We start from the raw sequence: 72,089 nt of genomic DNA, 5'->3' as shown, positions 1-72,089 counted from the left end.
ATTTTAGACTAGAACTTGGAACATGGCAACGTAAACATTTTTCATGATTCGGAAGAATTAGTATAGTGAAAATGAACATTCTCCCGAGGGTGCTCTATTTGTTCCAGGTTCTTCCCATTCATATTCCATGGTTTCTTGGCCTTCATAGACTGGTGAGAGATTTTGTGTGGGGAGGACGGAGACCCCGTTTTAAACATGACACTCTGTTTCAGCAAAAGCACTTAGGAGGGTTTCAACTCCCCCACTTTCCTACATACTACAATGCCATCATGCTTGGTAGGATTCCCTCCCTATTTCTATATCGACATATTCTTGGTTATCCAAAATTTCCAATTTATCTCATCCCACTATTGGCCCTACATTGACACAGTGGAATAAGCTACGGAAACAGCCCTGTATCTCCTCCTTGTTCTCACCCCTGACCCCACTCTTTGAAAATCCTGATTTTTCACCAGGTTTAATAACAGCTAGTTTTAAAGTATGGTTACAGTTGGGGGTGACACGTGTGGGCCAGCTGGTGGGAAGCACGGGTGTACTGCCTTTATGTGAATTACAGTCGGAATGGTCCTTGCCAAGCTCTGAGGTTTGGCGTTCCCTACAGTTAAAACATTTTGCCCAGTGCAGAGACCTATGAGTGGCTAGTGGCAGATCTTTAACTATTTTTGAGAACATGTGTCTGGCGTCTACCCGTCCGACTCACTTTTTCTCCAAAGGCTATAAACTACTGATTGAGAACTCTTTCTCAACCCTGCCCAAATTCACAGGAGATTGGGAACGTTAATTGCAACTTCAATTAAATCCGAAGAATTGGCAGAAGATTTTTATTACTACCTTCTCATGTTCTGTTAGTTATTCAGTAATAGAAACTCAATTCAAGGTCTTGTCCCGTTGGTATCGATGTCCCCTGACCTTGGCAATAATGTTCCCCAACATATCTAACAGCTGTTGGAGATATAATTAAGAGATAGGTTCTCCACTACAGATATGGTGGGACTGTTCAATTTTAAGACCCTTTTGGAAGAAAGTTATTTCTCTATGTGATATTCTTTTAGGTGGAAACACACCCACTGATCCCTCCCTTTGGTTATTGAATCTATTTCCCGGTTCTATAGCGGCCTATAAAAAGTCTCTGCTTAAGCATGTTAATAGTGCTGCCAAGGCGGTGATTCCTGTCCACTGGAGGTCGATTGTCCCACCCACTGCACAGGAATGGTTTCATAGATTAGATCTGTATATGACCTGGTGGAAAGAATTGAAGAATTTAGTGCTGTTTGGGGCCCATGGCTTGATTTCAAGTCCTCTGCAACCTTTGCCACGAGGTGCAACTAATTATAAGTCACTACGCTATATGCTGCAAAACTTTTTAGTATATGAGGTAATTGTTGCTATACCCCCCCTCCCCCCACTCTTTCCTTTCCCTTCTTCCCCTCATTTTTGTTGTCTAATGTTTGATGCTTAGATTTTTATTTCTGTTGAGCTATTTTTCATGGTATTGTTATACTCACATATTTCTGTATGCGTATGAGGTTATTTTGATTATACGTTTTCTAGTGATTTGTACTGTGCCTCTTTCTTGTTTTGTGCTGTACTAAATAAAATAAATATATATTGGAAAAAAAAATGATACTACAGAATCAGATCCCCTCTCTCATAAAAACCCCATAATCTGCCTCCTGCCTCCCTCATTAAAAATATTACCCCAAATTACTATCCCCTTATTAAAAATCATATCCAATTATGTGTCTCTTCCCTCCCTCATTGGAAATAATGCCCAAAAACTGAAATAATGCTGTCCTCAGATCTATGGGGTGACACAACCATAGAACATTCTCACCCTGCTGCCATCAGTACTTCGTCATCTCTTCCTGCAGCCTTCTGAATGCTGATTGGCGGTTAGCTCCAGCCATCCACCAATCAGTGTGTGGAGACATCCTGCCACCATCACCTCTGGAGAGATACAGGCATCATTCTAATTATGCAGGAGACCCCAGATTTTTGGACCCGACTGCTCACCTGTGGTTGTGCAGCTAGTGTATATCTGCAGAAGATGCCACTAGGCTGGAGTGTCTCTGGGCAGCCCGGGACACTCGTGAGTCCTTGCATATCTCAGCTCCCTACCTGCTCCCCATCCCCCAGACTTCCCCACATTCACCTTGTAATGTATACAGGACACCCAAACCCCCAGAATTCCCCATGTTTACCTTATAATGTATATAGGTCAACCCCCTCAGGCTTTCCCACAGTCACCCTATGTCTATAGGACACCCTCGCCCTCAGACTTCCCCACATTTACTTTATAATATCTATAGGACAACTTCCTACCAGACTTCCCCACATTCACCTTATGTTTATAGGACACCCACCTCAGACTTCCCCACATTCTCTATATGTCTATAAGACACCCACCTCAGACTTCCCCACATTCTCTATATGTCTATAGGGCACTCTCATCAGACTTCCCCACATTGACCTTATGTCTATAGGACACCCACCTCAGACTTCCCCACATTCTCTATATGTCTATAGGGCACTCTCATCAGACTTCCCCACATTCACCATATGTCTATAGGACACCCTCTCCCTCAGACTTCCCCACATTCATTATATGTCTGTAGGACACCCTCTTCCTCAGACTTCCCCACAGTTACTTTTTAATATCTATAGAACACTTCCCCACATTCACTTTGTCTATAGGACACCCACCTCAGACTTCCCCACATTCTCTATGCCTATAGGGCACTCTCATCAGACCATCCCACATTCACCTTATGTCTCTTGGACACCCACCTCAGACTTCCCCACATTCATTGTATGTCTATAGTACACCCATACCCTCAGACTTCCCCACAGTTATTTTATAATATCTATAGGAAATCCCCCATCAGACCTTCCCACATTCACCTTATGTCTATAGGACACCCACCTCAGACTTCCCCACATTCTCTATATGTCTATAAGGCACTATCATCAGACCTTCCCACATTCACCTTATGTCTATAGGACACCCTCCTCAGACTTCCCTACATTCTCTATATGTCTATAGGGCACTCTCATCATACCTTCCCTTATTCACCTTATGTCTATAGGACACCCACCTCAGACTTCCCCACATTCTCTATATGTCTATAAGGCACTCTCATCAGACCTTCCCACATTCACCTTATGTCTATAGAACAACCACCTCAGACTTCCCCACATTCTCTATATGTCTATAGGACACCCTCTCCCTCAGACTTCCCCACAGTTACTTTTTAATATCTATAGGACACGCCCCACCAGACTTCCCCACATTCACCTTATGTATATAGGACACCCACCTCAGACTTCGGGACATTCATTATATATCTATAGGACACCCTCTCCCTCAGACTTCCCCACAGTTACTTTATAATATCTATGGGACATCCCCCCACCAGACTTCCCCACATTCACCTTATGTCTATAAGACACCCACCTCAGACTTCCCCACATTCTCTATGTGTCTATAGGGCACTCTCATGAGACCTTCCCACATTCACCTTATGTCTATAGAACACCCACCTCAGACTTCCCCACATTCTCTATATGTCTATAGGGCACTCTCATCAGACCTTCTTTCATTCACCTTATGTCTATAGGACACCCACCTCAGACTTCCCCACATTCTCTATATGTCTATAGGGCACTCTCATCAGACCTTCCCACATTCACCTTATGTCTATAGGACACCCACCTCAGATTTCCCCACATTCATTATATATCTATAGGACACCCTCTCCCTCAGACTTCCCCACAGTTACTTTATAATATCTATAGGACATTCCCCCACCAGTCTTCCCCACATTCACCTTATGTCTATAAGACACCCACCTCAGACTTCCCCACATTCTCTATATGTCTATAGGGCACTCTCATCAGACCTTCCCACATTCACCTTATGTCTATAGAACATCCACCTCAGACTTCCCCACATTCTCTATATGTCTATAGGGCACTCTCATCAGACCTTCCCACATTCACCTTATGTCTATAGGACACCCACCTCAGACTTCCCCACATTCATTATATATCTATAGGACACCCTCTCCCTCAGACTTCCCCACACTTACTTTATAATATCTATAGGACATTCCCCCACCAGACTTCCCCACATTCACCTTATGTCTATAAGACACCCACCTCAGACTTCCCCACATTCTCTATATGTCTATAGGGCACTCTCATCAGACCTTCCCACATTCACCTTATGTCTATAGAACATCCACCTCAGACTTCCCCACATTCTCTATATGTCTAAAGGGCACTCTCATCAGACCTTCCCTAATTCACCTTATGTCTATAGGACACCCACCTCAGACTTCCCCACAATCTCTATATGTCTATAGGGCACTCTCATCATACCTTCCCATATTCACATTATGTCTATAGGACACCCACCTTAGACTTCCCCACATTCTCTATATGTCTATAAGGCACTCTCATCAGACCTTCCCACATTCACCTTATGTCTGTAGAACAACCACCTCAGACTTCCCCACATTCTTTATATGTCTATAGGACACCCTCTCCCTCAGACTTCCCCACAGTTACTTTTTAATATCTATAGGACACCCCCCACCAGACTTCCCCACATTCACCTTATGTCTATAGGACACCCACCTCAGACTTCCGGACATTCATTATATATCTATAGGACACCCTCTTCCTCAGACTTCCCCACAGTTACTTTATAATATCTATAGGACATCCCCCCACCAGACTTCCCCACATTCACCTTATGTCTATAAGACACCCACCTCAGACTTCCTCACATTCTCTATATGTCTATAGGGCACTCTCATGAGACCTTCCCACATTCACCTTATGTCTATAGAACACCCACCTCAGACTTCCCCACATTCTCTATATGTCTATAGGGCACTCTCATCAGACCTTCCCACATTCACCTTATGTCTATAGAACACCCACCTCAGACTTCCCCACATTCATTATATATCTATTAGGGATGTGCGCCGGACCATTTTTGCCGGATTTGGATTTGGTTCTAATTCGTCGTCCGGCTTTGGATTTGGATTTGGATTTGCCAAACTGCGGTGACTGGCTTTGGATTTGGATTTGGATTTGGATTTGGATTTTTTTTACAAAAATTGACAAAAAAAGCTAAAATCACATAAATTGGTCTTTTTTTTCTTCCTAGAGTATTATTAACCTCAATAACATTAATTTCCAGTCAATTTAGACCATATCACAGCTTATAATATTGTTTTCAACATTATTGGCCAAAGGTTGCAGTGAGCTGACTGGTTACTAAGCGACAAAGCAGCGGCACAATGACACAGACACCACAGTATAAAGCACATCTATGACACATTGCCACACAGCAGTGGCAGAAATGAAAAGTAGTGCACCCACCCAGTGGGTACGGCCAGCAGAGTCACAGTACTTGTTTACATAGTGGGCTACGGCCCAAAGAGTCACAGTGCACAATCTTATTCACATTACACCGCACATAGGGCCTGATTCACATTACATCATAAAGTAGTGTCTCTTATTTATGTTACGACACACAGTAGTGCCCCTTTTACACAATGCCCACAGTAGTGCCCTTTTACACAATGCCCACAGTAGCGGTGTCCCTTACACAATGCCCCCAGCAGTGGTGCCCCCTATGCAGTCCCCTTAGTAGTAGGGTCCCCTATACAGTGCCCCCAGTAGTATGCCCCCCAGTAGTATGCCCCCCATTAGCATGCCACCCAGTAGTATGCCCCCCATTAGCAGGCCCCCCCAGTAGTATGCCCCCCATTAGCATGCCACCCAGTAGTATGCCCCCCATTAGCAGGCCCCCCCAGTAGTATGCCCCCCATTAGCAGACCCCCCAGTAGTATGCCCCCCATTAGCAGCCCCCCCAGTAGTATGGCCCCCCCAGTAGTATGGCCCCCCCAGTAGTAGGCTGCCCCAGTAGCAGGCCCCCCTCAGTAGTAGGCTGCCCCAGTAGTAGCCCCCCTGTAGTATGGCCCCCCTGTTGTATGGCCCCCCCAGTAGTAGTAAGCCCCCCCAGTAGCAGGCCCCTCAGTAGTATGGCCCCCCAGTAGCGGACCCCCCCCAGTAGTATAGCCCCCCCCCAGTAGCAGGCCCCTCAGTAGTATGGACGCCCAGTAGCAGACCCCCCCCAGTAGTATAGCCCCCCCAGTAGCAGATCCCCCAGTAGCAGACCCCCCCAGTAGCAAACCCCCCCCAGTAGCACCCCCGGCCCTTGCACAACTTAAAAAAAAAAAAAAACGTACCTGATTCCTGATTCCCCGCTCCCACGCCGACCGCTCTGCTGAGCCTGTCACACACTGCGGAGGGAGCCGGAAGACGGAGCTCATGTGTGAGCTCCAGCCGGCTCCCTCCGTGCAGCAGCCAATGAGAGTCTGTGTGACTCTCATTGGCTGCTGTAACAAACACACAGCTGCCGCTGGCGGCTGTGTGTTTGTATCTGTGTAGGGCAGAGCGCTATCACAGCGCTCTGCCCTACACAATAGGAGACCTGATGTCGGATTCTCTAGTGAGAATCCGACATCAGGCAGCCGCCGTTCGGCCCCGAATGGGAATCCGAGTCAGGCGGTGAACACCCGAACAGGGTTCGGGTGGACTCGGATCCCCAATGTTCGGAGCGGTTCGGATTCCACAGAATCCGAACCGCTCATCTCTAATATCTATAGGACACCCTCTCCCTCAGACTTCCCCAGTTACTTTATAATATCTATAGAACATTTCCCCACCAGACTTCCCCACATTCACCTTATGTCTATAAGACACCCACCTCAGACTTCCCCACATTCTCTATATGTCTATAGGGCACTCTCATCAGACCTTCCCACATTCACCTTATGTCTATAGAACACCCACCTCAGACTTCCCCACATTCTATATATGTCTATATGGCACTCTCATCAGACCTTCCCTCATTCACCTTATGTCTATAGGACACACACCTCAGACTTCCCCACATTCTCTATATGTCTATAGGGCACTCTCATCAAACCTTCCCACATTAACCTTATGTCTATAGGACACCCACCTCAGACTTCCCCACATTCTCTATATGTCTATAGGGCAATTTCATCATACCTTCCCACATTCACCTTATGTCTATAGGACACCCACCTCAGACTTCCCCGCATTCATTATATGTCTATAGGACACCCACCTCAGACTTCCCCACATTCACTATATGTCTATAGGACACCCACCTCAGACTTACCCAAATTAACTATAGAATATGTCTATAGGACACCCACCTCAGACTTCCCCACATTCACCCTATGTCTATAGGACACCCTCTCCCTCAGACTTCCCCACAGTTACTTTATAATATCTATAGGACACCCTTGCCCCTCCAGATTTCCCCGCTTTCACCTTATGTCTATAACAGCGGTTGTGAAGTGTGCTGCGGCATGGTCAGAAGCAGCGGTCAAAGCCGCCGGTCACATTATAGAACTGCCTAGATTATTATTATTATTATCCTTTATTTATATGGCACCACAAGGGTTCCGCAGTGCCTTACAAAGTACAGAAACAAATGAGTACACAAGGCAACAGTTATTAGCAGTACAGACAATGCAGGACAAGTACATGATTTATAAACAATGCTGCATAACACCTAAATAAGCAGCAGGGTGTCAGTAACCAAGTTTTAGGTGCCATTGTAAATTAAAGTAAAAGTAAGGCAAGTAAGGCAAGAAGAAGCACGTGAGGGAAGAGGACCCTGCTCGCGAGAGCTTACATTCTAAGGGGAGGGTCAGACAAACAGGGGTGACACAGATGGGCTAGATAGTGAGGAAGGAGCATAGAGTAGTGGGTTAGGATGAGCGCTGGAAAGCATTGAGGAAGAAATGGGTCTTGAGAGCCCATTTGAAGATTAAGAGCCAGGAAGCCAAGTGATGGAGGAATTTTGAACCATGGCCAGGGTGACAAAAAAAGGCAGCTACAAGAAGAAGTTGGAAGAGGCAAATGTCATTAGTGTCGAATGGAAAGAATGAGACAGAGGGTTCAGAAGGTAAGACTTGGTAGGAGTGATCCAAGGATAGCAGGACCCCAAGACCACCACCCTGGAAACCTCCAGGCCAAGGTGTGTGAGAGAATGTGAGGCCCCAAAGGAGATAGCTTCAGGAGCAGTGGTGTCAGATGAGTAAATCTAGGGTTTGGTGATGGCTAGGAGATTCAAGGCGTTGCAGATGAAGTGCTCATGAACGGGGACATAAATGTAGTGGCATGACATCACAGGTCGCGCACGCCGCGTTGCGAGCCAGCCCGCTCTGCAAAATAGCCAGCACACTCTCCCTCCCACCCAGTGCTGGATTAAGGGGGAGGCGACAGGGGCGGTCGTTCCGGGGCCCCCACACACAGAGTGGCCCCCACCTCTAGAGCACGCAGGGGGGGTTCTAAGTAGCTAGACACCCCCCCTGACGGACCAAATCCCCCTGCCCCGTCCCCAGGGGGCGGAGCCTAAGGATGTGAGCAGCAGCTGCATAAAAAGTAAGTGTGTATATGTACTGTTTTATTGTGTATATACAGTATGTGTATGTATATGTTAATGTTTATATATGTGTTAGTGTGTGTGTATACTGTGTGTGTATGTGTAAATAGATATCTGTATATATATATATATATATATATATATTTGTGTAAAAATCCACAAAGAAGAACCGCACACACTTAATAGAATTAGCGGATGCTGAGGTCACATATTGTAGCATATATCATCATATTCAATCCCAAGGGATCAATAAACAAGACCAGCACACCTTTAACTTAATGCATGTAAAATGGAATGTATTAAAACACAGCCATGCTTAATCGGATATACACAAATGCACGTAACATCTGCTATGCAGTAGATTCCTGTTATACTTATCAGTGCCTGGTGACCATATGCATATATTCAATCAAAGAGCCCGACGGCCGTTTCAGTGGCAAACCACCTTCATCATGAGCACAGAGTAAAGGGGCCTATCCATCAGACGACTTTTTGAATGATCCGACCAAAACCAGGAGGTTTTGGTTGCTTCGTTCAGAAAGTCATCTAATGGATAGCCGGCAAGGACCAGCGATGTGCGTACACGCTGGGTCCCTGCCGACGCTGACTATCTGTGGAACATGCCCGTCAACCTGATGATGATCGTCAGGTTCGGCATGTTCTCAGATAGGAGGTCGGTTTCCTGCACTGAATGACGTTCAGTGAACGCCGTTCAGTGCAGGCACCGCACCTAGGCGACCTGAAGGACTGAACACTAGTCATTCAGTTTTTCAGGTCACCTAATGGATAGGCCCCTTAAGTGTCAAAGCATGATGTTAAATAGGGAGTGTGGCGCCAAATCAAACAAACATACATAGATCTCACCTGTCACTGGGGGGCCAGACTACATGCTCCCGGATGCAATGTCACAGAGAGTTCCATCTAACCAGCCAGACACATGGTCAGGCATAATAGGTCCGCCCAGAGGGAGAAACACGCTGCAAAGGGGCCAATGCCAGTGTGTCTCCTGGGAGCCGGACACGATGCAATGTGATCACGGCAGTCAAACAAGGACCAATAGCTACAAGCACGTGACTCAAATACGTCACGTTTGTTTCAGTCAATGGAACATCAATGCTATAGGTGTTGACATAAATGTTATAGGTGTTGCCATAGTAATCAACATAGGTAAACATAGAAAAGATCTAACAGTATGAGTGTCTGACAGGCACCAAAAACTTGGCAAACAGACTAACATATAAGACAAAGATATTAAGCACCAAGATACACAGATGGTCCAATCACCATATTAAATAAATATGAACATATAATATGGTGCACTCAAATAAAACCCCAAAAGAGAAAAAGAGAAAATAACGACATTAATAAAACTAATAATCATTAATGGAAAACAATTATTAATGATTTTATTTATATAATATGTATATATATATATATATATATATATACATATATATATATATATATATATGTATACAGCTTGCTGAACCAGCTAATCTTTAGCTCCTGTTGTGAAGGACTGGAATGCAAATTTGCACACTTTTGCATCCTGTTTATGAATTTTAACAATCTGTCAAGTGAATTGTGACGGCTTAAAGCATTCCATCTCCCAAAAATTGTAGCGGGATCATTGGGTTGTTGTGGTGTGATCCCGTCTTGTTACAAATAGAACTGCGGGTTTATTGCTACAATGATGTACCCCTGATGAAGTTCCGTTAAGGAACGAAACGCGTTGGGTTCTCCATTTGTTGTATGCTTTCGTTAAATGTAAGCTCTTTTTATAGACATAAAAATATTTTTTTATGTTGTTAAAATTATACATCTTTTAAATAAGAAAGTGTCTTCCATTTACTGCTAGTGGCCATTGTGGCCCTTTTTTCGGGTGTGTTTTGGTGTGAGGGTGTCTTTCAGTGAAAACTGCAAAGAATTATTGTGTATCAAAAAAAGAACAGTTCATCTGCAAATCCCTACAAAGGAGAAACAAGAGTTTTATAATAACAGCACTTCTAAGTGAAAAAGGACATTTCATCCCATCTCTTGATATTGGACTGATTATTTTTATGGTTACTTATTATTTTTCAGTAAAGTGTACCAATTTGGGTTTTCATATAAAAGGTCTATCTCATTTTAATTATAAGCGCCCTTTTATTCTCCTTTTGTTTTTGTGTCTATGTACTATATCTTTCTAACAGCGATATAGGAGTAAGGTGCAGCTATTTAAATTTATCCGTCAGTTTGCTTCACTTTTTCTAAATTAGCGCAAAGGGGGTATATTTGTTTGTTTTACATATATATATATATATTCACACACGCATGTATATATTCACACTGACCTGTATATAAACTGACAAGCTGGGCTGATATACAAGTAACCTTGTAGATGGTGCAAGGATTACTTTGTCAGGGCTCCCCTGCGTTTGTACTATACTTCACTCAGTGAATGCTGCACTTTCTCCCTGTACTTTGTATTCTTTATATATATATATATATATATATACACATATATATATATATATATATATATATACACATATATATGGTATATGTACATATACAGTACACAAATGTATATATTCACACTGACCTGTATAAACGGACAAGCTGGGCTGAACTTCCTTCCCTCTTCAGCTAGGCGATTGGTTGAGCTGCAGGAAGGAACAGGGGGCCGTGCTTTGGCAGACCAAAGGTGCTTCATCTGCCGGGGGTGGGCGGGGCTTCGGCTGCCCCGGGGTGGGCGGGGCTTCAGCCTGGCTGATCGGATTGTCCAAGAGGAGGGGGTCAGAATGGGCTAAGCTAAGCTGTTCTGGCGGCCGTTAGGTGAGTGGTCTGAGCTGTTAGTTGGTAGTGTCAGGAAAGAAAAAAAAAAAAATTTCCTGCCTGCACTGCAATGCAATCTGTGTGGGCCTATTTTCAATGGGAGGACTGAATCTGTAGCTCCACCCGCCCCATTGTTAATCCAACCCTGGCTCGGTAGCTGAAGCCTACCGCAGACTGCCTAGGTCCTGACAGCCTGCGTGGCCAGGAAATCTGCATCCGTGGATGCAAACCCTGGCCTTGCCACTCCCGTAAAATGGGGGCGTCATGCCCCCATTTCCGGGAACACAGGCCGCCCCAGCCCTCACATTGCCACACAAACACCTCTGCCTGTCAATCAGGCAGAGGCATAAGCAGGGCTGTGTGCAATCTCGCAGGACCTGTTTTACGCATGCACAGGATGGGACCTGTGCATGTGCATGTGCATATGCCCGTTAATTGGGCATCTGCATTAGGCTCCCCAACTGCAAGATGGGAAGGTATGGAAGACACCTATCAGTGTTTGGAGCACACACTCCCACTGCCCTCCCAAACGCAACACTACCATAGCCACATCCACAAATCCCACCACCCAATGGGGGAAGAGGGTAAGATTTCAGAGAGAGAGAGGGGCATGATGTGGCAGAGATGAGAGGAATGGATAGTGACAGGTGACACACAGCAAGATGAAGTGATGACAGATGAAATAGACAGAGGGGTGGCAAAAGGCTGGAGAGACACAAGTTGCATAATGCTGGAGAGACACGAGTGGCATGGGGCTGGAAATGGGTGCATGAGGCTGGAGAGACATAGGGAGCAAGAGGTTGGAGAGACACAGGCGAGGTATAAGGGTAGAGAGACACAGTGAGGCTGGAGCAATACAGGGGGCTTGATGTTGTAGATAACAATAAGGGATGGTGCTGGAGAGACAGAACAGGATGAGGCTATATGGTGGCCACATTAATTTGCAACCCAGTGAATGACAGGTCAAAGTTGTTATATAATTAGAGTCTCTGAAAAACTGATTGTGTGTACTGGACTCTGGTATGGATCATGTCATCCTATTCTATCAATGTTTATACAAAGGAATACAATGGGCCAACCAAAAGCTGTAGAAAACTAAAAGGGTTTATTAGATTTTAAGTGGCATTATTTACGATATGGAATCCTCCTTACTGTGTAGGCAGTGTTTTACCTTTCCAGAAATCTCTGGGTTCACCCTGTGTTATCTGTTCTTTTATAATAATGCCACTTGTTCATTAAGCAAAGTTAATGAATACCCTGAAGAATGGAATAATTCTATCCAACGGTACGTCTCCTGGTCTATTGTATACTGATATAGAACAATATTGTATTCAGTTTCGCCATAGTTGACATATTAGCTGTATTTATCCTAGATAAGCTAATGATTACTTTGTTCTTATGACAAAAATCAGTATAACATATGATTTTCCCATTATATGCTGCCAAGTGTACAGAATAGAAACTTATACAAACAACTGCGCTTTTTAAGTGATGATTAATTAGTTAATACATCTTAAATATACAAAACTGTAAACACATTAGTCTTATCACATTTCTGATATGTCATATCCAAGTCCTACATGACATGTCATATCCAACACTATATAACTCGCTCTAATTCTGTCTTCTGTCCCTTTTTCTCTTTCCTTCATCTCTTTCCATAGGAAACATCATGGCTGCAGCTCTGTGTTTAAGTGTTTTAGTGGCTCTGTCTGTCTTGTCAGTTTCTAGTGAGATACTAGTTGGAGCTCCAGAGGTAGATAATCCCAATGACCCAGATGTCGTAAAGGCTGCAGCATTCGCTGTTAATGGTTTCAATCAGCAATCAAGTGAGGACTATATATACAAACTAGTGAAGATTGTGTCCGCTGAAATTCAGGTAAACCATAAATGTATCGAACCTACTTTTCTTCTGTTAATTGCCAGCAAATTGTTTATAACATTATTCTCATGGTACCCTTTGATGTCTTTAGTGCTTATGTATCAATAATTCACTCAACAGAATTCTAGTAATCTAGGTAAGCATAACATGATATAGAAAGCGTAAAATGACAATACAAAGCTAAATATAACAGGCTACAAACTGAAATGATCATATTAGACAATTCATAAACATTTATACATATACAGACACCGTAACCATGAAATCAGCACTGGCTGAATTAGTCGATTAGATCACCAGTGCAGCAGACAGGTTCAAAGCGACTGTTAGCAAGGTGGAGGTGCTTGTAGTATAACTAAGGAAAGGAAGAGTACATATAAGAGAACACCCTTCTTGTGAGCACTTACAGTCTATAGAAGGGAGAGACAATTCACAATTCATGTTTATATATGTATGTTATTTAGACAGTGTCTACATGTCCATCAAAGCTCTCAACATTAAGAGGTTATTATTATTATTATCCTTTGTTTATATGGTGCCACAAAGGTTCCGCAGCACCTTACACAGTACATAAATGAGCACACAAGAATAAACAGTAATAGTAGTACAAAACAATGCAGGACAAGGACATGGTTTATAAACATTGCTGCATACCACAAGCAGCAGGGTATAAGCAACCAAGTGTTAGGTGCCAATTGGGGAGTTAGGAGTACATGATACTATAAGTAAGGGAGGAAAAGCACAAGAGGGATGAGGGCCCTGCTCGTGAGAGCTTACATTCTAAAGGGGGGGGGGGGGCAGACAGACAGGGGTAGATAGTGAGGAAGGAGGTTACAAGATTTGTACTAGGACATGGTCATGGCAAACTAAGGCTCCCCTGATGGCTGTTTATTGTATTAGGCTGCATGCCATAGAGACACCCCAATGATATGAAACAGATGCGTGCGGTTCTGTGATTACACATGTGCTTGCGCTAGCTTTCTATGTATGCACAGACTAGGATAATGCAAGATACGCTATGGCATAGAACTCACTCTGCAAAACCTTTAACATCTGCATCTGTGACTGAGCCCTTCCTGCATATTATTACCCCATAGTTGGGATGTGGTCAATATTCCGACCGCCGGATTCACAAAGGTAAGTATTGGGTTGGGAGGAGGGTTAGCGTTAGGGTTAGGCACTAGGGGGAGGGTTAGGGTTAGGCACTAGGGGGGAGGTTAGGTTCAAGCCTGGGAAGGGATGATTAGGGGTAGGGAGAGGGGGAGGGTTAGGATACCTACCGACAGGTGTCGGTATCCTAACCCTGTCGGGGTGCTAGCACCGGGATTCTGAACATCGGGATCCCGTGCGCTGGCATCCCGTACCCATCCCCCTATAAACGTGTCAGTCCATCAATAAAACCCCATATCTTTACATGGATCAATAATCAAACAGAAGAATATTGTTTTACATGCTTTTTTAGTACACTTTTTTTTTTGTAATTAGAAAATTATTTGATGAAGGAAACATTTTGCTCTTATTTGACAAAATGGTACTGTGTTGGAGCACGCCTAAAAAAGACCAGCACCCTCTCATGGTTCACTGCACCCAAATGTTTGAAATAATACAAAGAACGAGATTCAGTGAAATACGGTGCTTAAAACAATATACAGTATCAAATAAAGTAGCAAATTGATATTGCAATGAAAATGCAATAAAAATCAAATAAAATTAAATTAGGTGACAGAAACAGCCTAGATAGTATGTATATTATTTTTTTATTTCAGAACAATACAAGTTGTATAAAATACACCCACATTTGACCACCTAAATGGTTAATTACAAAAAAAAAGTCCTGCAAGAAGAGAAGCCATTAACAGTGGTGGGTCTTCCTGAAGACCACCTATCTCTGCTTGTTGAGAGAGGTGGAGTGACTGGAGTGGAGGCACAGCTGCAGCGAGCACTGGCTGCAGGGCGATCCAGTTAGGTTAGGATAGCCAATCACTGTGGTCGGGGGAGAGACAGGTGCACTGTGCCCTGTGAGCTTAGGCTATAGCGGTTGAGGAGAGGAGACTGGGCGGTTACCACAGGTGCCCGGAGCACTGCGAGCCTGCCAGCTGTTGGAAGATTACTTTGCAGCTGCTCCCAGTGGTTGTTTCTGACTGGTTGCATCAGATGCGACCATGTCAGGGAAAGTCCAGCTTGATGTGGTTGCATCTGATGAAAACATGCTAAGCAAGTGGTTATATGATAGCAATGGCTTTCACAAAATATTATATTAAGTAAATACTCGTATTGGATGAATATGGATATTTCAGCATATAAGTAGGTCTCTTCAATACCAAAATCTGATGGCCAACACCTTATATCTTTGTATAGCCGTTTAAAACCAAACTTCCCTGTCACAAAAATATGTTGGGGTCACATAAGCACAAACAGGATTCAGGGCCTGATTCAGACCCGCTTGTAAGCGGCCGCTCGTTCGCTCCGAGCGATGTTCGCACAACTGCGCATGCATATGGGTCGTAATTAGGGATGTGCAGGCTCGGATAGGTTCGAGTTTGCACGTTGAGTTCGGATTTTTCCCTCCAAAAAAACGGAACTCAGAAAGAGGCTAAACGTCATCTTACATGGACGAACATCATCATTCCTGGACTTTTGTCCAGGAATGATGATGTTCGTCCATGTAAGATGACTTTTAGCCTCTTTCTGAGTTCCGTTTTTTTGGAGGGAAAAATCCGAACTCAACGTGCAAACTCGAACCTATCCGAGCCTGCACATCCCTAGTCGTAATGCGCATGCGCCAACCAGTCAGTGCGGTCGGAAATAGAGCGCTCGCAAAATAGCGAGTGCCTGCTAATTTGAGTGACAGGATGAGGCGTTTGTGGGTGGTAACAGGGGAAGGTGCTTGAAAACGAGTGGTGATCCGAATGCAGGCGTGCCAAACGATCAAAACGGGCGTTTTAAGGGTGTACATAATTAACAAAGCAGCGTTATCGGCCACGTCACTTGGTTGTCTCTTAGCCTGAACTGTTCGCATGATTGCAGTAGGAAAATCCTACCACAAGCACTGCGATCAGTTCAGACGCCTTTCGATGTACTTGATTAATCTAATAAATAGCGGAGATGACGTAGGATGCGAGCGGCCAGGAGGCGTCTTTACAAAATAGCGAGCGCATGTTTCGTTCGCTCGCTCAGACATAGAGGCGTCAACAGACCGCAAAGAGCAAGCGCTCAATTTAAATATCCGGTCCCTTTTTCTGAACGAGCGAGCGCAAATAGCGTCCAGCTCTGAATCAGGCCCTCAGTCCCTTGGGGATCTTTTATCCTGCAATCCATTCATCCAGCGTCTGTGTACTGTCATGTAAATGAATAGGGAAATACAGTGCAGATTTTAAGTCAAATTGACACTTTGTCATTACATTTTATTAATAAAAAATGTACTTTTCTATTTACAGATTGTAGCTGGTGTGCGCTATATTGTGAACGTAGAAATTGGGAAGACACAATGCAAGAAATCCACAAGTGACACACACTCCTGTGCTGTCATCCAAGACCCAAAACTTGCCCAGGTCAGTAATTCTGTATAGTTAAAGTTACAATTAAATTAGCTTTTTTGTTTTAGGTATTTTTAGAGAAATCATATTTAATTTAAACAATACCTAGAGAAGGATGTGTAAAGGAAACAACAAGAAATGGATAATAATAGCCCTGCTGGGACGTGAACATGGCATAGATTTACAATTTACAATTCAGCTCTGAAAAGTTTAATATCAATTAACTTGAGTCTTTTTGCAACCTCACTTTCTGCGTACAGAAGCCATCATACTAACCAGCATTCTGGAAAATAAAATATATATATATTCTCTGATCCACCAATAATGAAGGCATTTCTAATGAGGTCAGACTTCTTTCCTCTGACTTCTCCTCTGACTGCTGATAATCATCAATGTCTTGCAAAATGTGTAACTGTCAGCAGGTTGAAAATACTGTTAGGCTGGCGCGAGGAGTTCATACAGAGGCAGTTGTGATCACTTAAACAGGTGCTCGGTCCTTACGAACTCACTGTTTATAAAGGGACTGATTCTGAGTTGGGAGCAAAACAAAAAGAGCAAGTAATGGGATGTAGTTATGTTGCGGCCGCCGGTCACAATCCCGACTGCTGAATGCCAGCAAAGGATTCATGATAGGTGTCGAAATAACGGAGGACGCGTGCCTGAACGAGGTTAAGTACGGGCCGCACTTCCTGTTAGCCGCAGGGGGGAGGGGAGGGTTAGATTTAGGCCAGTTAGCAGGGTTAGTGTTAGGTTCTGGGGGGGTTAGTATTAGGCACCCCTAGGGGGAGGGTTATGGTTAGGCACCCCCAGGGAGAGGTTAGGGTTAGGCACCTCCCCGGGAGGGTTAGGTTTAGGGAGCGTAAGGGGGTTTAGGGTTAGGCACCCCCAGGGGGAGGTTAGGGTTAGACACTATGGGGGGAGGTTAAGGTACTTACCTGCCTCTGTCGGGATCTTCATCCTGTCGGGCAGCCGCTGTCGGGATTTGAACAGGCAGCTAAACAGCCGCCGGCATTTCAATCCCATTCCCAAGTAATCTGGAACAAACCATATGGTCTATGTACTAAACCTTGCATAGAGATAAAGTGAACGGAGGTAAAGTCCTAAACAATCAGCTCCCTACTGTCATTTTTCAAACACAGCCTGTGACATTGCAGTTAGGCGCTGATTGGCTGGTACTTTATCTCCATTCAAGGCTTAGTAAATAGACCCCCATGTTCCAATACAAGTGCAAATATATTTATGGTTTTGGCGTGCAGGGTAAATACCGGCTGCTTTTGCATGTAGCCTACAAATGCTGGACAACATTATTTTTACACTGCAATTTAGATCTGAGTTTGGACACACCCCTCCCAAATCTAACTCTCTGCACATTATACATTTGCCCCTCCTGTATTATAACATGGTTTTACCAAGGTGCAAAGCTTCTTGCTTTTTTTTGCTTTACTCCTACCTCAGACTCAGGCATAGTATTTCAGATATACTGTAGCATGCACATGAAACAAGCAGAATAATAATGTTGCATATAATAGTAGCATACTTGTCTACTCTCCATAAACGTCCGGGAGAATCCTTCATTTAGGGTGGCTCTCCCGGATGCCAGGAAGAATGAACAATTATTTGGAGGCCACCTACTACCTGATTGAAGTGGGCAGTCCTGGCAGCTGATGACATGATGACAGCACCATGGGCCCCACCCTGGCTTACAGTGCCGGTAATCGCAGCATTGTATAATAAGGGACAGGGCCATGATGACACAATCGGCAATCACCCCCTTTGCCTTCCACTTGGTAACGCTATACCCCCCCATCACCAGCCTGGCTGCCCCCTTTTGTAGGGGCATACAGAAAATTGGCAACTATGAATTGCAGCCATGAATAACAGTAGGATTTTAGAATTGTTGGTGTAAATACGAGAACAGATGATAACTTGATGCAGAAGGCAATGCTGGCAATAGGTACATTATATTGCTACACTAGGTGAATGGCTTGAGAGATGCTACCACAAATGGTGAAATCAATAATAGGCAGATAATACTGGAACATATACTATAGTCTATTAGGACTGAAATCCATGACACAATGCCCCGATACCTCAAAGCAATTAGATGTGATAACAGCGACTGGGACAGGCACAGGACCCCTCAGTGAGGCCGGTAGCTGAAAGATGGCAAAACAGTTGCAATATTTTATGCTTCACTTGCCGAGGATTATCAGTGAGGGAGTAGAAGTCTAGTATACAAGTCAGTCAATCAGAACCAAGAGTCACCGAACTACAAGTCAGGGGAGTCACAGAAGTCACAAAAAGAAGAACGACCTCCACGAGCCATCATAGGAAATGCTATTACGATTACCATTGATGGTAGGACATAGATTTGAGACACTCCCAAAGATATAAAGGGAATCTGAGAAAGGCTGAACAAATGTTCATATACAGATAATAAGCAAATTATAAAAAAAAGAACATTGAAATATAAATGTTAGTAATTACATATTAGAAGGAAAGGCAGGTACAAAATCTACTGCCACTCAATTCAAACACCATGGTTTCAGTCATACCCAGTCCGTGGCTTACGGTAATCTGATTGGTGGATAGTGCAGGCTATTCAACAATGAAAGTGTTGATCCTCTTTTATTGGGACAGTTCCACAAACAGGAAAGTGGATGTGAACCTTGAAATGTTAAAAAGGTGCAATTGTACAAATAAACAATAAGTACATGTCCACGTTTTAAGCCATTTGTGAGTCTTAGATTACTGTATAGCTGTTCAGTAATTTGGAAAAAATAGGTCAACAATTGTGAGAGAATGGTAACATGTGATTCCCATAAAATGTGCAATGTATGTAAACGTGTTTAGACCTGAGTTTCTAACCCAGAGCTAATTATATTTTGTCAATATTCCAGACATTACTCTGCACTTTTTCAGTCCTGGAAGTTCCATGGGAGAATGTGGAAAGTCTTGAATCATCCTCTTGCAAGGCACAGTAATAGCAGCTGTTACATAGAGTGAATGTTCTTTGTTCCTTCATTGTTTATTCCATTTCAAATATATACACTTCTGAAACATAATAAACTGTAACAATCTGTGCTTATGATTTGCTATTGTTGTCAGTTTGTATTTTTTTTGTTCCAACTTTTAATGTTTACAGGCAAAGATGTAATAAATACACACTGGACAATGATTATTTAACTGAATACGAATCAGCAGAATATATATATAACAGAAAGGGGTACAGTGGCAGCACTCACGGGTCCTTTAAGAGAAGAATCACTCTGACAAGCTGTGTCAATCTTTGTTTAAAGTTTCGGTCACATAGACCTTTATCAAGAAGTTCTTGATAAAGGTCTATGTGACCGAAACATTGAACAAAGATTGACACAGCTTGTCGGAGTGATTCTTCTCTTAAAAGACCCGTGAGTGCTGCCACTGTACCCCTTTCTGTTGTCTACATAAGGTTATTCATTAACCTTTAGGAGGGCACCTGGCATTTTGCGTACCTGTTACTTTGATTTGTATATATATATATATATATATATATATATATATATGCACATACACATACATATATATATTATATATATATATATATATATATATATTACATTAGAAACATGAATAAACTGTCCAGCAAGGTGGAGCTGATAAACAAGTAAAGAGTATGACACTGTGACAAACAGTAAGTCATTGTAAACATAAAATACACCTATAGAGTATTTACAGACTGAGATATATAGATATTATCCACCAAAACACAAAGTTGTGCAGAGAAAGATGGAAATTTAAGGAAAGCAAAACTTTTAACATGCCATCAGGAGTTGGGAGAATGAGGGCATTACTTGCAAAGTATTTAATTAGGAGCACTCGGGCACCTTATTCTACAGAGAAATGCCAACACCAGGTTTCCATTTGCAAATCATGATAACTGAAATTAGTTTAAGGCAGGGGTGGGGAACCTTTTTTCCGCTGAGGGCCATTTTGATATAGATAACGGCCTGGTTTAGGCCATGCCCCCCCCCCCGCACGCGTGACGTCACACAATCGCCGGTGATTGCAGCAATGCAATGGGGAGCTGTAAGGGCAGCAGTGTGACCACCAGAAGAGTCCTAAGGATCCTCCAGGTGGCAATGCTGCATAGACTCTGGTGCCTTTCTAGGCACCCTGCTAGCCAAATGAGGCCAGCAGAAAAGGCTCCGAGGGCCAGACCAAAGGATACCGAGGGCCTTATAAGGCCCCCGGGCAGGAGGTTCCCATCCCTGGTTTAAGGGGTAGTTGTGTCTTGCAATGGGGGCACATATCCATATCACAAGGCGATGTTTTTGCACCTACACAGAGAAGGAGTCTTTATGAACGATCTTAAACTCTTATTTCACTTTATTCATATATTACTATTATATAGTGCACACATATTACGCAACACTTTACAGAGAATATTTGCCCATTCACATCATTACCTGCCCCAGTGCAATTTACAATCTATATTCCCTACCACTAGGGTTATTTTTTGGGGGAGCCAATTACCAGTAAATGTTTGGATTGTGGGAGGACCAAGAGAAAACCCACGCAAGCACAGTTATGACTGTGGTGGGAATTAACCCCAAGACCTCAGTGCTGTGAGGTAGTAATGCTAACCATTACACCAGCCGTGCTGCCTGTGCTGTGAAGCATATTTTTCAGAACACCCTGGACAATGTAAAAATGTTCACACACAGTGGAGATTTAAAAAAATACATTCAGGGCTTAGTCAAAGGGACTTGGGGGGAGTGTCAGGGGTCTTTAGAAGAGTAATAAGGAGGTGCATAAGTGTGGCCTTCTCATGGCTGGTCTCACCATACTGTTTCCCATACTCATATGTATTGTGCTTAATTAATTTAATTAATACCAATCCAAAAAAACATGTGTATGAGAAATGAGTAATGATACAGATGTGCTCTCATACACCTAATGTCTATAGCCCATATGGCGCAAGACGCCCAGTGCAACTGAACCGCTCTGAGAGGTGCAGCGTTTCGTTTTTTTCTTTACATTTTGCACCTTATGTGCATCACAAACGCAGCGAAATATCACTCACAGTGTACTAGAGACACTGCACCTCAACTTTAACAGCACAGGAATTTGTTTTAAATGGTTCGGGTACGGGATGCCGGCAGTCATAATCCTGACTCTTCCTCCCCAGTGTCTAAACCTAACCTCCCTCCTTTGTGCCAAAATCGAACTCTCCCTCTCTGGTGCCTAAACCTAACCCTCCCTCCTTAGTACCTAACCCTCCCCCTAGTGCCTAGCCCTCCCCCCAAGCCAGCTACTTACCTTCGGGATTCTGGCGGTTGGGATGCCGGCGCCGGTATTCAGATAAGTGGCAGGACTCCGGCGTCAGCATTCTGACCGCCGGAATCCCTGCTGTCAGGATATTGAACATATCCCATTTTAAACACATAGAAAGTCGCAGATGAAGCACAAAGGAACTTGGCATTATAAAAAGCTGCGGCCGCTGCATCGTAGCACTTCATATACAGTTTCAAACTCAGACGCACACAGATGTACAAATGTCCCACATATAATTGATCAGTGCAATCTAGCAAAGTAGTTTTGCTGTTCACAGTTGTTTTATTTATGTGAATAAGACCCACATTACGGGTGAGAAAGTCACCCGGGACCTGGTGCGGCGAGAGGGGTTATTTGCCGCAACTAGAGCCACAGTGTATGAGGACACCACTCTGGATTGGTTGATTCTATCTGTTATATAGTCAGAGGTAACTCTGCAACACAAAAAACAACCATATGTATTAATACACCTTCTAAAGAGAACAGGTGGAGGAGTTGCCCATAGCAACCAATCAGTTTGTATCTACACAAATAAATTATAGCTGATTGGTTGTTATGGTCAGCTCCTCCACTTGTCCACTTAAGATTTGATACATCTCCCCCTATCTCGGTAATTCCTGTATCATTCTCTCCATTGATTATAATCACATTAATTACCTGAATCCACCCTCTATAAACTCTGCCAGTGGTGTAACTAGGGTATTTGGAGCCCAATGCAAGATGAAAAATGGAGCCCCCACCCACAATGTGTGCGCACCGATAAAAAGGGCATGGCCACTGAAAAATGGTGCGTGTCAACATGACACACCACCGTTTCTCGTCACTCTAAGAACATTCCTTTCCATTCCATATGCACCTTATTTCCCCCCAGTAGTAGTGCCCCTCATGGAATGCCCACTGTAGTAGTGCCCCTTATTCAATGTCCTCAGTAGTGCCCCTTATGGAATGTCCTCAGTAGTAGTGCCCCTTAGGCAATGCCCTGTTATGCACATTATGCAGTGCCCCTTATGCAATGCCCTGTTGTGCACATTATGCAGTGCCCCCTGTTGTAGTGCACATTATGCAGTGCCCTTTATGCAATGCCCCCTGTTGTAGTGCACATTATGCAGTGCCCCCAGTAGTTTCCCCTTATACAGTGCCCCTTGTAGTGCCCCTTATACAGTGCCCCTTATACAGTACTCCCAGTAGTGCCCCTTATGCAGTGGCCCTAATAGTGCCCCTTATGCTGTGCTCCCAACAGTGCCACCAGTAGTGCCCATTATACAGTGCCCCAGTAGTGCCCCTCATACACCGTAGTGCACCTTACATATAAAACACAGACACACATTATACTTACCGAATCCCAGCTCCTCCGGTCCTGCTCTGCACTACAGGAGAGACGTCTTGACATCTCTCCCTTCACCAACTGCAGGAGCCAGATGGTGGAGCTCATGAGTGAGCTCCAGTCTGGTTCCGGCCCTGGGTGCAGCAGCCAATGAGAGTCTGTATGACTATTATTGACTGCTAAAATAAACACCGCCACCGGGTAGTACAGTCACTTTCGGTGAGTGTACTACCCGGTGGCGGTGTGTTTATTTTACTGTGTAGTGCGGTCTGCACAACACACTAACCACTGACCTGGATGGCAGATCCCAGGGCACAAGCCTTGCCCAACCCCCTTTAGTTACTCCACTGCTCTGAACATACAGTATAGATGCTACTATTTCTCAGTTAACTTCTGGTACTTGCACCTATTTAAAAATTTAGCAATGTTAGGGTGTCAATAACGCTAATTAACAGAGACATGCTGGATGTTGTCTTTTATTTGCTATCCTGGCAACAGAGCCAGAAAGCGGAAGAGAAAGATGACAGACAACTTACATTGTTTCTATAACAGATCAAAATAGGGAACAATAATTACTGTGTCACAATCCGTACAGGAAATCCACAGGTGAGTGTAAAAGCCAGGGGGTTAGGGTGGCTAGGGAACAACTAAGTGAGTGCCAATGACTAGGTCTGGGCTAGACCTGCCCAGAGGCGCAGAGTCTAACTGACTTGGTGGTCTTCACCAGTGATCCCTCCAATCGGGATTTGGGTTTCACTGCACCAAGTAGGCAGGTCGCAGCCCTCTGGACAGGTACCTGGGAGTAGCAGAAAGACCGGGACTATATTAGGATGAGTATCTTAACACGAGAGATCAAGTGACTACTTGAACACCGGAGTTTAGATAATACTTTGAACATAGGAGTTGATATAATACTTGAACACAGAATTTGAATTAATACTTGAAAACAGGAGTTGAACTAAATACTTCAACACTGGTGAAAAAAGGAATACTTGAACACTGGAAATGAACTAAATACTTGCACACTGGTGAAGAACGGGATACTTGAACACTGGCAATGAACTAAATACTTGAACACTGGTGATGAAAGGAATACTTGAACACTGGAATTGAACAAAATACTTGAATACTGGTGATGAATTAAATACTTGAAAACAGGTGATGAATGGAATACTTGAACACTGGAGAAGGACTTGAGAATGCTTGAACACTGGTGATGAATGGAATACTTGAACACTGGAAATTACGAAATACTTGAACACTGGAAATTAACTTGAGATCCTGGTGTAGATTTGCACAGAGGAACTCAGAGAAATGTGGACACAGGGTCTGATTCAGACCCACTCGCAAGTGCTTGAGCGCTCGCGAGCGGGTTAATGGTGTGCTCTAGGCACGCACAGCGGCCGCACTGTGTGTGTGCAAGCCCCAGAGCGAGAGAGAAATTCTCTCGCTCCGTGGCTCACTACAAAAGGGGCGGCTGTCGATGTTGATTGACAGCTCGCCCCGTTTTGTAGGCGTGGCGGGGGGTGGCTTCACAAACTGAGGCGTTCCCATGCGAACGCCTGCTGTTTGTGGGCGACTCCCCTGACATCACCAGTGATGTCAGTGGGAGAGCTTCCTGCTCTATTAGAGCCAGAAGCTCTCTGGGGCTTGCGGCCACGAGACCCTACCACAAGAATCTTGTCACAAGCCCTGATGGTCAAGACCAACGCAACCATCATCCTTGCCGCTCGCAATAGCTGTGGGTGGTCCCCCTTATACTGTACCCCATTAGTTCCCCTTATACTGTACCCCCTGTATGCAATGCCCCCAGGAGTGGTCCCCCTTATGCAGCCCCCCATTAGCGCCCCTTATACAGTGCCCCCAGTAGTGGTCCCCCTTATGCAGTGCCCCTTATATAGTGCCCCCAGTAGTAGCCCCCCCCAATGCAGTGCCCCCAGTAGTGGTACCCCCTATGCAGTGCCCTTTATATAGTGCCCCCAGTAGTAGTCCCCCCCATGCAGTGCCCCCAATAGTGGTCCCCTTTATGCAGGCACCCAGTAGTGATCCCCCTATTCAGTGCCCCCAGTATTGGTCCCCCCAGTGCAGTGCCCCTTGTAGTAAGCCCCTTATATTGTGCCCCCAGTAGAAGCCCCTCCAGTAGTAATCCCCCCTCCTGATACAGTGCTCCCAGCAGTAGTCCCCCCCCAGTAGTAGTATCCCCCCCAATAGAGGTCCCCCCCAGTAGTGGTCCCCCCAATACAGTGCCCCCAGCAGTAGCAGTAGCCCCTCCAACAGTAGTCCCCAGTAGAAGTCCCCCCCCCAGTAGTGGTGCCCCCAGAAGTGCCCCCCCTCCGATGCAGTGCAGATACAAACATGTAAAAATATAAAAAAAAATACACTTACCTGAATCCACGCTTCAGCCGCAGCTTCTGCCGCCGCACGTCAGTCCACCCGGGCTGGCGCGCTCAGCATTATGGGAGAGACGTCATGACGCCTCTCCCATTACCCACTGCAAGAGCCGGAAGGCGGAGCTCATGAGTGAGCTCCAGCCCGGCTCTTGCAGTGGGCGCAGCAGCCAATGAGAGTCTATCTGACTCTCATTGGCTGCTGATTAACACACACATCACCGCCGCATGGCGGCGATGTGTGTGCAGCAGCCATCCTCAAACCTGGCCGCCGCTCGCGTAATGACAAGCGATGATGCGGCCGCGGCGAAAGGTGAACCCAGTCGGGTAAGCCTGGACTCGCCCAGACCGGCCCATCTGACCATCGGCCCTTCTGGCATTTGCCAGAAGTGCCCGATGGCCAGTCCGGCCCTGGGTCCAGCTAAAAAGTAGTAATTAGCAGGAAACCTGACACCTCAGTACCACAGAGAAGCTGCAATAGAGGCTGAGAAGCACACTACAAATTACACAGGAAAACTAACATAAAAGACTGGAAAACTGAGAGAGAGCTCAAGTCTCAGATGGAAAATTAGCATGGAAGCTAATGCAGGAAGTACTGGAGAACTGTGAGTAGGCTGAAGCAACACTCTGAAGGAAATAGCACAGTGCCACACTGGTGAGAAACAGTCACTGGAACAGCGAAGTTGAACAGCAGTTTTCTGTTCCTGGAGTCAGACTTAAATACCCCTGGGTAGCTGGTCATTGGATCAGAGGATCAGCTGAGTGACCACAGGACTACTATTGGGAGAGACTAGTCAGGTGATATGGACCAACATGGCTACACCCATGCCCGGCACCCTGGAAACCAGGACACACACGAAAGCCCTAGCAGGCCCTGGGGAGACTTCTCAGTCACCACTCACCTCCACTCCCAGTGACTGAACACCTAAGCCCAAGGACACCAGCGCGAAGGTGAGTAGCAGCCGATCCCAGGCCGCATCCTGACATACTGCAAACGCCTCTGAAGCCTATTTCAAAGACTCACCTCTTCCCTTTACCTTTTATCTAGTAATCGGTGGTGTAAGTGAAAGTAGTGTTAGTCTCCTCACTAAGCATATGTGCTGGGCACTAGGACCAAGAGTCTGCAGAAAGGTCCGATCTCCAACCTAATGTGCTACTGTGCATGTGACTGCAGCCATTCTTTACTGTGTAGAGTGACATGGTAGGAGACATAAGTCTCCTACTTAGCTCCTCTGAGAGACCTGGTTAATATCTGCATTTAAAGCTGTTCCATCATCCCTGCTGTATAGAACCCCGCTCCGCTCCATTACCAGTGTGCATGTAACAGTGAGTACAACTACTATAAAAAAAGGACATTGCTAGTATATACTGTATGTAGCACCATTTTTAGAAATGTGAAAAAGTGATTAAGGGGCCTATTTATTCATATCTCAAAAAGGCCCCAAAATTTAAATTAAGCATTAGCAAACATCACAGTGATTTAGAATCTTTTTCAAGGCTATTTATTAAAGGGCTTTTAAATGTATTGAAAAAACAAGGTATGATTTGTGTAGGTACTGCATATACAGGGCCCGGGGAGACTCCTTACGCCTTGGGGGTGCTGATGAGGGGGGCGTGACCATAAGAAAGGGCGATATTAAAAGTAAGGAATTTGAGATTGCCACCATCCATGAGCCAATCTTGGTTCACGAACCGCCAGCCAATCAGGGATAGCTGCGGTGAGCCAATTGTGGCTCACTGTGTCATCGCCCCGCCCCCTGGCACTTGTACCATTAGCCCAATGGCCATGACGGAGCAGAGAAGAGCTCTTGAAGAAAGAAGCAGGAAGAAGACACCGGAAGCCCTGGAGGGTGGTGGCCACTACAAAAGATTTTAAACAGGCCGCTGCCCACCGGGTGAAGACCAAGGAGCCGACGCTCGCCGGAAGTTTGGTCAGTGAAGTGTGTACAACACAGAAGAGCTAATGTCAACCACTGCTCCCTAGGTGATTACTGAGAGTTTTAACCCTCAAATGAAGCACACGGAGGATGGCCCAGTGGCTGAACCAAGCCTGATTGAACCAAAGACTACGAGACAGGTAAGCCCAGGTGTGCCACATCCCACTAAATCACCAGGGTTCAGGCATAAAGCTGGTGGGCATCACCAGGCACTAGGCCTGTAGCACTGTAGGCGGGATCAGTATGAAATATGTGTCCGGTGGTTCAAATCCCGATGTTGGAAGACCGGTAACTGAAGATCCCGACAGGTAAGTATTTTAACTATAACTAACCAAACCCCCCACCCTAACCCTAACCCTCCCTTACGGGCGCCTAACCCAAACCTCCACCCCAAGTGCCTAGTCCTATCCCCCCCTGTAAATGCCTAAACCTAACCTCCCCGCCAGTGTCTAACCCTAACCTCCCACCGGGGGTGTCTAACCCTAACCCCCCCTTCCCCTAGCCTAACCCTTCCCGGGAGGTGCCTAACCCTAAGTTCTCCCCGGGAGCCCCTAACCTAAAGTGGCTGTCTGAGCCCACCGCACAACTTACCTTTGTTATGTCGGACATCGGGCTCGCGGTGTAGGTAAACAGACAATTGTCGGGATTTCGACGTCTGTCATTAGACCCCTGCCAGGATTAGACAGTCAGGAAGCCTCATAGGAAAGGAGTCTGGCCCAGGATAGTCGGGCAATAGGCCCAATTCACATAAAAGGCCCTGTTAGAAGGGGCATTAGGCTCATATACATACAGCCTCCATATCAGGAGGCACCAAGGGCATTAGACCCTATAGGTGGAGGAAAGGCATTAGGCCCTATAGGTATTGCTTTGTAGCAGACCTCACATAGCAGGTGGCACTAAGCTGGGCCATAGAGATCACTAGGCCATGAAGGGATGATATTGCTTGACAGTATTATTTGTAGTTAACTAGCACCATTGGTTAGGCAGTCATGCCCCCATGAAAGGTAGTCTGTATGTAAGGTACCTTTTGGTGTATGGGGTTCTTTAACTGTATTGTTGCATTATTTTACAACTGTCTCTGCATTATTGTTCAATTGCATTGTTTGGGGAGTCTAGCGTGTTAAGGGAGTGCACTACACACAGTCTGTGATAATATTGTTGTTTACTGGGTCAACTAGAGTTAGGGCCAGTTTGTGTTGTGGGTGTTAAACACTAGGGAGAAAAGAGCCGGCTTAGCAGCTGGGAGGATTGGGCTGCTTCTTTATGTTTATCTGCAGGTGCAGAGATCAGGACCATTCATCCATCAAGGGGACCAGTGTATTCGGGGAGCATAATTTGTGCTGTGCGCATAATCTGTGTTTTCTGTATTACCGCTCCCCCCTTCCCCTTCGGGCGTTTTTGTTCGGGTTGCACCATTGTGCTTCGCACGAAGGTGTAATCAGTCTGAGTGCCAACGATGACCATCCACTGATCCCAGTGGATGTCATCCTGGTTCAGCGCATGTTTTCCTTGCAGAGTCCATGAGCAGAAGGTCAGCCCTTACAGTCTGATCTGGGTTCCAGGACCGTCGACCAGAGTGTCATTGGCAGTCTGAAGGTGAGAGCGAGTGGCTGAGGTAAGTGCCCAACTACACCTGCACTGCCCCCTAGCTACCCCCCCACAGTCCCATAGCTTCTTTACTTTCTTTTCCTATTGATTTTATTCTTGGTTGCACTTCCCCAGGAGAACAATGTGTCAGTGAAGTTAAATAGTGAGGGGGAACGGATAAGTGTGATATTTAATCTTGTGTGGACAAAAAAACCAGCTTTTTAGAAATGAATTATAGGTATGCAGCATGTATGTCCTGTGTTTCATGTACTATATGACTGCAGTATCAAGACATTTGTGGTAAAGCATTAAAATACTGGAAACTCACACTGGTACTGAAAAACATACAATTGTAGTACATGTAAGTGCTACTGAAAGGAAGGTAATATCTTTAGCCGAGCAATGTCATGGGTTTTATTTTCTCCTTGCACAACTGCAGGACAGTAGCATAACGACAGTAAATATGTATTCTTCATCTTACAAATACACGAGGATCATATACTGTGTCAGTTTTTCCATCTTTCTGGGTCCTACTGTACATTGCTGAGAGTTCATACACGTGTTATTGTTTTTCCTCCCGGTGTTTAAGGCGTGGTAAGTGTCACCTGATGACATCTGAGTAACCTGTTCTGCATGTAGCAGACCTCACTTCCTTGTTCAGGTTTTATCAAAGTGCAGCACTGAAACACAGTTTTCACCAAGAGGAGGCAAATATATTTGTATTTGAACAGTAAGTATAACATTTCAGTAAAAAAAAATATTTCAAAGATACGTCTGTGTGGAGGTGGCAACTGGGTGCTGTATGTTATTTATGTTATGTATGTCAGATGAATTTCAGCTTGTACAGTAATTCTGCACATTTTGCTCTAATTCGCTGAATCCCAGCTTCAAGTCACCCACTTAATATAAGCTACCTAAAATCTTTATGACAGCACCAGGCAATACAAGTGACAGCTAGGAAATGTGCGAAAAAGTAAATATTAAGGTTCATTTGTGTGTTTCTCCTAGATAGAGTTGTATCTAGAGGAGTGTGTTGTATGTTTCACTTAAGTATCATTGATAGTGCTGGGTGTCATATGTTTTTCATACAACCGTTTGTTTCAGTATTGGTGGCAATAGCTCTCAACAAATTAATGGGTCTATTTCCTAAGCTGTGTTAGGAGACAGAGTGAAACGTGATAAGGTACCAGCCAATCAGCCATCTCAAAATGACAATTGGGAGCTGATTGTCTGGCACCTTATCACTTTTCACTCTGTCTCCTAACACTGCTTAGTACATAGGGGGTCATTCAGACCCGCTCGCGAGCAAAGTTCGCTCGCTAGCGGGTCGATGTTGTTAAACTGTGCATGCGCACGACGGAGGGAGCGACGCTTGGGGTCTCGCACCAAAGGGGGCATGCTGTTGATGGTGACTGACAGCACGCCCCCTTTGGTGGGCGTGCCGGGGGCGTGGCAGCCAGATGGAGGCGTTCCCATGGGAACGCCTACCGTCTGAGTCCGGCCCCACTGACATCAGTAATGATGTCAGTGGGAGTGACTTTGGCTCTGATAGAGCCAAAATCACCCCTGGGCTTGCGGCAGCGAGACCCTACCGCAGGGTCTCGTCGCAAGCCCGATGGTCGCGATGGTCTTTGACCATCGCGACCATCATCATGGACGCTCGCTATAGCTGTGGGTGGTCACCCACAGCTATACGAGCGTCCAGGAGGACGCTCCATTTTCATGGAGGAGGGCACTGATTCAGAGCGAGCGCTCTGAATCAGGCCCATAGACCCCTAAAGCTTTTATGATTTACCTTTAGTTGAAGAGTGCTGACCTTTTTGCATATTTGTGAGTGTATGTACATTATATGGACAAAAGTATTCGGACGCCTGACTATCACACCAACAGGCACTGTAATGACATTGTTTTCAAATACATAGACTTTAATATGGAGTTGGTCCCCCTTTTGCAGCTATAACAGCTTCCACTCTTCTTGGAAGGCTTTCCATGAGATTTTGTAGTGTTTCTGTGGGAATTTGTTCCCATTCATTCTGTAGAGCATTTATAAGGGCAGGCACTGATGTTGGATGAGAAGGCCTGGCTCACTATCTACGTTCCAGTTCATCCCAAAGGTGCTCCATGGGGTTGAGGTCAGGACTCTGGGCCTTATTCAGAGATGTACGCTAACCCAATGGTTAGCGCACATCTCCGATGGTGGGAGCACTGCTCATGCGCAGGAGGTGTACTGCGCATGTGCAGCCCTCTGTCTGTGAGTTTGCTCGCAGAGCCTTACAGCCGCAACCTGATTGATAGGCTGCAGTGTTTGGGAGTCGGAGAGGGGGTGTTCCTGGGCAGCGTTCCCAGAAACGGGGGCGTGCTGCCCCCGTTTTCCGAGAGGGATGAGGCCTCAGGGTCTGCATGGGTGCACTACGGGGAGCTTAGCCACTAGGGGGAGGGTTAGGGTTAGGCTTAAGGACAGGAGGGTTATAATACTTACAAAAATCTGTTGGTATTCTGACCGTTGACATCCTGACCATCAGGATCCCGTACCCAACCCTGAAGATCATGTATTCTTTAAATGTGTAGTCATGTTTATCGCTCCTCTGGAGTCTAGGTTATTGTACAATTCACTGACGAGAAGAAAGACAGCAGATACTGTACTAATGCGGCTACAACAATGTTGTAGCTTATTGTCCAGTCCAGCCCCGTATTGCTGTTGTAAGGACCAGATCATATGTTGCCAGCACAAACATGGAGATGCAGGTGGACAGAAATGGCAGGTGTACCCCAGTCTCTGAGCGGTTTTGCTCCTGCCTTCCCCATATTTAGCAAATTTGGTCACACTTGTGCATCCAGGTGAGTTAATGATCATTAAACATCTCACTGAAAAGGTATTGGATTATGCAAGAGTATATAAACATCTTCCAAAAAAATATAGTTATTTTTTTTGTGTTGTCAGCATTACATATACAACATTGAGTTTAAATATATAAATTGACTAAAATTATTAACAAACTTGTACTAAGTGTCTTGATTGTTCATAGAATAAAATACACATGCTATAACAAAATAAAATAAATTTGTATAGCACACCAGGTGGGAATTGAACCCTGATAGAAAAAATTATAAAGAGGGTGCGCAAAACCTGCAGCCTTCCTGTAATACAGAAATGGAGTGTCACCATACTCTAATCACAATATATAACAAAACAATCTAGATATAGGATGGAGCTGGATATACAATAAAAAAAAATATACATATACAAAAATATTTAATCCTTTTCAATGTCTCTGAGTATGAATACTTCCTTTGGTGATTAGTGACTTTCTTTATAGGTGATCAGACCCTCCTGAAATCCTCCGTGGTGTACATACAGAGGAAGTACAAAAAAACAAAAAGAAAAAAAATTTGATTGGTAGACAACAAGATATGGAAGTGACAACTTCCAATTCTATAATAATCCTTCTTCAATTATTTTCATATCGTACCTTAACTCACAGAGGGGTCTATTTACTAAGCAGTGTTAGGAGACAGAGTGAAAAGTGATAAGAAAGTGATAAGGTGCCAGCCAATCAGCTCCCAACTGTCATCTCACAGGCTGTGTTTGAAAAATGACAGTTGGGAGCTGATTGGCTGGCACCGTATCACTTTCTTAGCACTTTTCACTCTGTCTCCTAACACTGCTTAGTAAAGAGACCCCAGAATGACAAGTGGGGATAATCCTATCTGGGTATCTTTTCCTCCCTCCTTTATATATCCCCATTAAATTCTATAATGTATATTCACACAAGCCTCAATTCCCTTCAATCTTTTGAATTACATGAGGGGAAGATTGAGTCTTGGAATGATGTGGAAAGAATTGGAGGATTAACCAAAGAAACCTTGATGAGCTTCAAAATTCTTCCCTGCTTGTAAGTAGGGTACACATTACATTTTTTGCATGGTTACTCCAGCTTTGCTACAGAGACACCTGGGGATAGAGACCTATATAGGAACTTATGTGCTAAATGGATTAGCGATGGCAGTTGTGATGAGGATTTATTCGCAAAGTGAGTGACAGGTAGTCAGCATTTGGGGTGGTAATGTGGGTGGTTAGATAAACACAGGAGTGTCAAAACCATTTTCTGGACATCCTCTTGTGAGCCTTTGCAATTTCATTTACAGCTAGAATGGCCCTGACATCTTGGGAGAGACACTCTGTCTGAGACAGCATAGTCTTACTCAGAAATTCCATGTACAACCAATGTTTCCAATGTCCCCATTTTTGTACATAAGCGGCAGATGTCAGACGCCGGAAGTGGGTGCCTCAGTGCATAAGACAAAGGCTAAGTCATTAACATGTTTTTGCAAGTCCACTGCAAACAGAATCTCAGTCATGATGGAATTTGCTTCCATCTCTGAATAAGGCCCATAGTAAGAAATTGAATAAACATAAACAGCTGCTGCAATCTTCTACACGTGGTTGCTGAATGCCTAAAATGTCCAGACTCCCAATGGCTAGTTGACACAGGATTCTCGTGGGCGGGCAGATACATCAGGGAAATTAAGTAGGTGGGTAGGAACCACGCTAACACAGGGAGGGGTAGTGAGGGAGGGTGGTGGTGGGGGTACGGGTCTAGAAAGGGGGGAAGGGGGTTTGGGGGGTCATGGGGGTGGTGGAGATGCGGGATGTGGGTAAATGCGGGGTGGGGAAAAAGAAGAAGAGGGGGAGGCTGGTGGTAAAGTGTGGTAGGGGTAGGTATGTGTGGGATCTGGGTGTGTCAAGGGAGTGGAAAGTGCTGCACCTTCTTACAGGAGTACCTAGTCCTGTCTGTAGTAACAATGAAACTGGAGGTTAGGTGTACTCTTTAGATGTGTGTTGCTGGAGATGGTGGAGTTGTGGTGCTGAACTACAGTATGTTGTGTTTATGATGGGAGATGCAGAAATGAAAACAGACAACAGTCTAGGGGCCAAACTGTTTTATTTGAGAAGTCACAATGCTGCTCTGGAATGGTCGGGGGGAGAGGGGTGGTATGGTTATGATGTCTGGTTAGGGATCTAGGAATAATGGGATGGTGTGGTAGTAACGGAATGACTGGCTCTGTGTGGGAATATGGGTAGACCCTTTCAGGGGGCTCCTTGCCGTGCAGTTCTAGACCAGCACATATTCCCTGCTGGACCTTTGGTCTACAGTCTTATGAGCAGATATAAGTGTGTGGACTAGGTGGTGGGGTGAACAAAGTCTCGGATGTTGAGAGTAAGCGGAGCCCCTCACAGTGGTTTGGCGAAGTTCTTACCTACCAGTAGGTTCTTGTGAGGAGTGGAGATGCTGCTGGCAGTGGATTCATGCTGCTAGTTGGTTTGTCTCTTTCTGGCTTGTGCTGTGTGTTGCGGTGCAGGAGGCGGAGGATGGCTCACTGGGGCGTCTGTGTAGTAACGCACCTGTGGAGTCCTTCACAGCTCTGGGGCTGCCTGTGGAGGTGGCACAGTGTGGGGGAAGTCTCTCATAGAAGAATGGAAAGCTCAGCTTTCCTTTCTCTGCTGCGTACAGATTTGCCATCACAGGATGACGTAATCTGTACAGAGAAATGAACAGAGCAGGGAAGTAAGCATACTGTACTACCCTGTTCTCTGCGTCGCCGGACAGGTAAGTCTACATGGCTATCGATGTGATGCGACATATAAATATATTTTTAGCTAGCCACTTCATGTTCTACATTAATAGGCCCCTAATGGGGTGATGTATCAAGCCTCGGAGAGAGATAAAGGCCCTCATTCAGAGGCGCTCGCAAGGAGCGAGTGCTCGTTCTGAATGAGAACGGCCGCTTCTATTTTTAAGTGCGGCCTCCTGGTCGCTAGCTAAGCTGTGGGTTCCTTAAGGAACACCTCCGTTTATGAAACCACCCCCCTGCCCCGCCTACAAAACGGTCCGAGCTGTCGATCAGCATCGACAGCTGGCCCTTTTGTAGTGAGCTCCTGGAGCGAGAGAGTTTCCCTCTCGCTCTGGGGCTTGCGCAGTGCGGCCGCTGCACGTGCGCAGGGCCTAACCATCGACCCGGTTGCAAGCACTCAGCGCTTGCGACCGGGTCTGAATGAGACCCAAAGTACCAACCAATCACCTTCTAATTGTCATTTATCTAGCAAAGATTGTAAAATGGTAGTTAGAAACTGACTGGTTGGTACTTTAGCTCTGTCCACTTTATGTCTCTATAAGGGTCGATACCAGAGCTGTAACAGGGTGCAATTACGTTGCGCAGAGGCGGCATGACTGGCAACTCCAGTTAGTGCAAAGTTGACTGGGCATCCTAAGGACGCCCGATTGGCTACATACATTACCCGTCTCGTCCAAAAGATGCTCCATGGGTGCTGCAGCCGCAATTGTGGCTAGCCAGGAGCAAGGGTCGTGGGGTGGCGAGGGTTCCATCCACAGAGCCAGCCTGTATACACACATTGGGGTAGATGTATGATAGCGGCACTTAACGTGCCGCTATACCGCTTCCTGCTTCGCCTCTTTACCAAGGCGCAGCAGGAAGCACTACCGATGAGATGTAAGAACATCTCATCGGCCGGAGAGGGGGAGCGTTAACTCCCCCCTCCAGCGCTACCCGTTAGAGACAGCAGCGCATCAGCGTAGTGCTGATGCACTGTGTCTCTGTCCCGGCCGGCTCCACTGAGCATGCGCGGGATCTCATGAACTATAATCCTTCATCGTTTTAACTCAGAAAGTGAACGATTTTTTAAACGATTGAACGATAAACAATATCGTTATCGATAATAGTTCAAAAAATCGTTGTGTGCGTCTATGCACCTTTAGCCACAATTGGTGGCGTTGTCCTGAGATAGGCAATGAGAGGCTCGCTGGGGAGCTGGAAAGGTTATTAATAGATGGCTCCTTTGACAGCTTTTCTGGGTACTAGAGATAAATGTTGAGAGATATAGAAAACACTTCACTACAGTCTGTTTGGTAGTTCAGACGGGGGAGATGTATTTTTTTCAGAGTGGAGAAGTTTCCAATAGCAACCTATAATTTTATAGCACGTCCTTGATAAGTGCTAGCTAGAAGCTGCATGGTTGCTATGGGTAACTTCTCCACTTTTTAGAAGGCTTGATACATCTCCCCCATAAAAGTGCAAAGCACTGGAAAAGTTATCACTTCAGTTATGATGACACCTAGGCCAGTGGTTCTCAGTCATCTTGCTGTTATTATGACACCTAGGTGAGTGGTTCTCAGTCATCTTGCTGTTATGATGACACCTAGGTGAGTGGTTCTCAGTCATTTTGCTGTTATGATGACACCTAGGTGAGTGGTTCTCAGTCATCTTGCTGTTATGATGACACCTAGGCCAGTGGGTCTCAGTCATCTTGCTGTTATGATGACACCGAGGTGAGTGGTTCTCAGTCATTTTGCTGTTATGATGACACCTAGGCCAGTGGTTCTCAGTCATCTTGCTGTTATGATGACACCTAGGCCAGTGGTTCTCAGTCATCTTGCTGTTATGATGACACCTAGGCTAGTGGTACTCAGTCATCTTGCTGTTATGATAACACGTAGGCCAGTGGTTCACAGTCATCTTGCTGTTATGATGACACCTAGGCCAGTGGGTCTCAGTCATCTTGCTGTTATGATGACACCTAGGTGAGTGGTTCTCAGTCATCTTGCCGTTATGATGACACCTAGGCTAGTGGTTCTCAGTCATCTTGCTGTTATGATGACACCTAGGCCAGTGGTTCTCAGTCATCTTGCTGTTATGATGACACCTAGGCCAGTGGTTCTTAGTCATCTTGCTGTTATGACACACTTGCTGCCAGACCTGTCAATTATTTGTTATTTGTGTCATATCTATAATCAGATTTAGTAAGAAAATCCAGCTTTAGGAATTAGGTGTAAAATTTAGGGGTGCATAATTTAGGGGATATGTACTTTTTTCTTAAGATAGCTGCTTGATTGCTCAAACAAACCATCTTCCCCGTTCCCAACTACAAACAATCTTTGATTAATGTAGGTATACCTAGAAACACAATGACAGATCACAGAGGTGCTATAAGTGTTCAATAGTCACTTATAGGAAAATGTCAGAATATACAGATGGAGCACATTTTACATAACCAGTTTAAGTTAGGCAGCTAGACCAGGGGCATATTAACAGAGGGGGCCCGTGTGCAGTCTCTGTCCTGGGCCCCCGCCTCTCCGCCCGGCTGCCTGCAACGCACTGAGCGCAGTAAACTCTAGTGCCCTGCCGGAGTCTATTGCGCATGTGCAGGTCACCGGGAAAATGGCACGGCAGCCATTTTCCCGGTGATCTCCTCACTGTGCCTGAGCAAAACGGCAGTTGGTGTGGCTCCCCTATTTGAATTTTGAACTGCCCTGCAGCCCATCCTCTGGAGCCACCACTGATTGTTAGTGATAACAACACTTCTTATATATTACAAAACCTGTTACACCACCCATTCTGCAGTGTCATTAGGCGTACCCAAGAAATGAATCATGTGATTTCCAACCAGTATGTCAGTAAGCAATGCATCACAATAACAAACTGGAAGTATTAGAAGAATCAAGGAAGTGTGGGAGAAATGTCTTTAAAGTTCAAGTTATACAGTACAGTAGGGTTAATATGTTAATAAACATTTTTTAATGAAAAGAAATTCCTCAAGAAGGCATCTGGTTAGAACACTAGCCATTGGGGAGGGTCGGATTGGCATACCAGTCACCAGGAAATAATCAGCCTTAAACACTAACTCCATAATTGTCTTTGCTTTGTACATTAGAAAGGTGTCTGTTTTCTATATTAGCACCCAAAAGTGGTCTGTTTTGCTCATCAGAACAGTCTGCATATTATTAGTAAAGTGGGGTCTAGCTTAGGGCCATATCTATAATGGGTGCAGGGGGGGCCCACACTGCAGCGGCCATTTTCCAGGCAATGGTACAGCCGACACAGGACCCCGGAGAGGTAAGTATTTAATAAATGGGTGCAGGTTTTGCGGTGTGGGCCCCCTCCTGGACCCAGTGGCCCGCACACCCTGCATCCACTGTAGTTTGCCCATATCAGCATGACCTTGGCAAGAAGTGGTATCTGTAACTCAAGGCAGGTCTGTGTGTGGACATGACTTAGTAAGGGTACTTAGGATGAAAAGTTGCTTGAGTATAAAAACTGCTAACACAACTTAATTACTATAATATATATAATAACATGTACAGTAACACAGCTGTTATGTTTGTAGGATGTTTATTAGTGTGTATTTTTCTGTGCTTATAGATTGTCTCTTACTCCTTCCAGGTGACATTATGGTTGTACAGTTGTACTGGTGCCTGGTGGCTGCACTTTGTCTGTGGCCTGCCATTGTTTGCAGTGAGCGTCCAGTTGGTGCTCCGTTAGACATTGATCTCAATAAAGAGGACATTCAGGACATTGTCAACTTTGCTGTGGGAGAGTATAATAAACAATCAAATGATAAATACTTCTACAAACCAATCAGTGTAATCTCAGGTCAAAAGCAGGTAACTTGCTGAAGACGTCACTAGTAAATCAATCATTTAGAAGTTGGACAAAAATAAAAATATGATTACTATGTAATTAAACTGTGATTAAAGGGAAGTAATAAAGGGCAGAGGGTCTCATTCAGACCCGCTCGCGAGCGCTGAGCGCTCGCAAGCGGGTCAATGTTTCCCAAATGCGCATGCGCACGACGGAGGCGCCTCCGTCGTGCGCATGTGCCAGACCTGAATAACGACGGGGTAGCCGTCGTTATGGGTCTCGCACCAAAGGGGGCTTGCTGTCGATGGTGATTGACAGCACGCCCCCTTTGGTGGGCGTGCCAGGGGCGTGGCTGCCCAGACGGAGGCGTTCCCATGGGAACGCCTACCGTCTGGGTCCGGCCCCACTGACATCACTAGTGATGTCAGTGGGAGTGATTTTGGCTCTGATAGAGCCAAAATCACTCCAGGGCTTGCGGCAGACGAGACCCTACCGCAAGGGTTTCGTCGCAAGCCCGATGGTCGCGATGGTCTTGACCATCGCGACCATCATCATGGACGCTCGCATAAGCTGTGGGTGGTAACCCACAGCTATGCGAGCGTCCACGAGGCCACTTGTAGTCCCCAATAAAACATGTTTAGAAAGCACTGAACACCCTTTGTTCTTTAGGCAATAGTAATACACCCTATCTATACACAATAGCCAATTGCGTGGGTAACTAAATTATGTGGATCTAGTTAATTAAGAACAACTTCTTACTGTAATTTATCCAGCACAGTCTTTGAAATGACCATTAGAAGCTGATTGGTTGTTCTGGGCAACTAACTCACTTTATCACGCTGCAAGGCCCTGTGTAATGGTTGGTGTATTTGGTTGAAATGCCCAAAATTCCAGAATAAAATCTTACCGTTGTGCACGCTTTACCAGGTGATATCTTTTTCAGCGTTTACTCCCTTAATAAATTTCAAAATAGCTAAGAGAAATGGTAATAATAATGAAATCAGCCAGCAATAGCACTCACTAGTCTCACACACAGTAGTAACAGCAACAAATTGTTTTCTACAATATTTGTAATATCGCAAGAAATGTAATCATTTATACCTGTCCTATACACTGTCAGTGATACTACTGTAAGTGCTATATATTCTCATATTCTTGTCAAAATGTTAAAATTTTTACCATGTTTTTCTCTTTTGTTGTTGTAGGTTGTCTCTGGAATAAAATATATATTAATTGTGAAAATTAGACAGACAGAGTGCGCAAAAAATGCTCCAAGTGGTTATGGTAATGGTGAGTCCTGTGATGTGGACTATTCAAATGGGGCGCAGGTAAATCTTATTCTACAGCTCATCAAGCTTATAATTTATATGTAATATCACTGCACAGTATACGTAATATCACTGCACAGTATTTCTCAGCAAACAAGACCAACCAAACGTATGTAATCTATCGCTGTGAAGAGCCGTAGTTTGACTCTAAATATACTGTTGTATGTAAGATTTTAGATGTGCCATAAAATCAACCTGCCAACTTCTCTCCAACTGTTTTTCAATAATAGAAAAAAATAAGTAAAAAATGTCTCACACGTGCCATTATACCCCTCCTCCCCAGCAGCCTGTCACACATCTCCCCCTGCACAGCAGCCTGTCACACATCTCCCCCTGCACAGCAGCCTGTCACACATCTCCCCCTGCACAGCAGCCTGTCAAACATCTCCCCCTGCACAGCAGCCTGTCACACATCTTCCCCTGCACAGCAGCCTGTCACACATCTCCTCCTGCACAGCAGCCTGTCACACATCTCCTCCTGCACAACAGCCTGTCACACATCTCCCCCTGCACAGCAGCCTGTCACACATCTTCTCCTGCACAGCAGCCTGTCACACATCTTCCCCTGCACAGCAGCCTGTCACACATCTCCTCCTGCACAGCAGCCTGTCACACATCTCCTCCTGCACAACAGCCTGTCACACATCTCCCCCTGCACAGCAGCCTGTCACACATCTTCTCCTGCACAGCAGCCTGTCACACATCTTCTCCTGCACAGCAGCCTGTCACACATCTTCCCCTGCACAGCAGCCTGTCACACATCTTCTCCTGCACAGCAGCCTGTCACACATCTCCCCCTGCACAGCAGCCTGTCACACATCTCCCCCTGCACAGCAGCCTGTCACACATCTCCCCCTGCACAGCAGCCTGTCATGCATCTCCCCCTGCACAGCAGCTGTCACACATCTCCCCCTGCACAGCAGCCTGTCACACATCTCCCTCTGCACAGCAGCCTGTCACACATCTCCCCCTGCACAGCAGCCTGTCACACAACTACCCCTGCACAGCAGGCTGTCACGCATCTCCTCCTGCACAACAGCCTGTCACTCATTTTCCCCTGCACGGCGCCTGTCACGCATCTCCCCCTGCACAGCAGCCTGTCACGCATCTCCCCCTGCACAGCAGCCTGTCACGCATCTCTCCCTGCACAGCAGCCTGTCACACATCTTCCCCTGCACAGTGCCTGTCACACATCTCCCCCTGCACAGCAGCCTGTCACACATCTCCCTCTGCACAGTAGCTGTCACACATCTCCCCCTGCACAGCAGCCTGTCACACATCTCCCTCTGCACAGCAGCCTGTCACAAATCTCCCCCTGCACAGCAGCCTGTCACACGTCTCCCCCTGCACAGCAGCCTGTAACGCGTCTCCCCCTGCACAGCGCCTGTCACGCATCTCCCCCTGCACAGCAGCCTGACACGCATCTACCTCTGCACAGCAGCCTGTCACGCATCTCCCCCTGCACAGCAGCCTGTCACGCATCTCCCCCTGCACAGCAGCCTGTCACACAACTACCCCTGCACAGCAGCCAGTCACGCATCTCCTCCTGCACAGCAGCCTGTCACGCATCTTCCCCTGCACAGCGCCTGTCACGCATCTCCCCCTGCACAGCAGCCTGTCACGCATCTCCCCCTGCACAGCAGCCTGTCACGCATCTCTCCCTGCACAGCAGCCTGTCAGACATCTTCTCCTGCACAGCAGCCTGTCACACATCTTCTCCTGCACAGCAGCCTGTCACACATCTTCCCCTGCACAGCAGCCTGTCACACATCTCCCCCTGCACAGCAGCCTGTCACACATCTCCCCCTGCACAGCAGTCAGTCACACATCTCCCACTGCACAGCAGCCTGTCACACATCTCCCTCTGCACAGCAGCCTGTCACACATCTCCCCCTGCACAGCAGCCTGTCACGCATCTCCCCCTGCACAGCGCCTGTCACGCATCTCCCCCTGCACAGCAGCCTGTCACGCATCTCCCTCTGCACAGCAGCCTGTCACGCATCTCCTCCTGCACAGCAGCCTGTCACGCATCTCCCCCTGCACAGCAGCCTGTCACACATCTCCCCCTGCACAGCGCCTGTCACACATCTCCCCCTGCACAGCAGCCTGTCACACATCTCCCCCTGCACAGCAGCCTGTCAGACATCTCCCCAACTGCACAGCAGCCTGTCACACATCTCCCCCTGCACAGCCGCCTGTCACACATCTCCCCCTGCACAGCCGCCTGTCACACATCTCCCCCTGCACAGCGCCTGTCACACATCTCCTCCTGCACAGCAGCCTGTCACACATCTACCCCTGCTCAGCAGCCTGTCACACATCTCCCCCTGCACAGCAGCCTGTCACACATCTCCCCCTGCACAGCAGCCTGTCACACATCTCCCCCTGCACAGCGCCTGTCACGCATCTCCCCCTGCACAGCAGCCTGTCACGCATCTCCCCCTGCACAGCAGCCTGTCACGCATCTCTTCCTGCACAGCAGCCTCTCACGCATCTCCTCCTGCAAAACAGCCTGTCACGCATCTCTCCCTGCACAGCAGCCTGTCAGGCATCTTTTCCTGCACAGCAGCCTGTCAGACATCTTCTCCTGCACAGCAGCCTGTCACACATCTTCCCCTGCACAGCGCACAGCGCCTGTCACACCTCTCCCCCTGCACAGCGCCTGTCACGCATCTCCCCCTGCACAGCAGCCTGTCACGCATCTCGTCCTGCACAGCAGCCTGTCAGACATCTTCTCCTGCACAGCAGCCTGTCACACATCTCCTCCTGCACAGCAGCCTGTCACACATCTTCCCCTGCACAGCAGCCTGTCACACATCTCCCCGTGCACAGCGCCTGTCACACATCTCCCCCTGCACAGCAGCCTGTCACGCATCTCCCCCTGCACAGCAGCCTGTCACGCATCTCCCCCTGCACAGCAGCCTGTCACGCATCTCCCCCTGCACAGCAGCCTGTCACGCATCTCCTCCAGCACAGCAGCCTGTCACGCATCTTCCCCTGCACAGCAGCCTTTCACGCATCTCCCCCTGCACAGCAGCCTGTCACGCATCTCTCCCTGCACAGCATCCTGTCAGACATCTTCTCCTGCACAGCAGCCTGTCACACATCTCCCCTTGCACAGCAGCCTGTCACACATCTCCCCCTGCACAGCGCCTGTCACACATCTCCCCCTGCACTGCAGCCTGTCACACATCTTCCCCTGCACAGCAGCCTGTCACGCATCTCCCCCTACACAGCAGCCTGTCACACATCTCTCCCTGCACAGCAGCCTGTCAGACATCTTCTCCTGCACAACAGCCTGTCACACATCTCCCCCTGCACAGCAGCCTGTCACGCATCTTCGCCTATCACACATCTCCTCCTGCACAGCAGCCTGTCACACATCTCCCCCTGCACAGCAGCCTGTCACACATCTCCTCCTGCACAGCAGCCTGTCACACATCTCCCCCTGCACAGCAGCCTGTCATACATCTCCTCCTGCACAGCAGCCTGTCACACATCTCCCCCTGCAGAGCAGCCTGTCACACATCTCCCCCTGCACAGTGCCTGTCACACATCTCCCCCTGCACAGCGCCTGTCACGCATCTCCCCCTGCACAGCAGCCTGTCACGCATCTCCCCCTGCACAGCAACCTGTCACGCATTTCTCCCTGCACAGCAGCCTGTCACGCATCTCTCCCTGCACAGCAGCCTGTCAGGCATCTTTTCCAGCACAGCAGCCTGTCACACATCTTCTCCTGCACAGCAGCCTGTCACACATCTTCCCCTGCACAGCGCCTGTCACACATCTCCCCCTGCACAGCAGCCTGTCACACATCTCCCCCTGCACAGCAGCCTGTCACACATCTCCCCCTGCACAGCAGCCTGTCACACATCTCCCCCTGCACAGCGCCTGTCACACATCTCCCCCTGCACAGCAGCCTGTCACACATCTCCCCCTCCACAGCAGCCTGTCACACATCACCCCCTGCACAGCAGCCTGTCACACATCTTCCCCTGCACAGCAGCCTGTCACACATCTCCCCCTGCACAGCAGCCTGTCACTCATCTCTTCCTGCACAGCAGCCTGTCAGACATTTTCCCCTGCAAAGCAGCCTGTCACACATCTTCCCCTGCACAGCAGCCTGTCACACATCTCCTCCTGCACAGCAGCCTGTCACAGATCTTCCCCTGCACAGCAGCCTGTCACACATCTCCCCCTGCACAGCGCCTGTCACACATCTCCCCCTGCACAGCGCCTGTCACACATCTTCTCCAGCACAGCAGACTGTCAGACATCTTCTCCTGCACAGCAGCCTGTCACACATCTCCCCCTGCACAGCAGCCTGTCACGCATCTCCTCCTGCACAGCAGCCTGTCACGCATGTCCCCCTGCACCGCGCCTGTCACGCATCTCCCCCTGCACAGCAGCCTGTCACGCATCTCCCCCTGCACAGCAGCCTGTCACGCATCTCCCCCTGCACTGCAGCCTGTCACGCATCTCCCCCTGCACAGCAGCCTGTCACGCATCTCCTCCTGCACAGCAGCCTGTCACGCATCTTCCCCTGCACAGCAGCCTTTCACGCATCTCCCCCTGCACAGCAGCCTGTCACGCATCTCTCCCTGCACAGCAGCCTGTCAGACATCTTCTCCTGCACAGCAGCCTGTCACACATCTCCCCCTGCACAGCAGCCTGTCACACATCTCCCCCTGCACAGCAGCCTGTCACGCATCTCCTCCTGCACAGCAGCCTGTCACGCATCTTCCCCTGCACAGCAGGCTTTCACGCATCTCCCCCTGCACAGCAGCCTGTCACGCATCTCTCCCTGCACAGCAGCCTGTCAGACATCTTCTCCTGCACAGCAGCCTGTCACACATCTCCCCCTGCACAGCAGCCTGTCACACATCTCCCCCTGCACAGCAGCCTGTCACACATCTCCCCCTGCACTGCAGCCTGTCACACATCTTCCCCTGCACAGCAGCCTGTCACGCATCTCCCCCTACACAGCAGCCTGTCACGCATCTCTCCCTGCACAGCAGCCTGTCAGACATCTTCTCCTGCACAGCAGCCTATCACACATCTCCCCCTGCACAGCAGCCTGTCACGCATCTTCGCCTATCACACATCTCCTCCTGCACAGCAGCCTGTCACACATCTCACCCTGCACAGCTGCCTGTCACACATCTCCCCCTGCACAGCAGCCTGTCACACATCTCCCCCTGCAAAGCAGCCTGTCACACATCTCCCCCTGCACAGCAGCCTGTCACACATCTCCCCATGCACAGCAGCCTATCACACATCTTCCCCTGCACAGCAGCCTGTCACACATCTCCCCCTGCACAGCAGCCTGTCACACATCTCCCCCTGCACAGCAGCCTGTCACACATCTCCCCCTGCACAGCAGCCTGTCACACATCTTCCTCTGCACTGAAGCCTGTCACACATCTTCCCCTGCACAGCAGTCTGTCACACGTCATCGGGCCCAGCAGCCTGTCAAACATCTTCCCCTGCGCTGCAGCCTGTCACACATCTTCCCCTGCACAGCAGCCTGTCACACATATTCCCCTGCACAGCAGCCTGTAACACGTCATCGGGCCCCAGCAGCCTGTCAAAATCTTCCCCTGCGCAGCAGCCTGTCACACATCTTCCCCTGCACAGCAGCCTGTCATACATCTTCCCCTGCACAGCAGCCTGTCACACATATTTTCCTGCACAGCAGCCTGTCACACATCTCCCCCTGCACAGCAGCCTGTCACACATCTCCCCCTGCACAGCAGCCTGTCACACATCTCCCCCTGCACAGCGCCTGACACACATCTCCCCCTGAACAGCGCCTGACACACATCTCTCCCCGCACAGCAGCCTGTCACACATCTCCCCCCGCACAGCGCCTGTCACACGTCTCCCCCCGCACAGCAGCCTGTCACACGTCTCCCCCTGCACAGCAGCCTGTCACACGTCTCCCCCTGCACAGCAGCCTGTCACACGTCTCCCCCTACATAGCAGCCTGTCACTCATCTCTTCCTGCACAGCAGCCTGTCAGACATTTCCCCCTGCTAAGCAGCCTGTCACACATCTTCCCCTGCACAGCAGCCTGTTACACATCTCCTCCTGCACAGCAACCTGTCACACATTTTCCCCTGCACAGCAGCCTGTCACACATCTCCCCCTGCACAGCAGCCTGTCACACATCTTCCCCTGCACAGCAGCCTGTCACACATCTTCCCCTGCACAGCAGCCTGTCACACATCTCCTCCTGCACAGCAGCCTGTCACACATTATCCCCTGCACAGCAGCCTGTCACAAATATCCCCCTGCACAGCGCCTGTCACACATCTCCCCCTGCACAGCAGCCTGTCACACATCTTCTCCTGCACAGCAGCCTGTCAGACATCTCCTCCTGCACAGCAGCCTGTCACACATCTCCCCCTGCACAGCAGCCTGTCACACATCTCCCCCTGCACAGCAGCCTGTCACACATCTCTCCCTGCACAGCAGCCTGTCACACCTCTCCCCCTGCACAGCAGCCTGTCACGCATCTCCTCCTGCACAGCAGCCTGTCACGCATCTCCCTCTGCACAGCAGCCTGTCACGCATCTCCCCCTGCACAGCGCCTGTCACGCATCTCCCCCTGCACAGCAGCCTATCACGCATCTCCCCCTGCACAGCAGCCGGTCACGCATCATCCCCTGCACAGCAGCCGGTCACGCTTCTCCCCCTGCACAGCATCCTGTCACGCTTCTCCCCCTGCACAGCAGCCTGTCACGCATCTTTCCCTGCACAGCAGCCTGTCACGCATCTCCTCCTGCACAGCTGCCTGTCACGCAACTTCCCCTGCACAGCAGCCTGTCACGCATCTTCCCCTGCACAGCAGCCTGTCACGCATCTCCCCCTGCACAGCAGCCTGTCACGCATCTCTCCCTGCACAGCAGCCTGTCAGACAACTTCTCCTGCACAGCAGCCTGTCACACATCTCCCCCTGCACAGCAGCCTGTCACACATCTCCCCCTGCACAGCAGCCTGTCACACATCTCCCCCTGCACATCAGCCTGTCACGCATCTGCCCCTGCACAGCAGCCTGTCACGCATCTCTCCTTGCACAGCAGCCTGTCAGACATCTCCTCCTGCACAGCTGCCTGTCACACATCTCCCCCTGCACAGCAGCCTGTCACACATCTCCCCCTGCCCAGCGCCTGTCACACATCTCCACCTGCACAGCAGCCTGTCACACATCTCCTCCTGCACAGCAGCCTGTCACACATCTCCTCCTGCACAGCAGCCTGTCACACATCTCCCCCTGCACAGCAGCCTGTCACACATCTCCCCCTGCACAGCAGCCTGTCACACATCTCCCCCTGCACAGCAGCCTGTCACCCATCTTCCAGCCTGTCACACATCTCCCCCTGCACTGCAGCCTGTCACACATCTCCCCCTGCACAGCAGCCTGTCACACATCTCCCCCTGCACAGCAGCCTGTCACACATCTCCCCCTGCACTGCAGCCTGTCACACATCTCCCCCTGCACAGCAGCCTGTCACACATCTTCCCCTGCACAGCTGCCTGTCACACATCTTCCCCTGCATAGCAGCCTGTCACACATCTCCCCCTGCACAGCAGCCTGTCACACATCTCCCCCTGCACAGCAACCTGTCAAACATATTCTCCTGCACAGCAGCCTGTCACACATCTCCCCCTGCACAGCAGCCTGTCACACATCTTCCCCCGCACAGCAGCCTGTCACACATCTCCCCCTGCACAGCAGCCTGTCACACATCTTCCCCTGCAGAGAAGCCTGTCACACAGCTTCCCCTGCAGAGAAGCCTGTCACACATCTCCCCCTGCACAGCAGCCTGTCACACATCTTCCCCTGCACAGCAGCCTGTCACGCATCTCCCCCTGCACAACAGCCTGTCACGCATCTTCCCCTGCACAGCAGCCTGTCAGACATCTTCCAGCCTGTCACACATCTTCCCCTGCACAGCTGCGTGTCACACATCTTCCCCTGCACAGCAGCCTGTCACACATCTCCCCCTGCACAGCAGCCGGTCACACATCTCCCCCTGCACAGCAGCCTGTCACACATATTCTCCTGCACAGCAGCTTGTCACACATCTCCCCCTGCACAGCAGCCTGTCACACATCTTCCCCTGCACAGCAGCCTGTCACACATCTCCCCCTGCACAGCAGCCTGTCACACATCTTCCCCTGCAGAGAAGCCTGTCACACATCTTCCCCTGCAGAGAAGCCTGTCACACATCTCCCCCTGTACAGCAGCCTGTCACACATCTTCCCCTGCACAGCAGCCTGTCACGCATCTCCCCCTGCACAACAGCCTGTCACGCATCTTCCCCTGCACAGCAGCCTGTCAGACATCTTCCAGCCTGTCACACATCTCCCCCTGCACAGCAGCCTGTCACACATCTCCTGCTGCACAGCAGCCTGTCACACATCTCCCCCTGCACAGCAGCCTGTCACACCTCTCCCCCTGCACAGCAGCCTGTCACACATCTCCCCCTGCACAGCAGCCTGTCACGCATCTTCCAGCCTGTCACACATCTCCCCCTGCACAGCAGCCTGTCACACATCTCCCCCTGCACTGCAGCCTGTCACACATCTCCCCCTGCACAGCAGCCTGTCACACATCTTCCCCTGCACAGCTGCCTGTCACACATCTTCCCCTGCACAGCAGCCTGTCACACATCTCCCCTTGCACAGCAGCCTGTCACACATCTTCCCCTGCACAGCAGCCTGTCACACATCTCCTCCTGCACAGCAGCCTGTCACACATCTCCCCCTGCACAGCAGCCTGTCACACATCTCCCCCTGCAGAGAAGCCGGTCACACATCTCCCCCTGCACAGCAGCCTGTCACACATATTCTCCTGCACAGCAGCCTGTCACACATCTCCCCCTGCACAGCAGCCTGTCACACATCTTCCCCTGCAGAGAAGCCTGTCACACATCTTCCCCTGCAGAGAAGCCTGTCACACATCTCCCCCTGCACAGCAGCCTGTCACACATCTTCCCCTGCACAGCAGCCTGTCACACGTCTCCCCCTGCACAGCAGCCTGTCACACATCTTCCCCTGCAGAGAAGCCTGTCACACATCTTCCCCTGCACAGCAGCCTGTCACACATCTCCCCCTGCACAGCAGCCTGTCACACATCTCCCCCTGCACAGCAGCCTGTCACACATCTTCCCCTGCACAGCAGCCTGTCACACATCTCCCCCTGCACAGCAGCCTGTCACACATCTTCCCCTGCACAGCAGCCTTTCACACATCTTCCCCTGCAGAGAAGCCTGTCACACATCTCCTCCTGCACAGCAGCCTGTCACACATCTTCCAATGCACAGCAGCCTGTCACGCATCTCCCCCTGCACAGCAGCCTGTCATGTATCTTCCCCTGCACAGCAGCCTGTCAGACATCTTCCAGCCTGTCACACATCTCCCCCTGCACAGCAGCCTGTCACACATCTCCCACTGCACAGCAGCCTGTCACACATCTCCCCCTGCACAGCAGCCTGTCACACATATCCCCCTGCACAGCAGCCTGTCACACATCTCCCCCTGCACAGCAGCCTGTCACCCATCTTCCAGCCTGTCACACATCTCCCCCTGCACTGCAGCCTGTCACACATCTTCCCCTGCACAGCAGCCTGTCACACATCTCCCCCTGCACAGCAACCTGTCAAACATATTCTCCTGCACAGCAGCCTGTCACACATCTCCCCCTGCACAGCAGCCTGTCACACATCTTCCCCCGCACAGCAGCCTGTCACACATCTCCCCCTGCACAGCAGCCTGTCACACATCTTCCCCTGCAGAGAAGCCTGTCACACAGCTTCCCCTGCAGAGAAGCCTGTCACACATCTCCCCCTGCACTGCAGCCTGTCACACATCTCCCCCTGCACAGCAGCCTGTCACACATCTTCCCCTGCACAGCTGCCTGTCACACATCTTCCCCTGCACAGCATCCTGTCACACATCTCCCCCTGCACAGCAGCCTGTCACACATCTCCCCCTGCACAGCAACCTGTCAAACATATTCTCCTGCACAGCAGCCTGTCACACATCTCCCCCTGCACAGCAGCCTGTCACACATCTTCCCCCGCACAGCAGCCTGTCACACATCTCCCTCTGCACAGCAGCCTGTCACACATCTTCCCCTGCAGAGAAGCCTGTCACACAGCTTCCCCTGCAGAGAAGCCTGTCACACATCTCCCCCTGCACAGCAGCCTGTCACACATCTTCCCCTGCACAGCAGCCTGTCACACATCTCCCCCTGCACAACAGCCTGTCACGCATCTTCCCCTGCACAGCAGCCTGTCAGACATCTTCCAGCCTGTCACACATCTTCCCCTGCACAGCTGCCTGTCACACATCTTCCCCTGCACAGCAGCCTGTCACACATCTCCCCCTGCACAGCAGCCGGTCACACATCTCCCCCTGCACAGCAGCCTGTCACACATATTCTCCTGCACAGCAGCTTGTCACACATCTCCCCCTGCACAGCAGCCTGTCACACATCTTCCCCTGCACAGCAGCCTGTCACACATCTCCCCCTGCACAGCAGCCTGTCACACATCTTCCCCTGCAGAGAAGCCTGTCACACATCTTCCCCTGCAGAGAAGCCTGTCACACATCTCCCCCTGTACAGCAGCCTGTCACACATCTTCCCCTGCACAGCAGCCTGTCACGCATCTCCCCCTGCACAACAGCCTGTCACGCATCTTCCCCTGCACAGCAGCCTGTCAGACATCTTCCAGCCTGTCACATGTCTCCCCCTGCACAGCAGCCTGTCACACATCTCCCGCTGCACAGCAGCCTGTCACACATCTCCCCCTGCACAGCAGCCTGTCACACATCTCCCCCTGCACAGCAGCCTGTCACACATCTCCCCCTGCACAGCAGCCTGTCACGCATCTTCCAGCCTGTCACACATCTCCCCCTGCACAGCAGCCTGTCACACATCTCCCCCTGCACAGCAGCCTGTCACACATCTCACCCTGCACAGCAGCCTGTCACACATCTCCCCCTGCACTGCAGCCTGTCACACATCTCCCCCTGCACAGCAGCCTGTCACACATCTTCCCCTGCACAGCTGCCTGTTACACATCTTCCCCTGCACAGCAGCCTCTCACACATCTCCCCTTGCACAGCAGCCTGTCACACATCTCCCCCTGCACAGCAGCCTGTCACACATCTTCCCCTGCACAGCAGCCTGTCACACATCTCCTCCTGCACAGCAGCCTGTCACACATCTCCCCCTGCACAGCAGCCTGTCACACATATTCTCCTGCACAGCAGCCTGTCACACATCTCCCCCTGCACAGCAGCCTGTCACACATCTTCCCCTGCAGAGAAGCCTGTCACACATCTTCCCCTGCAGAGAAGCCTGTCACACATCTTCCCCTGCACAGCAGCCTGTCACACATCTCCCCCTGCACAGCAGCCTGTCACACATCTTCCCCTGCAGAGAAGCCTGTCACACATCTTCCCCTGCACAGCAGCCTGTCACACATCTCCCCCTGCACAGCAGCCTGTCACACATCTCCCCCTGCACAGCAGCCTGTCACACATCTCCCCCTGCACAGCAGCCTGTCACACATCTTCCCCTGCACAGCAGCCTGTCACACATCTCCCCCTGCACAGCAGCCTGTCACACATCTTCCCCTGCACAGCAGCCTGTCACACATCTTCCCCTGCAGAGAAGCCTGTCACACATCTCCTCCTGCACAGCAGCCTGTCACACATCTTCCACTGCACAGCAGCCTGTCACGCATCTCCCCCTGCACAGCAGCCTGTCATGCATCTTCCCCTGCACAGCAGCCTGTCAGACATCTTCCAGCCTGTCACACATCTCCCCCTGCACAGCAGCCTGTCACACATCTCCCACTGCACAGCAGCCTGTCACACATCTCCCCCTGCACAGCAGCCTGTCACACATCTCCCCCTGCACTGCAGCCTGTCACACATCTCCCCCTGCACAGCAGCCTGTCACACATCTTCCCCTGCACAGCTGCCTGTCACACATCTTCCCCTGCACAGCAGCCTGTCACACATCTCCCCCTGCACAGCAGCCTGTCACACATCTCCCCCTGCACAGCAACCTGTCAAACATATTCTCCTGCACAGCAGCCTGTCACACATCTCCCCCTGCACAGCAGCCTGTCACACATCTTCCCCCGCACAGCAGCCTGTCACACATCTCCCCCTGCACAGCAGCCTGTCACACATCTTCCCCTGCAGAGAAGCCTGTCACACAGCTTCCCCTGCAGAGAAGCCTGTCACACATCTCCCCCTGCACAGCAGCCTGTCACACATCTTCCCCTGCACAGCAGCCTGTCACGCATCTCCCCCTGCACAACAGCCTGTCACGCATCTTCCACTGCACAGCAGCCTGTCAGACATCTTCCAGCCTGTCACACATCTTCCCCTGCACAGCTGCCTGTCACACATCTTCCCCTGCACAGCAGCCTGTCACACATCTCCCCCTGCACAGCAGCCGGTCACACATCTCCCCCTGCACAGCAGCCTGTCACACATATTCTCCTGCACAGCAGCTTGTCACACATCTCCCCCTGCACAGCAGCCTGACACACATCTTCCCCTGCACAGCAGCCTGTCACACATCTCCCCCTGCACAGCAGCCTGTCACACATCTTCCCCTGCAGAGAAGCCTGTCACACATCTTCCCCTGCAGAGAAGCCTGTCACACATCTCCCCCTGCACAGCAGCCTGTCACACATCTTCCCCTGCACAGCAGCCTGTCACGCATCTCCCCCTGCACAACAGCCTGTCACGCATCTTCCCCTGCACAGCAGCCTGTCAGACATCTTCCAGCCTGTCACACATCTCCCCCTGCACAGCAGCCTGTCACACATCTCCCCCTGCACAGCAGCCTGTCACCCATCTTCCAGCCTGTCACACATCTCCCCCTGCACAGCAACCTGTCAAACATATTCTCCTGCACAGCAGCCTGTCACACATCTCCCCCTGCACAGCAGCCTGTCACACATCTTCCCCCGCACAGCAGCCTGTCACACATCTCCCCCTGCACAGCAGCCTGTCACACATCTTCCCCTGCAGAGAAGCCTGTCACACAGCTTCCCCTGCAGAGAAGCCTGTCACACATCTCCCCCTGCACAGCAGCCTGTCACACATCTTCCCCTGCACAGCAGCCTGTCACGCATCTCCCCCTGCACAACAGCCTGTCACGCATCTTCCCCTGCACAGCAGCCTGTCAGACATCTTCCAGCCTGTCACACATCTTCCCCTGCACAGCTGCCTGTCACACATCTTCCCCTGCACAGCAGCCTGTCACACATCTCCCCCTGCACAGCAGCCGGTCACACATCTCCCCCTGCACAGCAGCCTGTCACACATATTCTCCTGCACAGCAGCTTGTCACACATCTCCCCCTGCACAGCAGCCTGTCACACATCTTCCCCTGCACAGCAGCCTGTCACACATCTCCCCCTGCACAGCAGCCTGTCACACATCTTCCCCTGCAGAGAAGCCTGTCACACATCTTCCCCTGCAGAGAAGCCTGTCACACATCTCCCCCTGTACAGCAGCCTGTCACACATCTTCCCCTGCACAGCAGCCTGTCACGCATCTCCCCCTGCACAACAGCCTGTCACGCATCTTCCCCTGCACAGCAGCCTGTCAGACATCTTCCAGCCTGTCACACATCTCCCCCTGCACAGCAGCCTGTCACACATCTCCCGCTGCACAGCAGCCTGTCACACATCTCCCCCTGCACAGCAGCCTGTCACACATCTCCCCCTGCACAGCAGCCTGTCACACATCTCCCCCTGCACAGCAGCCTGTCACGCATCTTCCAGCCTGTCACACATCTCCCCCTGCACAGCAGCCTGTCACACATCTCCCCCTGCACAGCAGCCTGTCACACATCTCCCCCTGCACAGCAGCCTGTCACACATCTCCCCCTGCACAGCAGCCTGTCACACATCTCCCCCTGCACTGCAGCCTGTCACACATCTCCCCCTGCACAGCAGCCTGTCACACATCTTCCCCTGCACAGCTGCCTGTCACACATCTTCCCCTGCACAGCAGCCTGTCACACATCTCCCCTTGCACAGCAGCCTGTCACACATCTCCCCCTGCACAGCAGCCTGTCACACATCTTCCCCTGCACAGCAGCCTGTCACACATCTCCTCCTGCACAGCAGCCTGTCACACATCTCCCCCTGCACAGCAGCCTGTCACACATCTCCCCCTGCAGAGAAGCCGGTCACACATCTCCCCCTGCACAGCAGCCTGTCACACATATTCTCCTGCACAGCAGCCTGTCACACATCTCCCCCTGCACAGCAGCCTGTCACACATCTTCCCCTGCAGAGAAGCCTGTCACACATCTTCCCCTGCAGAGAAGCCTGTCACACATCTTCCCCTGCACAGCAGCCTGTCACACATCTTCCCCTGCAGAGAAGCCTGTCACACATCTCCTCCTGCACAGCAGCCTGTCACACATCTTCCACTGCACAGCAGCCTGTCACGCATCTCCCCCTGCACAGCAGCCTGTCATGCATCTTCCCCTGCACAGCAGCCTGTCAGACATCTTCCAGCCTGTCACACATCTCCCCCTGCACAGCAGCCTGTCACACATCTCCCACTGCACAGCAGCCTGTCACACATCTCCCCCTGCACAGCAGCCTGTCACACATCTCCCCCTGCACAGCAGCCTGTCACACATCTCCCCCTGCACAGCAGCCTGTCACCCATCTTCCAGCCTGTCACACATCTCCCCCTGCACTGCAGCCTGTCACACATCTCCCCCTGCACAGCAGCCTGTCACACATCTCCCCCTGCACAGCAGCCTGTCACACATCTCCCCCTGCACTGCAGCCTGTCACACATCTCCCCCTGCACAGCAGCCTGTCACACATCTTCCACTGCACAGCTGCCTGTCACACATCTTCCCCTGCACAGCAGCCTGTCACACATCTCCCCCTGCACAGCAGCCTGTCACACATCTCCCCCTGCACAGCAACCTGTCAAACATATTCTCCTGCACAGCAGCCTGTCACACATCTCCCCCTGCACAGCAGCCTGTCACACATCTTCCCCCGCACAGCAGCCTGTCACACATCTCCCCCTGCACAGCAGCCTGTCACACATCTTCCCCTGCACAGCAGCCTGTCACACATCTTCCCCTGCAGAGAAGCCTGTCACACAGCTTCCCCTGCAGAGAAGCCTGTCACACATCTCCCCCTGCACAGCAGCCTGTCACACATCTTCCCCTGCACAGCAGCCTGTCACGCATCTCCCCCTGCACAACAGCCTGTCACGCATCTTCCACTGCACAGCAGCCTGTCAGACATCTTCCAGCCTGTCACACATCTTCCCCTGCACAGCTGCCTGTCACACATCTTCCCCTGCACAGCAGCCTGTCACACATCTCCCCCTGCACAGCAGCCGGTCACACATCTCCCCCTGCACAGCAGCCTGTCACACATATTCTCCTGCACAGCAGCTTGTCACACATCTCCCCCTGCACAGCAGCCTGTCACACATCTTCCCCTGCACAGCAGCCTGTCACACATCTCCCCCTGCACAGCAGCCTGTCACACATCTTCCCCTGCAGAGAAGCCTGTCACACATCTTCCCCTGCAGAGAAGCCTGTCACACATCTCCCCCTGCACAGCAGCCTGTCACACATCTTCCCCTGCACAGCAGCCTGTCACGCATCTCCCCCTGCACAACAGCCTGTCACGCATCTTCCCCTGCACAGCAGCCTGTCAGACATCTTCCAGCCTGTCACACATCTCCCCCTGCACAGCAGCCTGTCACACATCTCCCCCTGCACAGCAGCCTGTCACCCATCTTCCAGCCTGTCACACATCTCCCCCTGCACTGCAGCCTGTCACACATCTCCCCCTGCACAGCAGCCTGTCACACATCTCCCCCTGCACAGCAGCCTGTCACACATCTCCCCCTGCACTGCAGCCTGTCACACATCTCCCCCTGCACAGCAGCCTGTCACACATCTTCCCCTGCACAGCTGCCTGTCACACATCTTCCCCTGCACAGCAGCCTGTCACACATCTCCCCCTGCACAGCAGCCTGTCACACATCTCCCCCTGCACAGCAACCTGTCAAACATATTCTCCTGCACAGCAGCCTGTCACACATCTCCCCCTGCACAGCAGCCTGTCACACATCTTCCCCCGCACAGCAGCCTGTCACACATCTCCCCCTGCACAGCAGCCTGTCACACATCTTCCCCTGCAGAGAAGCCTGTCACACAGCTTCCCCTGCAGAGAAGCCTGTCACACATCTCCCCCTGCACAGCAGCCTGTCACACATCTTCCCCTGCACAGCAGCCTGTCACGCATCTCCCCCTGCACAACAGCCTGTCACGCATCTTCCCCTGCACAGCAGCCTGTCAGACATCTTCCAGCCTGTCACAAATCTTCCCCTGCACAGCTGCCTGTCACACATCTTCCCCTGCACAGCAGCCTGTCACACATCTCCCCCTGCACAGCAGCCGGTCACACATCTCCCCCTGCACAGCAGCCTGTCACACATATTCTCCTGCACAGCAGCTTGTCACACATCTCCCCCTGCACAGCAGCCTGTCACACATCTTCCCCTGCACAGCAGCCTGTCACACATCTCCCCCTGCACAGCAGCCTGTCACACATCTTCCCCTGCAGAGAAGCCTGTCACACATCTTCCCCTGCAGAGAAGCCTGTCACACATCTCCCCCTGCACAGCAGCCTGTCACACATCTTCCCCTGCACAGCAGCCTGTCACGCATCTCCCCCTGCACAACAGCCTGTCACCCATCTTCCCCTGCACAGCAGCCTGTCACACATCTCCCCCTGCACAGCAGCCTGTCACACATCTCCCCCTGCACAGCAGCCTGTCACGCATCTTCCAGCCTGTCACACATCTCCCCCTGCACAGCAGCCTGTCACACATCTCCCCCTGCACAGCAGCCTGTCACACATCTCCCCCTGCACAGCAGCCTGTCACACATCTCCCCCTGCACAGCAGCCTGTCACACATCTCCCCCTGCACTGCAGCCTGTCACACATCTCCCCCTGCACAGCAGCCTGTCACACATCTTCCCCTGCACAGCTGCCTGTCACACATCTTCCCCTGCACAGCAGCCTGTCACACATCTCCCCTTGCACAGCAGCCTGTCACACATCTCCCCCTGCACAGCAGCCTGTCACACATCTTCCCCTGCACAGCAGCCTGTCACACATCTCCTCCTGCACAGCAGCCTGTCACACATCTCCCCCTGCACAGCAGCCTGTCACACATCTCCCCCTGCAGAGAAGCCGGTCACACATCTCCCCCTGCACAGCAGCCTGTCACACATATTCTCCTGCACAGCAGCCTGTCACACATCTCCCCCTGCACAGCAGCCTGTCACACATCTTCCCCTGCAGAGAAGCCTGTCACACATCTTCCCCTGTAGAGAAGCCTGTCACACATCTCCCCCTGCACAGCAGCCTGTCACACATCTTCCCCTGCACAGCAGCCTGTCACACATCTCCCCCTGCACAGCAGCCTGTCACACATCTTCCCCTGCAGAGAAGCCTGTCACACATCTTCCCCTGCACAGCAGCCTGTCACACATCTCCCCCTGCACAGCAGCCTGTCACACATCTCCCCCTGCACAGCAGCCTGTCACACATCTCCCCCTGCACAGCAGCCTGTCACACATCTCCCCCTGCACAGCAGCCTGTCACACATCTTCCCCTGCAGAGAAGCCTGTCACACATCTCCCCCTGCACAGCAGCCTTTCACACATCTTCTCCTGCACAGCAGCCTGTCACACATCTCCTCCTGCACAGCAGCCTGTCACACATCTTCCACTGCACAGCAGCCTGTAACACGTCATCGGGCCCCAGCAGCCTGTCAAAATCTTCCCCTGCGCAGCAGCCTATCACACATCTTCCCCTGCGCAGCAACCTGTCACACATCTTCCCCTGCACAGCAGCCTGTCACACATCTCCCCCTGCACAGCAGCCTGTCACGCATCTCCCCCTGCACAGCAGCCTGTCACGCATCTTCCCCTGCACAGCAGCCTGTCACACATCTTCCCCTGCACAGCAGCCTGTCACACATCTTCCCCTGCACAGCAGCCTGTCACACATCTTCCCCTGCACAGCAGCCTGTCACACATCTTCCCCTGCACAGCAGCCTGTCACACATCTTCCCCTGCACAGCAGCCTGTCACACATCTTCCCCTGCACAGCAGCCTGTCACACATCTTCCCCTGCACAGAAGTCTGTCACACATCTTCCCCTGCACAGAAGCCTGCTACACGTCATCGGGCCCCAGCAGCCTGTCACACGTCATCGGGCCCCAGCAGCCTGTCACACATCTTCCCCTGCACAGAAGCCTGTCACACATCTTCCCCTGCACAGCAGCCTGTTACACGTCATAAGGCCCCAGCAGCCTGTCACACATCTTCCCCTGCACATAAGCCTGCTACACGTCATCGGGCCCCAGCAGCCTGTCACACGTCATCGGGCCCCAGCAGCCTGTCACATGTCATCGGGCCCCAGCAGCATCCTATCACACAGTCCAGCAAACTGGAATAAGTGTTTGAGGGACCAAGGGCACTTAAATAGGGAGGCCCTTATGGTCCAATATTAACAGCATAGTCATAATTCACAAGATAGAGACAGTGAGGACGATTCAGAGGTGGACACATCCGAGATGTTTACCGCCAGGAGATGCAGATTGAAATTTCATGGAGATCCATGCAATTTCGATGAGCATTTCTGGGTGGCAACTGGGGAGGTGGCTAACAGTCATGGGAATGTCGGTGTCAGTGACTGGCACTGGTGGCCATGGTCACTCGAACATTCTGCACCTGCAATGTCCGATGGTGCGCCAATAGTGCGCCTTTGTACGCACATTGGCATATTCGCGGTGCAGCTGGTAGGAATCTCACTAGCAATTAGCATAAAGGCGCAGTAGAAGCTGTTACAAAAGTTGCAGCCCTACTGCAACTGCGTCCACCTCATTAGTATGGTAACTGGTAAATAAGAGCTTTCATATGAATGCCATCACTAAAGAGAAATGTATTTAAAAACAGAGGGCCACATATCCACAGACATACATGTAGTCAACTTTGCAATGGATCACAGGCATTATTCTAATTATCTGATTGATCGTCCAAGAATGAAAATCTCTGCCTCAAATTGAGTAGTGTGTGTGCATTTTTGATAATCTGCTGATACTGTATTTCCTATGTTTTCCTGTCACTATGTCATCCTCCTTGTGGGCGTACACATGCAAAATGAGTGTGGTGTGGTGGAAAATCAGTAGCTTCTACTAAAAATTTGCACAATGTGTAGCACCGATTATTGGGGCTGACAATATGCAGAAAAAATCACACTGTTACTCGTCCTGATCCAAAAAATCTGACGGTGTGTCGCTAGCCTTACACATGCAGCAGGTCACATATATAGAGTAGAGATGTGCACGCTCCCCCGTGTTTTGGTTTTGATTCCAATTCTTTATTGTGTTTTGGATCGGATTCGGGGCCTGATTCAGACCCAGAGCAGGTCGATGGTGGCCCAGTGCGCATGCGCGAGCCCCAGGACGAGCGCAAAAAGCACTCGCTCCGTGGCTCACTACAAAAGGGGCGGCTGCCGATGTTGATCGACAGCTCGCCCCATTTTGTAGGCGTGGCAGGGGGTGGCTTCACAAACGGAGGCGTTCCCATGGGAGTGATGTCAGTGGGAGAGCTTCCGGCTCTATTAGAGCCAGAAGCTCTCTGGGGCTTGCGGCCATGAGACCCTATCACAAGGGACTCGTTGCAAGCCCGATGGTCACAATGGTCTTGACCATCGCGACCATCATCCTTGCCACTCGCAATAGCCCACAGCCGCTCAAAAAAAACAAAAACGCTCTGATTCAGAGCAAGCGCTCTTTCAGAGCGTCTGGCTCTGAATCAGGGCCTCGGTTTTGGATTCCTTTTAAATCGCTAAAAATGAGCGGTTTGGTTTTCGACAAATTAGGGCAAATTCGGATTAGTTCTCATTGGCTTTACAAAACACGTTCGAGCCAGATAGCCAGTTTGACGCTGTTTTTGAGATCTGAACTGAGTAAAACCGAACCGCTCATCTCTAATAAAAATAGATAAAATTGATAAAAACAGCTAAAATCATGTAATTTGGATCTGTTTACATGGAATCCAAAACCTGAGTTTGGTTTTTAAAGCCGAGTTCCGAACTTACAGCAGACCCGAGCCGGAAATCTGTTCTACTCGCAATTCCAAAGTGATTGAGCTCCAGCCAGGCTCCAGCAGTGGGCGAAACAGTCAATGAGAGTCTGTCTGACTCTCATTGGCTGCTAATTAAAACAAACACACAGCCGCCGGCGTGCGGCTGTGTGTTTGTTACTTACTGTATAGTGTTGACTGAACTCCATCCGGTCAGCACTTCACTGACCACGGTGTCCTGGACCGCGGCAAACTGCGCCCCCCCCCCCGTGCCGCTGGTTTGATGACACCCAGGGCACATGCCCTCTCGACACCCCCCCCTTAGTTACGCCACTGTTCTCAGGTCAGCCCTGTTCACACTGAACCCAGGTCTGCCCTGCTAAACTTGTGAGGTCATAAAAAGTGGAAGGTGACTGCTCCACAACCACCAATCAGCTCATTTTTAGGCATGACCTAGGTCGGATAACCCGGGTTGCGCCGTTTACACTGCACGATTACCCATGTCCATCCTGGGTCCGACCCTGGTAGCTACCTGGGTAGGATTGATGGGTCACTTGACCCGGGTAATTTTTCAGGGACCCTTTTACACTGAGCTGCAACTCGGGTAGATCCAGCAAAGACCCAGGTTTTTGCTTTGGTGTAAAGGGGTATAACTTAGTGGTTCCCAAACTGGGTGAGTTAGCACCCTGGGGTTCCTCAGGGCACATGCAGGGGTGCCTCAGGTTGATGGTCTAGTACCAAATAAAATTATTTTTAGTCAGTGTGATAGGCAAAGCCAGTACTAATGGCTGCCAATCAACAAATATGTGAACAAAATGAAGCGCAGCCCTGTCAACCACCACATAACTGAAGCTAAGGGTGACATATAACTTAAGCACAATTTACTTCAAGAAATTTTAATTTCTCAATAAGAAACTTTTGACTAAGGGTTCCATGGAAAAAATGCTGATACTCTAGGGTGCTGTGATTTGAAAAGTTTAGGAACCGCTGCATCAACTGCAATTAACATTTACTTATTTTTTTCCCCTCTATTAAAATGTTTCTCTCAATTTTGCAGGAGTACATTTGCAAGTTTGAAGTCGTTGTAAAGGCATGGTTAACAGGAAAAGATGCGCAAAGGCTTGAATCTAGTTCTTGTGTTCTTCAATAATGGAATTACCTGAGACCATCGAGTTTCATGCAACAATGTAGTAACGTTTAAAAACTTGTTACCTATTGTACTGTATGTCATTGTGAATAAAAAGCAAACAATTAATTTCTGTATCTTTAAAGTCCTTTGATTAGCACACTACCCTCTTCAACTGATTTTCCAAGTTCTGTTTTCACTTGCCACTTATTAAACAATAATAATAATACCATATGTGACAATCTACAGTGTTTTTGAAAGCAATACAGTACTTAGGGGCCTGTTCATCATTTGATGGAGGTAATTAGGTTTAGAACTCGCATGGAGTTCTACCTAATTACCGGAGGAATTCATCATTCCTCCGCTCCATAACTATCTATTCCGAAAAGGTGTCATTTTTGCGATGACAGATTTTCGGGAAATAGATACTTTTCCCTACCTGCTCTAACTTACCGCAGCTGTAATCAGTGCTGCGCATGCACTGTTACATCCGTATAAGCAGTGCATGCGCAGCACTGCCTACAGCTGCGATAATTATGTGTGTGTGTCCCAACCCACCCCTCCGCTCACCTCCCTGTCCCAAACTTACCTGGTTGCTGCAGCCTCCTCCAGCTCTGGCTGCTCCTCTGACACTATGGCCCTCATTCAGAGCCGTACACTCTGAGCAGAGCGCACGCTCTGAATGAGGGCCGGGCTCCATTTTCATGGAGCGTCCTCCTGGACGCTCGTATAGCTGTGGGTCACCACCCACAGGCTATACGAGCGTGCTTTGTGATGGCCGCGATGGTCGAGACCATCGCGACCATCGAAATTGCGAGCCGGAGCCTGCGGTTGAGGTTTTCAACCGCAAGCTCCGGAGTGATTTTGGCTCTATCAGAGCCAAAATCACTCCCACTGACATCACTAGTGATGTCAGTGGGCCGGCTTCTGACGGGAGGCGTTCCCGTGGGAATGCCCCCGTCAGGGAGGCACGCCCACCAAAGGGGGCGTGCTGTCAATCAACATTGACAGCACGCCCCCTTTGATCGGACACAACGAGCGAAGGACTTTCCTTCGCTCGTCGCGTCTGGCGCATGCGCACGACGGAGCTCCCTCCGTCGTGCGCATGCTCAGTGCATAACATCGACCCACTTGCGAGCGGACAGCCGCTCGCGAGTAGGTCTGAATCAGGCCCTATGTTCTCCCAGCAGAGCACAGTAAAGTTTAGAAAAAATTAAAAAAGGTTTTGTTTTTTTTTCTCTAAACTTTACTGTGTTCTGCCGGGAGTACAAAGTGTCAGAGGAGCGCCGGAGGGAGCCGAGGAGGACCTGCCAAGCTTACAGCAGGTAAGTGTAACCCACTGTACGCCACCTCAGAGTGGCGTATAGTAACACCATCAAATTCCGAAAATACATAATTTTTGGAATTTGATGAATAGCATAATTTCCATGTCCCCATACTGCATACCTCCCAACATGACCCTCTCCAGGAGGGACACAATGCTCTGGTCCTGGACTTCCCTGGTGATTTATGATTGGTGGCAGCTCCAGAGGTGGGGCTGCAGTACAGTCCAAAATTCAAATAGGGGAGTCTCACCAACTGCCAGTGAGTCCCAGCCAGTGATGTTTGGCAGCAGTTTTAAATGACAGTTGGTGTGGCTCCCCTATTTTAATTTTGAACTGTGCTGCAGCCCCCACTCTTACCAGGGAAGTCCAGGACCAGAGCATTTTGTCCTGGAAAGGGTCATGTTGGGAGGTATGATACTGATGTATGGGGAGTGTAGAAATTACTACCCCTTTTACGCCGGAGCTAAAACCCGGGTTTTTGAAGGGTTAACCCGGGCAGCTCCCTGGTGTAAAAGGGGAGAGAGTTGGATCGCCGGGTCGAGTGACCCGGCAATCCAACCCAGGTAACTAGCAGGGTTTAACACGGGCATAGCCCGTGAAACCCTGCTGTGAGAACAGCGCATTCCGGGTCACGATGACCTGGAGTGCGCTGCTAGCCGGCCAATTGGTCCGGCTTCAGTGGTGCTTGGCGATGACGTCATCTCCAAGCGACCACTTTCACTCCGAAAAAGCCGGGTCAAAGCAGACCCGACTGCGGTGTGAGCGGCGCTGACTCGGGAATATCCCGAGCCGGCGCCGGCAAAATTCCGGGTCTGATCCGGATAGGAACTTTGTTCCAACTCCGGGTCAGACCCGGAATTTAGATGGAAAAGGGGTATAACATAGCTGGACTTAACCAGGAGATATCTCCTGTGTTAAGTGTCATCATGAATACTAAAATAACGGTAATTAAGGAAAATGTTCTTAAAAACGTTATTTTAGTGTTGATGGATAGGCCCCTACATCACTTATACCCATTTCACATCGCAAACCCGGCTCTGACCCGGGATTTTCAACACGGGGTCCAACCCAGCTGCGACCCGGGTCAGACCATATTCACACTGCACCTTTGACCCAGGTTATTCCCGGGTTGACCCTGTTCACACTGAACCTGGGTCAGCCCTGTAAAACCCTACAGATGTCATTAAAAATTTACTTTTTCAGGCTCACAAAGATAAGATCACACAAGGGAGGGGGTGGGGACTGCTCACAGCATTGCAGGAATCATGGCTGATGGATTACCACTGTGGAGCCCGGAGTTCATGAGTGTTTTTGCTTTACTGCTATTTGGTTCCAGCGAGAGCATGATGCAGCTTCTGGCAGCATAGGTATACAGTACACTTCTTCATCACTCCAATGAGCCATCTCTGTAATTACTGTAGTGGTATCAACCCCTTTCAAACTGCCGGAATGCTGCCAGCTGCCTGTGTGTCTGGCTGCTGACATCATCAATCGAGATGCAGGAACATCCAATAATCGTTGTTTACTGAGTCCCGGGTTGGATAACCCGGGTAGGGCCTATTCACACTGCACTTCAACCCGGGTTGTTCCCGTGTTCAGCCCTGCTCGATTTTTATTGGCGGTGCATTCACACTGCACCTCAACCCGGGTCGACCTGCCAATATCCTGGGTTATCTTTGCGATGTGAAAGGGGTATTACAGCAGTCCGATCCATGTCAGGTTATATTTAATTTTGTTTTTCAGTTTAGCCCTAGAAACATTAGGTTTCCTTCACCTAGAAACAATCTCTTTCATCAACCGTCTCTTCACCTATAACGAAAGCACTAAACTATCAAAGCTGTTGCTACTTCAATGTGCTTTGAAAGTTGCTGCCAAAGCAATAATTAGAAGAAACCTGCAATATGATTAGCTAGCAGCACTGCACTTGTATCCAATCACAGCATGAGCTACTACTGTTTGTTAAGCTGTGTACACACTATGCCACAGTTCAGCACAGCAACACTGTGATGCGATGTAACGATACATCGCCCAGCTCACACGATACACATTGCACGATCTGGGATACGATATGCTGCATGTAACAACACCGCGTCATTCATTGCATCGTCCCATCTGATGTGCAGAATAGAAGATGGGGTGGTGCAATTAACAATTGTCATGAATGACCGGACGTGCACCGTATACGATGTATATGATATATCGTTTCGATCCGTGACGGAACACTATATTGTATGATATATCGAATAGTGTGTACCCAGCTTTAGACAGAAGGTATCTATAGCCATACTGATTATTAGCAGAAGACCCACTCACCTTCTGCTTCATTTACGGTACTCCACCATTATTCCCGATAATAAAGGGTACTAAAATGATACACAAAGTGCCTGCTTTGCCCTAGGTACTGCAAGCAGTGCCAGGAAAGCAAAGATAGACTATCAAATTTTTTTATTGCTTTTGATCGCTTTATTGCAGCAAATTATTATTATTTTCTTTAACATCGTAGAAGGAAAGCCATTGTGCAGATATTCCTATAATCTCCATACTCTCAGAATAACTAGTGCAAGAATTCTTACCAGGCAATTTGCTGCTAAAGCTGCCCAGATGCGAAGACATCACATGGCAGAGTGGAAAAGTTGTGCTTTAGGGGGGAGATGTATCAAATCTTCTAAAGAGAACAAGAAGAAGTTACCCATTTCTTCCAATCAGCTTCTAGCTATCATTTATCAAGTACATTCTATGAAATAATAGCTAGAAGCTACTGTAATTGGTTGATATGGACAATTCCTCCACCTGTCCTCTTTACAAGGTTTGATACAGTAAATTTCCTGCCTTAATATTTTGTACACGTCTTGAATGGCACAAATCTGTCATAGCTTTCTTGCTGCTCTGCTGAAGTGCAATAAAAAAGGAGTGTGTTTAGAGATCATTGTAACCATGATATTTGCCTATTTCTGCCTTTCCCTAATACTTACCTTTCTGGCGTCTTGAACGTGTGTGGGTGAAATACGTTCAGTATCCCGGCACAGGGGATGCCGGTGCTTGGAATACCGATGCCGGAATCTCGATACCTGTCAGAATCCCGGCGCTGGCATCCCTAATGTAAGTAGCGGGGTTGGGGAGAGGGTTAGGGGATAGACACTAGGGGGCCGGGAAGGGGGAGGGTTAGGATACCTACCGACAGGTGTCGAATTCCTAACCCTGTCTGGATGCTGGCGTCGGGATTTTGACCACCGGGATCCCAGGCGCCGGCACCCTGTACCCATTCCGTGTGGGTTTGGCGAGTCCTTGGGTATCCACTACTTGATTGTGGAACGACAGTATGATTACAGCATTGTAATCATACAGTTGGTCCTCAGTCCCTATAGTGCCTACACTGAACAGTAGGTCATTCAGTGTAGGTACCCCCACTCATCCCCGAACATGTCCAATCTGTCGTTCATTTTCCTCAATTCATTACCAATGTTGAGTCCAAAAGTACTAAAATCATCCGTGTTCGTCTGTAGCACCTCCTCGGCACATTTTAAAAATGTTTCTGCCTGACCTGGTCCAGAACTTGAGGATGGGGTAGCCTTTCCTGCCAACCTCCGCTTCTTGGCGGCAGGTTCTGAGGGTGGTGGTGGTGGCACCTCAACGATGGTCTCAAGTTCCACCAGCTCACTGGCTGGAGCGTCAGGATCCACTACCGTGAGAAGTAACTAGGAGAGAAACAAATTTGAATTATCAAATAAAATACATGACCAAATTGGTCCAATAATTTTTATTTATATTATTAATATCATTACATTGGTAAAGGAATTGGTATGTCATACCACCAGACTTAAATAAAATACCAACACTGCAAGGCCGGCAGCAGAAGATCCAGACAGAGGTGAGTAAGCCCACTAACCCTACCCTCTTCCCCCCCCTTATCCCTAACCCCTCCTCTTAGGGGGCCTAACCTCCCACCCTAGTGCCTAAACCTAACCCCCCCCGGGGGTGCCTGACTCTTACCCACCCTTCCCCTAGCCTAACCCTAAACCTGCCAGGGGGATGCCTAACCCTAAGTCCACCAGGGAGTCCCTAAACATAACCCCAACCCCCATGGCTAACAAGTCTTGATGCCTGGCTTACCTTCTTTTGGTATACCGGGCGTCGGGATTTTGCCGTGGGCCTGATGATAGGATTCGGCATTTAGATGCCTATCATTAGTCCTATGCCAGGATTTCACAGTCGGGAAGCCAGCGGTCGCCATTTCGACCACCGGCTTCCTGACTTCATCCCATTGGTAAAGTGAGTAAGGATGAAAACAAGTAATCAATTCCTTTCCACTATTGTCAAATTTTTAAGTACAGTAATCTTTGCTATAAAAAAAATACAAAAACAAGAAATATATATATATTTGTTGATGTACTTACAGTATCCTGACTCTCCGGATCATCCTCAGGACGGTCCTCCTCCATGTCCTCATCCAGTGAGCTGCTTGACCGCTTCTGCCTGGTTTTTAAAGTCCTGATCTGAGTACTCTTTGAGCTTTATGCTCCACAAGCACTCATTGGCTTGGTATAAATCCAGGAATCCTGTCCATCCATGTCTGAAATAATAAAAATGTAAAACACACATTAAAAAAATAATTAAAAACAGTTCTTTTAAGTTCTCTATTATACTGGGTCCGTTAAATAAGGGCCTCCAACTATGCAGTCCACCCTTATATGCATTTCCCCTTATATGCAGTGCCCCCTATGCAGATCCCCCCTGGTATGCAGTGCCCCTTATGCAGAGCCCCCCTTATGTGCAGTGCCCCCATGGTTTGCAGTGCCCCTTATGCAGAGCCTCCCTTATATACAGTGCCCCTTTTGCAGAGCCCCCCTTATATGCAGTGCTCCTTATGCAGAGCCCCCCTAGTATTTAGTGCCCCTGCAAACCCCCTTATATGCAGTGCCCCTATGCAGAGACCTGCCCCTGGTATGCAGTGCCCCTGCAGACACCCTCATATGCAGTGACCCTATGCAGAGCCCCCCTGGTATGCAGTGCCCCTGCAGACACCCCTAAATGCAGTGCCCTTATGCAGAGCCCCCCATTTTCCACCTGCGTCTATATCACAGTATATATATGTGGGATTTCTCTGTCTCCCACGCAGGCGCAAAACAGACTCCGAGGCCGACAGTACAGTGCCAGTCTATTGGGCGGAGGTCATTCAGCATGACAGAAGGGATCGGGATTACACCACGCATGCGCTACACGCACCCTGAGGACAAATACGGAAGCACTACCAAGCAACTAGGATGTAAGAAGTGGGCGGAAACGACGCGACAGAGAATAGGAGAAGGCGTAAGCGGATGTGATGCAAGAAGTGGGCATAAGTGACGCGACGGAGAACATGAGCTGGCAATAAGAGAGATGACTACAGAGCCTATTTTAATACATTCTGGCTGCAGGAATAAGTGTGACATATATCGAAAAGCTACACAGAAATGTATAAGACATATGTTATAAATATGGAGTAACACTATTAAGCGCGCTTCTGGATGCCGAAAACCGGAAGTGACGTCACCCGCGGGTGTAACGAGGGAATTGAGTCCGGTTTGATAAAGGGGTATAAAAAGTGGCAACCCCAGACCAGCAGCACCCCTTGATGAAGTCCATGTATGGATGAAACGCTTTGGTACAGCTGATTCTTGCCTGAAATGAACTTAGCGCAGATAAGCATTATATGAATTCCAATTTTAAAAACTTTTTGAATTTAGCCTCGAAGTTTTTATTGTTTATCTTTTTGTATACTCTCCCGTGCTGCTATATTTATTTCTCACTTTGATCTTATATGTTTGCGGTATATTAATTGGAATACCCTTTAAACCGTTTTTATTGATTATTTATTAGCACCACCATTGCACTTTATATACAATATTTGCACAAACGTACCTGTATATGAGATATTTGGCTATATCCTATGATTAGGATTAAGATACGTATAAGCATTTATTTGTGTTTGTTTGTTCTGATATATGTTTTTAAATACCATATTAAATTGATAATATTTTAAATATTTGGTCACATTTTACATTTTATCTTATTAGTTTATGCACTAGATCCTTTTTTGCACAATTGCACTTTTGTCACAAAGTATACGTCAGTCCCTCAAAACCTAGTAAATTTACACAATTTCCACTTAAAGGCCTCATCCAAAGGTCTATACACACTAGGTGCAGCTGACACCCTGTTGCATTCAGGAGAACGTATTACAAACTGCGGTTATAGAATTCCTCTGCTGAGCATATAAGTTGGCGCCGGTACCTCCCCTGTTTTAAATTTGTACTTTGGATTATTGTGTCACCGGCTGCCTCCTTAAGATATTAGTCAGATTTTACAATGTTCTGAAATAATGAAAGAGCCAACTAAAGAAATGACTTATGTCAGAGGATTTTTAATGAGAATAGCACAACTATTGTTCCAGAAATTCCTACTGAGAATCTGGACAACTTATTTTGGGATATGGAGAACCTTCTAACTAAGGAGATCAAAGCATGGTGGGATATAAAAGGCCTTGAGCATTACATCTCTGTTAATAGAGTACCAAGAGACCTAAGACTTTTAAAAATCCCACTTTTGGTGTAGAAAAAGCTAGTTTCATGGAAAAATAGGACAATATTCTACATAAATGTTCAATAGAACTCATGCAATTGATAATCAGTGAGAAAAAAAGCTTAATGACGGATCTTGAAATGGATATCAAAAATAAAGAAAGCATGATGGAGGAGTTATAAAATTATAAGGAGAATGAAAAAGTTCTAAACAAGAAGCTTGAAAAAATTTAAGAAATAGTCATTAAAGGTAAAGAAAAGAAATTTCTAAGAGACAAACAAGACTATGCCAATAATTAAATTAAGCAATGGAGCAGATTTAACACCTCTAACCACATGAGAAGGAATGATCGGAACAGAGAGGAACATCCTGGGAAGCAGTTCCTATCAAGGGACTTAAATGGTTTTAGGGGTGAAGTATGGAGACCATCACCTAAATCCCAGATCAGCACAAGGAACAGATTTTCTGCACTACAGAGACTTGATTCCAATAGTGATACTGAACATCATTTTTTGTCACCAGGCCCAAACATCGTCTAGGACCCAGGGAACCCCCTGCTCAGGGAGACCACCACACTCGCCTCACCGTTGAAAAGAAGATTAAGAGAAGGAGAGGAAAACGGGGTGGTGGGAAGAAGGATCTTAAAAAGGAGGAACCTCCAGTAGACCTCAAAAGCAAAGGAATCTACAATCTTTCCTCGCATACTTTGACTAGACCTGAAATCAACCTGCTTAGCAAGGGACTGAATTATGCCTCGACTTCCAATATGAATAAATTTGATATGTTCATTGATTTGAATAAGTATGTGAGGAATTTGACTTTGAAAAGACATTATATCAGGAAAGAAATAGCCCCGATTAAGAACTATCAGGAACCATTATCGAAGTCTGGACTAAAAAGTAAATCGACTTATTATCCTTTGGAATCCAAAAGCAGTCATATTGAAATTTTCTATGAGAAGGTGAAGAAGGACCTATGTGATCTGGATATGAAAAAGGTCACTAAACAGAATCTTAAGAACAATAAAAACATGCACTTAAAGAACTTCAACAAAACAAGGGGATCATCATTAAACAAGCGATAAAGGGGGAGGATTGGTGTTAATGGACAGACAAGCCTACTTGAAAGAAGCCAATAGATTGCTGGGGGATAAAGACTCGTATATCATATTACCAAAGGACCCTTTGGGTGATTACACAGAGAAACTCAGAACTCTACTTTTAAGTGGCCTCCGTGATGGAACTTTATGTAAGGAAGAATACCAGTACCTCATGACAACTAATCCTATTACCCCCATTTTCTACTTTCTGCCCAAGATACACAAATCATTGATAGATCCACCAGGCAGACCAATTGTTGCCGGGATAGACTCATTAACTTCACACCTCTCAGAGTATGTGGATGTTTTCCTGCAAAAATATGTGGTTAAATTAGATTCTTATCTTAAGGATACCACAAATTTATTACAATACATTGAAGAAATTGAATGGAGGGATAACTATAAATGGATCACCATTGATATACAAGCTTTATACACATGTATCAAACATGATAAAGGGGTGAATGCATGTAGAGATGTCATGGAGGAGGATGCATCCATGGAGAACACTCACCGTGAATTTTTAGGTGATCTTATGACTTTTATATTAAACCATAATTATTTAACATTTTTAGATGTGTTTTATCGCCAAATATGTGGAACAGCCATGGGCACCACCTTTGCGCCCAGTTTTGCTAATATTTTTATGGGATGTTGGGAGAAAAAATACATTCATACAAACAATCCTTTTAAAAATAACATAGTCATGTACAAAAGATACATTGACGATATCCTCATTATTTGGAATGGCTCAGAGGAAGATTTTAAACTATTTTTAAATTTTATTGACAGCAATGATATGAATCTTAAATTCACATCTCATTTTAGTGCTACATCAGTAGAGTTTCTAGACCTCATCCTGAGTGAAGAAGAAGGGAGAGTGATTACAAAGAATTTCATAAAGGAGGTAGACACGAATAGTTATTTACATTATAGAAGTGGACACCTCAAAAAATGGAAGAATAACATCCCTTACTCACAATTTCACAGGATTAAGAGGAATTGTACTAAGGAAAGAGATTGTGAAAATCAGATTAGACTCTATACTGAGAGATTCACTGCAAAAGATTATCCAGCAGAACTTTTTACCAAGGCAGCAGAGAGAACGAATGAATTAAAGAGAGAAGATTTGTTGAAATATAAAGATAAAACAATCGAAAAGAACATCATACCCTTCATTACGACCTACAATGGACATGAAAACAAAATCAAGGGATGCCTACAGAAGCATTGGAATATTTTACTTATTGACCCTGTTCTTAAAGACATTTTACCCCCTAAACCCACCATTCTTTTTAAAAAAAGCAGGAACCTGAAAGACACTTTGGCACCAAGCATGATAAGGGATTTGAATCAGATGAGAAAAGACACCCTTCCCGCATGCTTGGGGTGCTACAAATGTGGCAGACGTAGCATTTGTAAATATTTACACCCACAGAGAAAAGTTTTTTGTAATTTCAATGATTCCAAAGAATAGAAAATTAAAAACTTTTTAAATTGCAATTCAACATCAGTGATATACTTATTGGAATGCAAATGCGGCCTGAAATATGTTGGGAAAACTAAAAGACCCCTAAAACTAAGAATCCAAGAGCATATTCGTAACATCAAGAACAAAATAGAAGGACATGCGGTTTCCAGGCATTTCATCAATCATCATGCATCCAACCCTGAGGAACTAACTTTCAAGGCAATAGAACAAATCACCTTGGGTGAAAAAGGAGGAGATTTGGGC

The 72,089-nt window shown here is 48.6% G+C and overlaps 2 protein-coding genes across 2 annotated transcripts; both read left to right on the top strand.

The window, feature by feature from the left end:
• Positions 1-12,989: 12,989 nt before the first annotated feature.
• LOC148518351 (cystatin-2-like) lies at positions 12,990-19,719 on the top strand. Its single transcript, XM_088477588.1, has 3 exons — positions 12,990-13,196; positions 16,637-16,750; positions 19,636-19,719. Exons 1-3 carry the CDS (start codon positions 12,990-12,992, stop codon positions 19,717-19,719), a joined length of 405 nt encoding a protein of 134 aa, XP_088333714.1.
• A 10,197-nt stretch (positions 19,720-29,916) lies between these two features.
• On the top strand, positions 29,917-61,501 carry LOC148518350 (cystatin-POGU1-like). The gene is made up of 4 exons (XM_088477587.1): positions 29,917-30,016; positions 38,524-38,744; positions 39,927-40,049; positions 61,304-61,501. The coding sequence occupies exons 2-4, from the start codon at positions 38,532-38,534 to the stop codon at positions 61,394-61,396; spliced, it is 429 nt and encodes a 142-aa protein (XP_088333713.1). The 5' UTR covers positions 29,917-30,016; positions 38,524-38,531; the 3' UTR covers positions 61,397-61,501.
• The last annotated feature ends 10,588 nt before the right edge of the window (positions 61,502-72,089 follow it).

The sequence above is a fragment of the Taudactylus pleione genome, unplaced genomic scaffold (assembly GCF_031769625.1).
Source record: "Taudactylus pleione unplaced genomic scaffold, aTauple2 ptg000201l, whole genome shotgun sequence".
NCBI classification, from domain to species: Eukaryota; Metazoa; Chordata; class Amphibia; order Anura; family Myobatrachidae; genus Taudactylus; species Taudactylus pleione.
The sequence above is the reverse complement of the archived record's forward strand: the minus strand, read 5'-3'. Positions and strand labels throughout refer to the sequence as shown.

Excerpts from the sequence above, each read along its gene's own strand:
- LOC148518350 (XM_088477587.1), top strand. The coding sequence starts at position 38,532 with ATGGTTGTACAGTTGTACTGGTGCCTGGTGGCTGCACTTTGTCTGTGG. Across the intron at positions 38,745-39,926 it reads TAATCTCAGGTCAAAAGCAG|GTTGTCTCTGGAATAAAATA; the intron begins GTAACTTGCTGA and ends TTGTTGTTGTAG. Across the intron at positions 40,050-61,303 it reads ACTATTCAAATGGGGCGCAG|GAGTACATTTGCAAGTTTGA; the intron begins GTAAATCTTATT and ends TCAATTTTGCAG.
- LOC148518351 (XM_088477588.1), top strand. The coding sequence starts at position 12,990 with ATGGCTGCAGCTCTGTGTTTAAGTGTTTTAGTGGCTCTGTCTGTCTTG. Across the intron at positions 13,197-16,636 it reads TTGTGTCCGCTGAAATTCAG|ATTGTAGCTGGTGTGCGCTA; the intron begins GTAAACCATAAA and ends TTCTATTTACAG. Across the intron at positions 16,751-19,635 it reads AAGACCCAAAACTTGCCCAG|ACATTACTCTGCACTTTTTC; the intron begins GTCAGTAATTCT and ends TCAATATTCCAG.